General features: G+C 38.7%; 1 long non-coding RNA gene across 1 annotated transcript; it reads left to right on the top strand.

Annotated features, from left to right (window-relative positions):
• The first annotated feature begins 24,768 nt into the window (after window positions 1-24,768).
• LOC140001306 (uncharacterized) lies at window positions 24,769-58,992 on the top strand. The gene is made up of 3 exons (XR_011806390.1): window positions 24,769-24,895; window positions 29,161-29,269; window positions 58,614-58,992. It is a non-coding gene; the product is annotated as an uncharacterized lncRNA (long non-coding RNA).
• The last annotated feature ends 13,097 nt before the right edge of the window (window positions 58,993-72,089 follow it).

The following is a 72,089-nucleotide window of genomic DNA, read 5'->3' as shown; positions in this document are numbered from 1 at the left end:
GACCTGGTTATTTCACTGTGATTCAAGGCCTTCCCAGTGCAAAACTGGCTCCATGAGCAGAAAACTGAAAGTTGAATTTATTTATTTATTTATAAAAATAAAATAAAATGTTTGTTTTGTTTTGTTTTCAAAAATAGGCAATGTATAGGTGTGTTAGGCCAGACTGACCTGGATTAAGCTGTCTAGTATTAGGTACGTAAGCTAGAAGCATTGGGGCTCTCCTCATCTGCACAGCAAGGTAATCTGCTCAAGGTAAATTTAGACTTAACTACTACTAACTACTACCTAATAACTTGAACGTTTACATCTGTTACCTAAAATTATGCATTAAAAAGTGGGTGCAAGGGAGGACATGGGATATTGACTATAAGTAGGAAACTATTAAATGCATTAATTATCTGAGCGAGGTGGCTAGTTATGGAATGTGAGCCTACTCTAACATTCATGGCCAAAGTTGTTTTTTGGCTTTTTAGTATAAACTTATGATTTTATGTCTGAAGTCCTGATTCTAGTTCTGCTATGCTGTCTAGAAAGGGATCTGTCTTGTTAGTATACATTTGAAATACTTTAATCATGTATAACTTTCTTCTCTGCTCCCAGAAAAACATCATGTGCTCTTTTTTACTGCACTTGTAGGATAAAAATTTCTTTGAAAGCTGAGCTGTTTGAAAGCAGCTACTTGTTTACTGCTGTGGTACTTTGATATTCTAATCTCAATACTCTCTCCTTTATCCTCTTAATAATAAATACAGTAGAGTCTAATTTATAGGTGGTAGTCATCCCCATCCCCTCCATCTCCCCCCCAAAAAAAAGAAAAGAAAAAAAGAAAAGAAGAGAGAGATCATAGCACAAATGACAATTTAGAAATTCAAGGTTTTATTACTATCCATTCACTTTATATTAAGTCTACTAAAAGAGCAGTACACTGGGTTGACTATTCTCTATTAATCTGTGTAGGAGAAAAAGTTTAGGCAAGTACAGTTGAGCCTTGTCCTAACTTTCTACATCATGCCATATATCAGCTATGCTGTGCAATGCTGCAGATGGTGTATGTGCTATATTCATTGTCACATTTTTATTCTAGCTTTAATTTTCTTCTTGTCCTTTGTAATCACTGCCCAATTGGTAGAAAACCATACAGAACCCTCAATGTCACAGGCAGGTGGCTTTTTTTAAAGGGTTATATTTTCATTAGGTTGAGCTGAACAGAGGCACTGAGGAATAAGACTTTGAAATGAGGTGCAAAATCAAGAAGGCAATAATTCTGCAGTTGCCTGGTGATGTTGTCAGGAAAAAATACATGCAACTTATTTCTTGGGTAATTATACCTTTTCTCTAAATGGCTAGAAACTTTATTCTGTTCATCTATAAGTGTCCCACTTAAAAAGCCTACTGTCAAGAGAAAGTACAGTTGGAAAACAGATGATAATTAGAGTGCCTTGTTCTAATTTTGTTATATACAAAACATAGTAGATGAAAAATACAACTCAAAACTTACCAGTAGCAAACTATAGACTGTTTCAGTGTCTTTATTAAGTTATGCAAACGATTATCTTTGTGCTACTAAGTCCTTTGCATGTTCTATTCTTTGCTGTACAATGTACTGTCATTGCTGCACAATGTACTGATGTACTTAATGTCAGTAAGTAAATGATAATAATACTTTGAATTTTCTCTGTCTGAAGAAGCAAAGTACTTTCAAGTGCTGTTCATCAATATTAATAAAGAAATCTGTTAAACATAACTGCATTGATACCATGGACATTTCAGTGCTCCTTCATCACTAATTGAGTACTAGCAGCATTTTTAGAAAGTAGTTCAAGACTTGTCACTCCACTTTTACACATGCAGTCTATTGTTATATTTTGCTTGATCTGGACCTGTTGCTCTGACCATTCTTAAAACTCTTGCTGAAACCGTGTAAGCAAAAACTAAAAAAACAATAGACATGGAAGTTCAAAAGTCTGTCTTTTGTTCTGTCCGTCTTTTATGAATATGCATTTGAGGGTGTGACTACAAAAACTGAGTAACTATAAAGGTGATTCTTTGTCAGAAATAATTTGATAATTTTGAAGATATAAATAAAAGAAGGTCAATGATCTGGACGAGGGCATTGAGTGCACCCTCAGTAAGTTTGCAGATGACACCAAGCTATGCGCATGTGTCGATCTGCCCGAGGGTAGGAAGGCTCTGCAGGAGGATCTGGATAGGCTGCACCGATGGGCTGAGGTCAACTGCATGAACTTCAACAAGGCCAAGTGCCGGGTCCTCTACCTGGGGTGCAATAACCCCAAGCAGAGCTACAGGCTGGGAGATGAGTGGTTGGAGAGCTGCCAGGCAGAGAAGGACCTGGGAGTGATGGTGGACAGTCGGCTGAATATGAGCCAGCAGTGTGCTCAGGTGGCCAAGAAGGCCAACGGCATCCTGCCTTGTATCAGAAACAGTGTGACCAGCAGGGCTAGGGAGATGATCATCCCCCTGTACTCGGCTCTGGTGAGGCCGCACCTCGAGTACTGTGTTCAGTTTTGGGCCCCTCGCTACAAGAAGGACATGGAGGTGCTTGAGCGGGTCCAGAGAAGGGCGACGAAGCTGGTGAGGGGCCTGGAGAACAAGTCCTACGAGGAGCGGCTGAAGGAGCTGGGCTTGTTCAGCCTGGAGAAGAGGAGGCTCAGGGGCGACCTTATCGCTCTCTACAGATACCTTAAAGGAGGCTGTAGTGAGGTGGGGGTTGGCGTGTTCTCCCACATGCCTGGTGACAGGACGAGGGGGAATGGGCTTAAGTTGCGCCAGGGGAGTTTTAGGTTAGATGTTAGGAAGAACTTCTTTACTGAAAGGGTTGTTAGGCACTGGAACAGGCTGCCCAGGAAGGTGGTGGAGTCACCATCCCCGGAAGTCTTTAAAAGACATTTAGATGTAGAGCTTAGGGATATGGTTTAGTAGGGACTGTTAGTGTTAGGTCAGAGGTTGGACTCGATGATCTTGAGGTCTCTTCCAACCTAGAAATTCTGTGATTCTGTGATTCTGTGATCTATGGGCCTCAGTGGAGAGACAGCAAGACTGTATTACAACAGCCCTGGTCTGTTTAGACTTCTAACTCTGTCCTTGTCTTGCTAAATTCAAGTTGATTGTTGCAGAGCTATATGGGCTAGGTTTACACCAGTAAGTCAAGAAATACCATGGGACATTCCCAAGAACTGGGGATCCATTAGAAACTGTTCTAACAATTTAACTGTGTAAACGGCATGTTTTTTCCTTGTGTACTTGTAGCACTGTCTGAACTAATCTGAGAACTAGCATAGACCAATGTCCATTACCAATAGACAGTTTATATACAACCACTGGATTTTTGAGGCCAAGGGAATTTAAAAATGGCTTTGTGGGTTGTTCCATGCTCTATTGCCTTAGTACTAGAGAACTGCTACAGACATGATTGATTTACTTATATGGATATAACCTTTGTGTCTTTATACCTAATTCTTCAAAATTCTGGGTTTCAGAATACCTCTTGTTTTGGGCATAGAACTTGTTTTGTCTAAGGGTGTGTGGAAAGAGAGTGTCTGCTCTTTTAGGGATATCAGGTCAAGGACTTTTGTCAGCAGAAAAAAAAAAAAAGATAAAAAGAACAGGAGGAAACTATTAACAAGAACATACAAGGACACAAACCTGAACATCAAATGATAAGGGAGGCAGTGATGACTAGAGGGAAGGGAGAACAGGAAGAAATAAAGAGGGGAGCAGACAGACAGGAGTATAAAAGGGGTCAGAAGCCCTGCACCTGATCACTGCAGTTTGCCCCATCTTTTAAAATCTTATTGGATCTTCTCTAACCTTCTCTCTTTGTAATCTTGCTCTCTATTCTTAGTGTCAGTGCCACAAGGGCTCAGTGCCAGCTCCTGGTGGGACCTGTGTCTGTGAGAAAGGACTGGGTGCTGGCTGCTGGAGTCAGGCTGGAGTGTGAGCACCCCAGCCTGTGGTGGCAACTTTTGCAACCAGTGGGGTGTCAGCATCAGCTCCTGGAGCAGGTGGGGGGGTCTTGATCCTCCAGCCCCCAGGACAGGAGTGCTGTGTGCCCCTAGACCTGCTGCTGGGGAATGGGGTGAGTGAGGCGAGTGAGGGGCTTTGTGCTGGCAGCTGGAGCAGGGCTGCGGGTCACAGTTAATGTGCCTGGTTGTCAGCTGCTGGGGACAGTGTCTGTCTGCCCCAAACTGGGTGTGCACTGGAGCAGCCAGAGAGCAGGGTACCCGTGGGGTGGGTGAGAGAGGCCAGGATGCAGGCAGGGGTGCTGGATAGGCAGAGGGGTTGTGCTGGTGCTTGGGGCACCCATGAGTGTGCATGCACTGGTGAGCCTGGAGGGGTCTGTGTGCCTGCACCAGGGAGCTGCTGTCTGTGCCAGTGCAAGGGGAGGAGGGGACTAAGCTCTCTGTGCTGGTGTGGTGTGTGAGCCCTGTGTGTGGGTGCTGTTGCCTTGTCTTTGGCAATCTGTGTGACAGGTCTTGTTAGTGTTGTGTGTCTGTCTGTGTGTCTCTTGAATACATGGTTGAACCTTCAAAGGGGAAAGCAGTAGCTGCATCCCTCAGTCTGCACAGAGACCCTGGGTCCCCAGGCACCAGGCTAGGCTCCATCTGCACATCCCTTTACAGTTGGGATGTGCAGATGTACATGTTTGTTTGTTTGTTTGTTTGTTTTTTCTTTTTCTTCTTTTTTGATACTTCAGGTTTTGACTGGGAGGCAAACTGAGATCTGAGATCTGGACTTTCTCAACCAGGTGTCCCCTTCTGGGTCAACAAGAATGTGAGCCAAGGCTTGGGCCTACATCTGTTCCTATCTCATCATCTGCCTTATTATTAGCTCTTTTGTTTCACACAGGAACTCACAGATAACCTGTAGAAGCAGAAAAAAAAGAATGCTCTTATTTTCTAACACAGATGATTTGCAATCTGTCAGGGAATTACTGAAATTCATGAGCTTCGTCTCTGGGGTGGTCAACAGATGTGAGCTGAGTGGCTGGCCACCAGCATTCACTGAGACTATAAACTGCTTTATAGCAGTTTATATTATATAAAGATATAATATATCTTTTTTTTAAGAGGAAAAAAAACAACTGCTGTGCAACAGCAGCTGGGAGAGTGAGAACTGAGAAACATCCCTGCAGACCCCAAAGTCAGTGCAGCAGGAGGGCAGGAGGTGCTCCAGGCAGGAAAGCAGAAGTTCCCCTGAAGCCTGTGGAGAGGCCCCTGGTGGAGCAGGCTGTCCCCTGCAGCCCATGGGTCCCACACGGAGCAGATCTCCAGGCTGCAGCCTGTGAAGGAGCCCCCAGTGGAGCAGGTGGATGTGGCCTGGAGGAGGCTGCGGGCCATGAAGAGTCCCTGCAGGAGCAGGCCCCGGGCCGGAGCTGCAGCCCATGGAGAGGAGCCCACGCAGGAGCAAGGGGTCTGGGGGGAGCTGCTGCCCACCCGTGGGGGACCTGTGATGGTGCAGTTTGCTCCTGGGGGATGGACCCCATGGTATGGAGCCATGTGGGAGCAGTTCTTGAAGTTGCTGCCTGTGGGAAGCCCTTGCAGGCTCAGTTCAGGAAGGACGGCATCCCATGGGAGGGACCTCACATGGAGCAGGGGCAGAGAGTGACCGTGAAGGAGCAGCAGAGACAGTGTCAGGGACTGACCACAGCTCACATTGCCCGTATCCCTGTGCCACTAGTGGGGAGGAGGTAGAAAAGGGTGGATGGAGGGAAGGTGTTTTTAGGTTGTTTTTAGTCTCTCACTATTTTAGTCTGCTAGTGATAGGTAATAAATTACATTAATCTCCTTATACTGAGTCTGTTTTGCCTGTGACGATAACAGGTGAGTGATCTCCCTGTCCTTATCTCAGCTCTTGAGCCCTTTTTCATCATGTTTTGTCCCATTTTTTTCTTTGAGGAGGGGAAATGACAGAGTGGTTGTGGTGGAGTTCAGCTGCATAGCAGGGTAAAACTACTAACTGCAGTTCCATCTCTTTAAACTCCTCTATATCCAGTGTCTGAGTGAGGATGTGCTGCTGTTGGGGGGTGGGAAGAAGGGGATGATTCAAGGTATCTTATTTCTTCAAAACAACATCTGTAATTTTCCCATATGTGGCAGAGGTTTAGAGTATGCTGAACTGTGCTCTGTAAAGACAAGAAAGGAGGAAAAAGGAAATAATTATAATGATTGTGCAAGCAACTTGCATCGAGGAATTAACACGTTGATGTGACATATCATGCAGCTGAACACTAAAGTATACACTAATAGCACAGCAAAAAACAGCACCCTGTTACAATTCCAAGTGATCTGAATGATTAAGGCAGCAACATTTTTGTCATTTTTCCTGTGCTGGTGGTGAATGCTGCATCAGTTGCTTCATTAGTATGCATTGTTGTACGAACTGATTTGCTATTGTGGCTGTAGACTGTTACTGGCAGCCACAGGAGGTCTAGGAAATTACACACGTATGGATCTCAGAATGATTTTTAATTAAATGTGGCAAATAACATGAAATCAGTGATTTGTTTTGATTGATTTACACTATGGTGATATCATTTAATTGGTAATACAATGACGCTTTAACTCAAATTTCAAACCATTTTTATGTAGTAATCCAGATTTATACTCTACTGAACTATCTTTAAAGCAATTTATATATATTTAGTTTTACCTGACTTTTACTTTGTTAGGGGTTCATTTTCTTACAAATCAAAAAGCCCTCAATTTCTCTGTCTTTATTATTCCTACATGGAATATTATTGAGAACTGCATGTTCTGTGCTTGCCTGAATCTACTTTGCCTCTAAGATTATAATTCGTGTGATACTTCTTTGTTTCATCCCTGTGGCATTTATTTCTGAGAATTTGTTGACAAACATGATAATACGTAATCTAGAAAAGAAAAAAAATAATCTATGTGACATGTAAAATATGTAAAGAGAGCAACAATTCTTACAGGCATATTTTAGTACTTTTTACTGTCATGCTGCCTGTTGATGTTACTTTTAATCTAACATTTCTGACTTTCATCTTATGTTTTGGTGTCTGCACTAATGTAAGCCATGGTTAAGTTTGTGTTGTAAACATATTCTCAGGATGTTTTGTGCAGATATACATAGATGCATGCATACATATATATTCATAAATATGTATGAGTGTGTATGTATATCTTACAATAAAGTAAAATAATTTCAAAGGACTATCTTTTTTCTATTCAAATTCCTAATGAAACTTTTATTTTGTCATTAAGCTTCAGTAGGAGGATCTATAGGGTCTCAGAGTGACTTCTTTGCAGTTTAAAATGAACCACTTTTAAGATCTGAGATAAAAATACACATTTGACTTTTCTGCTTCCATCCCATTGATTTTCCAGATACAAATTGATTATGTAAATCAAACATTTCAGTTTATTAGTTCATATCATTATTTTTCTTTTAACTACTCCTTGCAACATTTTATGAAATGATAGAGAAAACTGTCACACTGTCTTCATCATCCTTAATTTTCTATGCAGTCAGCATTACTGAAACATCGTAATGCACCACTTCCTATGACTGCTCATTCATATGGAAATGTGTCCTGCTGTGAATATGCATCTCTACTGCATAATAGAAAACAGCAATGTCAAGAATTCCACTACAGTTTATTGTCAATTGGCATCCATCAATCTGTCAATTGAAACTGAAAACATGACTGAATGTGTTCCCTGGTATGTGTCTGTGAGACACATTAGCAATAGTTTATATGCAGTATTTGTAACATTCTCAATCATTGCAGTGTGTTGTGAATGCATATTAGGAATAATGTGTTGTGCTCAGCTAATTTTTAATGTACTGATTGAAGTTCCCCACTCCCAAACACCTTTTAAAGACTGCTGTCTTATCTGTCTCCATCACAACATAAGATACAAAATGCCACAACCCACGTTCACAAAATCTGTCTGATTTACAGTCTCAAAATCTATATACTGTCTGTTTTGTTCAGGGGTTTTATAAGAGTACCAAGACTTTAGCTGGCAGCAGTCACTTTAATTTATTACCATCTGAAGACAGCATGGCTGTCCATGCAAATTGGTTTGGTAGGTTCAGTCCTGTTCCCAGGAGACAGATATCCACACCATAAAACTTTCTCCCCCATTGTTACTGGGTGTGTTGGTTGAAGTTCTTGCATGTACAGTTAGCAGCCATTGGAGAAAAGACAGATTCTTTGAGCAATTCTGAAAGTGTATTGCTTCAGCTTCATCCTTTGTCCTTTTGTAATGTATCTGAGGCACACCGAAGCATGGAGAACATTCACTTCCCTGTACCTATTTAGCCCCCTTAGGGGATGGATAGGTATTTTATTTCTGCAGCTGCTAATCCACACATAATTACATCCATATTGGTAATAAAAGAGATGCTGGAAATGTGTTCAAGCACTTGTATCCTGATAGTCTCTGCTGCTCATCCCCTCACTCTGCTGTGGCCTGCCTTGGTTACCTCTGTCCAGATGAGTTTGGCTTTTGGGAAAGTGAAGAGATGGCCCAGCCCTGAGCAAAAAGCATGTGATCTTCCTTGTAGCATATAGCTTTGTAACCAGCAATCAGGCCCTGGCTTTCTTTCATTTAGTAGTATTTACACCGCTTTTCTTGCCACCCATATCCTGCCTCAGCACTCACTGCTGTTAAGTGAATGCAGGGAGGCAGGAAGTCCAGCTCTAAAATCTAATCATCTCACCCATTATAGGCTTGTGGTAGTGATGAATACTATTGGCTAAAAACAAACAAAAAGGCACTGACACTGAAGTGATACTCCTGATAAACACAGCTTTCCAATTTCTCTGTAATCTTTTACGGGGGGATGCAGTTGTTTTTGCATGGGTATGGTCTCCTGTGAGCTCCACAGAAGTCCTAAGATCTCTCCATCTTCTTAGTGCTGGTGAAGGTGATCATCAATCAGTACATGAGGATGAAGCTAATATGGCAGTTTTGCTTTGGGAATTTTTCCCTCTATCTCCCACTCATGCACTGAGGTGTTTGCTGTAGGTCTCTGCAGAGCTGGATGTAAGTTTGAATTCACTGCTGAGTGCTGATCTAGCTTGATATCTTGTTTTGAACTTGCATTTTCACTGTTCTGCTTGGCTCATTTTAATTTTTCAATTCCTCACCTCCTGTCATCCATTTGGTTTTGGGCCCTCTAAGTCCATTCTGCCTCTCACCATGGAACTCCATAATGTTTTTCTGCTGAGCTTGACCCAGTAGTAATAAGTATCTCACTTGTAGCAGCCTTTTGTCTGTATTAAGTTCTCATAATATCTCATTAGGTCTTATTGATAGGGAACCTTTTCTCTGTGAAATAAGGTGATGTACATGACGGTCAGTTGTGCCCTGGGAACCTGGAAGGAACAGAGACAGAATAATAAGACAGTTCTAGAGCATAAAGGTGATTACAATATCTGCTATTACTATTTCTAGCCTTCCAGGAAAAGCCAGTCTATTTACCCATTCTTAAAGCTTAGTTTCTAGGTATGGTGCAGTAAGGATAAAAGAGAGAGCTCATTCTCAGAAAAGGATTTCATTACTTGGTAACTTTATGTTGAAATTCAATTATTTGTGTGTGTTTTTAACTCATTTAGTTCAGTGAAATCAGTTTTATGGAGGTCATGGTCATTGTGACTGCTGCTGTCTTTAATTGGATTTATGATGCACCACTCATTAATAATGGTGGTATCAGATGCTAGTGAAAGTCACAGTGTATTTTTATCTAAATGAGATGGTACTCATGCTGTTGATTTATAAGAGCTGTAGACATACCTATTAAAGGATGGAATAGAAAAAAGAAAGACATAATCCAAAGATAGATGATGAATATACTTAAAATTCTGTTGCTAGCAAACTAAGCATTGCTTGCTACTGTTTGCTATTTTTTTTTTTTTTTGCATTGATGATAGGATATATCCAGAAAAGGAGTGGTGACTAAAGCAAACTGAACCACGGAGAACAGATGTAAAATTGTTTTCCAGACCATCACAATTTCTATCTCTCTTCCACTCTGTTGTCAGGTACTGCTTCACATGAAATATATTTGAAATCATTAAAATATATATATATTTTTAATTATTATTTCAAAGTTTGCTTTGTATTATCATGCTCTGTTTATAGCATCTTGTTTTATAGTTCCTAGCTTAGATCCAGAAACTAGATATTCCTGTTATGTTCCCCAAAGAGACAAACCTAACTGTCACATTTTGAGGATGCCTAACACAAATTTTGTTTCTTGCCAAAACCAATCATGTCAACCTTGTTTTGGAAAGAAAAGTCACCTAGCAGCCGAGTGATTGCCTCACTCATTCTAGAAATAGGAGATCTGGCTTCAGTTGCTATCTCTGTCTGAAGAGCTTCTATGTACGAAAGTTTCTTTTTTTTTTTTGGATTATGTGTTCATTTGCATGGGGATTTTTTCCCCACTTTGCATTAGATCTATGTGATTATTCAAAATTACATTCTCCACTGTGCTCCTCATCTATGGATTTGCCTGACCTGCCAGCCTCTGTCTTATTGGTTTACAGTAGAGGTAATTATGCAATACACGCAAGACTTGAAATTAAGAATACAGTGCTCTTTGAAGCATAGTGACTAAACAACAGTAAAAAGTCTACAATTCTCAATGAGATACATGCTATATCATCACTATATTAGTATATGAAACCAAGCCTACAGTCCTGATTGCTTTGTGGTACATAACATGTTACATTAGCTACCGAAGTGCAAGTTAGTTAGTTTGGTGAATTGTCTTCTGAAGGAGAAGTACAGATGAAAATAGTGTAGCAACGGCCAAAAGCTGTTTTGTAGCACTTGATTGTTGTGAAATAAGTGAGTAATGACCACAACCAAAATGTACCTTATATTTGTGAACTGTCTTTGAATATCATTTATTTCCAAGTTATAATGATCATTTTGAAAATTAAAATATGCTCTTTTATTTTGAACCAGTTTCATTTCCCCTACAGACCTATGAAATAACTAGTAGCATACACAAGAAAACACATTTGGGGTGGTAATCAAATGCTGGTTGTAGTATCCCTGTTTTTGAAAATAATTTTTTGACTAATTTCATTGGCCTCAAACTAAGAAGTGTCCTGTGAAGTCTAAATGAAGATGGAAATGAGTTGATTACTCTCTAGCTAGCTTATTAACTGCCAGAATGGATATAGTAATGTCCTGCTTCTGAAAATCAGTCTGAAATCTAGTCATTAAAGAAATAATTACATGTACCATAGATAATTTCACTGGAATATTGAGTAAAGTTAGATCTCATTGGAAAAATGGCCAGAAGCATGTAATATGCTAGCAGTTTCTTCATGTGACGTCAGAGAAGTGTTTTTCCCCTCTTCTCTTACTATTCTGTGATGAGCTATCATCTGTCATGTTGAGCTTGGTGAGTTTCTCCTGATTTTCTCAGCATGTAATGAAAATGAATGTATAGCTAACCTGTGAGGTACCTATCAGGCTCTAATACTTTTTTGGTTTGCATAAGTTTATTGATATTGGCCTTGAGTCTTTTTGACTTATTTCCCTCATCGGACAGATTGTCCATTTGAGCACATGGATTTCCTTTCCCCATTCACTCTGAAAATAACCTGATCGGTTGGGAAATCCTCAGGAGAAGTCAGTGCTGTAAATGGCATAGGGTGGAGAGTGAAAAGAGCTCTGTAATTCACATGAAAAATGGTGACAAGGCTGCATAAACATGGTCATGCAACCTTGGAAAGTACAACATGCTAAGGGAAGTTAGCAGCAATTTATTTTCCGTAGGATAGCTTTATGTACAAAAGGAGGCTTACTAAGTTTAGCTAGGTAGAGAAAAAAGATATGCATGGGTTTGCAGGGACTTTTTTCAGGTTACTCAAAATATTAATGGAAATGTTATTAGCTTGCCTATCAGTAGGCTTCATGTACCTCCTTCAGTTTTCTTGGGACAACATATCCCTCATTTCATTGTTTGTTTATTACCTTCTCTGAGTTTACTATCTGTAGTAAGTCTTCCTTTTTTACAACTCACTAGACTGTACTCAGTGGTTAAGCTGTTTGGACTGTGGCTTTTTGGCTTTTTTTGCAAAACCAAAGATCGGTTGGGGCAGGTCTATGCATATACTACTCTCAATAAAAGAGAGAAATCACAGGAGTAAGAGATGATACATATAGAGACATCAACCAGATGAAGTTTGAATGTGTAATGTTTACATTTTAGAGGTACTCCTGAGGAAGGAGTTTTAAATGGCACATTCAAACCTTATCTGAACAATATTTCCATATATACGTGGAATCCATGAACTCATTAGATCAACACTTTATCAAGTCACTCAGCTTCCTTGCCTACTGTGGAAGATACCCTTTTCAATGTTTTCATTTTTCTTCTCTTTCCATTTATCTTTTACTACTGCATTTTTAATTTTTTATAGAAAAATTGTGTTCTCTTTCACACTGTGTTTGTACCAAAAACTTATTTTTATCTCTACACAAAGTTCCCACATTTTCAGCTGAGTAACATTTCTTAGCAGTAAGTGCTAGTGACATTGAATACACATATCTTCAGGTGCCTTGCTTTTAATTAACAGCCCATTTCAAAATGTTCTATATTTCTTATGGTTGAATTGTGTTGTAGCTTGCTGAGTCAATCAGTAAGGGGTTCTGGACCATTAAACACTTCTTTTTTCTCACTTTATGGGTTGTTGGATTTTTTGGCTGGGAGAGCAGATGACAGATGGCTTTAACTCAGTTTAAACCATAACACTGCATATGTTACTATAGGCTATCTAGTATGTTATCTTTTCAGGTTATACCACTTTCCTGGCAGTCATTTGTGTTATCTTATGACTCTGTCTGATTTTCATATGACATTGTAGATTAGATTCTATTAAAAGAGGTCAATATATTGATTCATTCCATTAGCTTGATTTAAAGGCTCACACTAAAACTTACAAATTTACCTACAGATACTGTGATTTATTTTATTTTATTCTTTTTGTGTGTGTGTGTGTGCAGCTTTAACTTTTAAGCAAGCTTAGAAACTGTGTAAAACTAATCAAAAAGCTGTATGTGTGATGTGACTTCCTATTTTTAGTTTTTAAATAGTAAAATATAACACACACACAAGATAATTTTTTTGGGGGGGGTCATTTTACACATGCTTCATAAATGAAGTCAGTGTCTCTCTGCTTTCTTCACATCAGTAGATCCTCACATACACCACTGTCAGCACTCTTATGCTGACAATGTCGAGTGTTGTCAATACTTATAACCCCACATATCACAGTGTTCACCTCTTCAAGACAAAATTAGATTGACTTTTAGGACTTGCTCTTTCTTCTCTGCAAATCTTCCTTTATACTTGTTTGAAATCCATCAACAAAAGTAGATTAGATGGATTGTAAATCTTGTTTAAGGTGTAAATACAGCACTTATATATATATATCTGAACTGCACGTTCTGTTTATTAAACCCCAATTGTATTATTATTTTATTAAATCTCTCTCTTGAAGTTACTGAGATGGAAAAAAAAAGAAAAAGTTATGAAAATAGAGGATCTGAAGATATGGTTGACAGGATGTACACAAATATGTTATTCCTATTCCACCATATAAGTATCTTCAGTCACTGGAGACTTTGCAATTTTCAGAATAGTGCTCACAGTTGGTAATGCCAGATTTTAATGATGCCAAATTTATGTAGCTGAAAAGTGAGAAATGTTGGCTAATGAGCTATATAATAGCATGACAGGATTTGAGTTTGTTAAGATGCTAGAAAAGCAGCTATTTTCTTTCAGACTCAGCCTGATGTGTAGTCAGATGGGGTTTATTAGCAGTTGGAGTGTTACTGTGTATGTAGTAAAGGGAGTTAGAGAGGAGAAAAAAAGTGTCCTTAAAAAAAGCAATAATGAATAACTAAGTTCAGGGAGCTTATATGGAGATTTATATTTCAGTCATTTAAGTTAGCCATAGGGCAAAAAACAGGAATGCTGGGAAGTTTCTGTTAGTTCCTATGTTAAAAACAGGGTTAAAGCAACATCTGCTTAGAGCTATACAGTGCTGAGTAGGGAAGAAGTTTGTATTTTTGGCCTAAAGCATGTAAAAAACAATCAAGTGCAATCAACATGGAACAGAGTATTGCCTGTGGACTAATATTTGAAGATCCACTTGTACAGAAATTTGTGTATTACATTTTAAGTTCAGTAGGCAGATGAGAGGAACAAGCGAGCAACCCTGTCCCTCACTGTAGAGATTTGCAGCATGTTTGGATTTTTTTTTCCCATTCAGTATTCAGATTAGGTGTTTATAAAATTCCCTTGGAAATGGAAAAAACAAAACAAAACAAAACAAAAAAACATAGAGAGAGAAGACAGTTATTAAGATGTATCTGACCTAAATAAATACATTAATGGCCTTTTTTTTTTTTCTTTTTCTGTGCTCATGCTCATTAACTCTTGAAGAACTAAAATGCTGTAGGGGGAGTGTAGTACTAAAATAGAAGCATGTAGAGTAATCTTGTGGAAAGGGTGAATGGGATCATATCTGAGCTAAAAGTCTAGCATTGTGTTTGGCTGAGATTCTCATTTAATTAAAAATTTTCTTCCTGTATGGAGGGATCTGCAGAAGTATACTGCATTCAGCACTAACTGGATGGGACATCTGGCTCAGATTGGGTAGAATCAGTGGAAAAAATTAACTGAGTCAGAAAAAAGTGGCAGTTTTAACTTGAAAGTTTCGGCTTTGAGTTAGAGTTTGTCGTGCACTGAAGTATCCTTGTCCCAGAGGATTTTGCAGATTTTTTTTTTTTCATCTGTCTATAACTTGTGTATCTGCCAGCTATTGCAGAGATCAAAGTGTGCAACTGAGGGAGAGTATGTAGACTTGTCAATCTGCATTACTTGATCCTGTAATCTACAGCATACTTCATAATGAGGCAGCAGATGCACAAGTCAAGTACTGTTTGAGCATTGTTTAATTGATAAAAATTTGTACCAATTTTCCGCAGACCCAACAATACTAATGTCAGAGGAAAAATATTCCCTGAATTTTTTAGAATGATTAATTTGACATCTTAGTAAAGCTAATGTGTTTCAGATAAGCAGAAAGGGTAGTTTTTTTTTTTCTTTCTCTTAAGTGCTATGTCATGAGTGACTATCTAAGGAAGAAATTGCTTGAGCAAAATATGTATCTGAGCTATAGTATTATGTGGAATATATATATTTCTCTTAAAAATGGAGACTGTCAGAAACTTTTAGTGTTTTCACTATAATGCAAATACCTAAAAATGTTTTTATGAAGAGCTCATTTAGGTGATACAGTCTAGGTAATTTATCATTGTCAAAGATCTATATAAACTATGCCTTTCATAGTGAAAAAAAAATTAATTTTCATAGTCAACACAGTGTTTCCACAGTATGAAGGAGAAATGTGCAGCAATAAGCAAGTCCTCACAATTCAGTGAATTTTTCCAAAAGCAGGAAAAAAATCAGTGATAATACTGATGAAGTTCACAAAGACTATTTTGAGTCTTTTTTTCAGTAGTGTCATTTGATCTTACTAGCACATCTGTTATGTATTTAAAAGCCTTTTTAAAACAAAATTTCCAGATTTATTTGAGGGAAGGGCTAAGGAAAATGGGTATCATATGAGTCAAGATTTCTGCAAGCGGTTATTCAGGATAGAGGAGGTCTACCAGAAGATGTAGGAGTTATCTGAATCTATGACTTTATGATTAAGATTTAAGTGTTTTGTAAAAGGACACATTAAATCTGTGTTCTGTATTTAGCAAAAGAATTTGTAATGTACGTGCCCTCTGGAGCAAAACCAAGCTTATAAAACATTATTAAAATACAGGTCACACAAACAAGATTGTTTGAGATTATTTTGTAGGGAGGTGAAGGTTTGCATGGATAAGTATTTTTTTTTAATTTTTTTTATTTTTTGTTAGGTCAACTCATTCACCTAGACAAATAGATTCTTTAGTGTAGAAATTTTTCACCTAGTGGCCTATTTTGCCATTCCTAATAAAACTTTACCTCTCCATTTGAATCTTAACTATTTTATCACAATTTCAAAAAAAAACAAAACAAAAACCAAACCATTACTAGAATGTTTTTAATTTCTTGTCACTGCAACGCATTTTTGTGCTCCTTTTTTGATGTTAGTGTTGGATTGTTTCTTCCAGACAATAGATAAAGAACTAAATAGCAATAAGCCATGGAAATATCTATTTAGAACTGTATTAGAAACACAATTTATGGACATTGACTTCGCATTTTTCTTTCAACACACAAAATGCGGATAGTGTCAGGTTAAATCTGTTCTTTGGTGTAGCCACAGATTCAAAGAATCAGCTACTATGAAAAAAACATTTGTTGTTTCTGTACTCAATGATCTATATTTTTGATGAACTTTTCATTAAAATCAAAACAAAACAACAACAACAAAAACATACTGTAAGGTTTTTACTGTGTGTGCTGCTAGCTGTATGTGCTGATTTCTTCTATTCTGCTGATGATGTTTCATCAAAGAACAGGTGTTGGTCACTATCCTTCACTGATGAAGCATGTAACTTGTTCTGCTATTTCCTGCTACCTTGATAGCTGAGGGGAAGGTTTTGATTAAATTTACATTACTCATCAGGTTTGTAACTATCACTGTGCTCATTGCTGTCTTACCAGGAAAGAATTCTGATGTATTTAGATATCCAGGGGCAAGGAGTGAACAGATTATATACTGACTTTAATGGATGAGTAATAATCACTTTTAATCTAACATGTGATGGACAGCTCTGTTACTATAAATATACAGTCTCTCCCTTTGCCACCAGTTCAGCCTGTTGGATACATTATACTTGAATATGTGAGAATTACAAATCATTCCTTCTATTGTAAGTGCTGTTTCCCTGAACATATCTTTGAATGTCATAGTTGTATGGAAAAATTATTCAGCTATTTTTAGACTGAAGTAAAAGAAGAAGGGGAAAGGAGGGGAGATGAAGAAGGGCTCTGTCAGTTAGTTTTTTGGAAAAAAGAGGTAAGTGTTCTGTAAAACAAGTTACACTGAAAAAGTTGCTAAACCAAAAATTTAATCTTGCCCCCTGAGCAAATTTCACAAAAGAAAACAAAAGCACTTTAAATGACATGTTTCAGTTCTGTAATCAAATGGGGAGAAATTAGATCAGATCCTTGCAAGTGCATTGTAAGCAGTTGGTGAAGTAAAGGTTGGGGATGGTGCTGCCCTACTTGGTAAGTCACATTGTTCTGCAAAGAGTTTATAAAACCACAGCTCTTCAAAATTGTTTTGAAGGACAAATATTTTGACCTTGTAATTGAGAAGTTTTTACATTATGTATGAGGATTGTTATTTTGCTTTCTAAAATATTCTTCTGGGCTAGCATTTCATCTGTTTTTCTTCCTACAAGGTCTTTGTCTCAGCCCCTGGTGCAGTTTCTAACTGCTGAAGAGGGTGATAATCTATCCATGTTCTTGGACAGATAATCAGCAGCCTCAGAGTAACACATCCATCAAATGTGCTAATTATACATGTATTTTCCTAGTGATTTTTCATCCTTGTTTATAATTATGAAAGAGTATAGGCAGAAAAGAATAGTTCATTTTTGCCCTAAGTCCTGCTGTAATGTGAAATTTAAGAAAAATTGGACAGAAATGGTTCTGGGAAGCTTTTATTGCTAACTATTGGCAGCACCTCAGTGAGGAAAACAATAAAAGCTTTAAAACTTTTTCTTCAATTATCAAAGCTCTTTGTGGAATAGATTCAGCACACGATTTACACAGATTTCCCTAGGCAACATCTCTGAGAAGTTCTCTTTGGCTTTGGCTTTCTAACTTCAAAACTGAACACTTCGGCCTCCAGGGCCTGGCATCTCCCTCTTTCAGTTTCTGGGAGGTGGATTTTACTTGCTGCCTTATCTTTTCTGTTCTGTTTCCCTTGTAGGTCTCTATTGCCTTACATCTATTTTCTATTCCCTTAATGCCAGTGGTCACAGTCAACAGATACCTTTGCTTAATTACACTGATTCAGAAGCTATGTTGTACGAATTTACTAGATAACATGTCCTGTGGGACAAAGTTCCTGATCTGAGGAATTCAGAGATGAAGATGATAGGTTTGTTCTGAATATCTAAGCTAGAGAGTGGAACAGATCTAAATTGCAGTGCAAACAAAAGATAATGCAGAGGCATGGGAGCCTTCTGGAAGGCTGTCAGGGCACACTTCCATCTGCCAAGGCATTTCTTTACCAAGTATAAATAGGTTCTATTTCTCTAGCTTTTTTCTTCAAGTCGACCTCAACCCCACACCATCATCTTTTGTGTTTGGCAGTACACTAAAGAAGTAAAGTATTACACATTACTAATTCACAAATTTATTTATAGATCATCTGATCACAGGGCTGTTCTGTGCTAAAATAAAGTTATAAAAATTCAGGAAAAAAAAAGTCTATGAAAGGATTATAAGCCATTTTAGGTGAAAGAATTATGACTGCTTTTTGTTTGTAGATTAAAGTGTTGGGGTGATCTAAACTTTTACATGGAAATTGATTTTTTTTTTTTTTTTTCCTCTAAGGAGCTGAAAATATTAAAATCTATTCATTACTCATATGTACTGACATTTATTATTAATTTTATGTCCCACTGTATTGCTTTCTTCAGGGCAAAGCATTTCATTTGTTGAGTAGTGATATACAGTCAACACAAGGTGCATGGCTGCTGATTAAATAACAAACACACAAGGATCTCTTTTTTTATGGGTGTTGGCAGTAGGTGCTGCTTGAGTCGTTTCAGGGCAGATTGTTTGCTGCCCTGGTAGACTAGCACTGCTCAGTGCATACTTTCAGTCAACAATTCCGATTTCTTTTTTTTTTTTTTTTTTTAAATTAAATTATGAAGAATCTCCTCTTCCCTTCCTGAATGGAAGTTAACAGTTTGAAGGGGTATTCTTCAGACTTCATAATGTAGTTTTAATAAATAAAATGTCGCATATTTAACCTACAATACTTTTGTTTGCCCAGACCCTTGCTTTATACTTGTAAATGTTCATGTGCATTTGCAAGCCTTTGAAAATAGTATCGGATGCAGTGCAGATTCTTGGAAGGAAGGGAACAGATACAGGATATGTAAGATAGTTGTCATTCCATTGTATGATCTTATACATGAGATTGGTTTTCAGTTCAAGTTTTTACTAATTAACTGAGTAAATTAAGTGCAGACATTCACTGGAAAAGTAGACTCTCTTTTGGTGGCCCATAAGGGTTCAATTACCTATTTAAAATGAGGCCCAGTAGCTTCCTCTGCCCAGATGACATACATCATTTACTTAAAACGGACTTACTGCAATGAATGAATTGACTTCTGATAATCCATTTAGTAAAATGGGGACCTGTTCTTTTACAGAAGGCATATTTATACCCTAGAAGAGTAGTATTTCAGGGTTTACACCTATTTATTGAGTATTTTATTACTCCTGTTAGTCAAGAGGAATGATGAACTATGCATCTCTCATAATATATATTGATCATCTTAGAGATGATTTAAGCATCTATCAATACTCTCTTCTGGTCTCCACAGAAGAAATAATACTGTATCTTCTCCCTATTTGCAATTATTATCGTGGTATGAAATCCTCTCACAATTAGTTTTATTCTCTTTAGAAATAGTTCAAAAATACCTATTTATTTTAACAGTTAATCAATTAATAGAAAATTGCTGCATTGGATTTAGTTTGCTTTGGTGGTGTTAATGTCATTGCTATAATCCAAGTTCCCTTTTGTTGTCTACGATTTCACAAAAATTTGTTTTCTGGCTTTCAACAGTAGGACTTATTCAATCTCTTTGTTACCATCAGTCTGATGATGAGACCAGAATAAAATGTTTGCAAATTTTACTTTCTGTGATTCCAGTATGGCTTATGATAGGTTAACTGTGATCTGGATTTTGAATATAATGACGAGCTTTTATCACTCTGTTCCAAACACCTAGCATTTGATTAGTCCCTAGCTTTCTTTGCTGTTAATTCAAAAATCATGCCTGGATGACTGCATTTGTAAGCACATTGTGTAAACAGTGTAAATACCCACAATAGCAGAGGAGTCCTGACCTTCAGATCTGCCCCAGCAGCTCCACGGATACTTAGTTTCCTTCATTGTCTTGTGTAGGATATTGTTCACTTGGGTACGTTTTCACTCTTTTGGAGCCTTTTTTGACATAATTGATTAAAGCGCCTCTATATAAATTGAATTTCCCATGTGGACTTTTTAAAACCTCTGGAACCTGATAAGCTTTTGTAACAAAAGAAGAAATGTCTCATGCAGCTCGAAATCCTCCTTGCATAAAGGACCATTTCATCAGCTACTGTCTGGTCTGCTAAGCTGTGCTGGCACAGTGACATCTGAATCACATAGTCTAACTACTTTTTTTGTCTTGCCTCAGGGTATGAGATTCAAGAAAGTTTTTTTTTTTTTTTTTTTTTTTTTTTTTTTTTTTTTAAGCAATAAAAGCCAATGAGCCAATGCATTAGAATAACATAAAAGTTACTGCAATCTTGGAGAGAACTTTGCATAAAATATAAAGGGGATGCCATTTTTTGTTTGTGGGACTTCAGATACAGTTGTCTTTTAAAAGAGTAACTTCGAAGTAACTCTCAAACCATTGAGAATCTAACTTGTGTATCTAACTTGTGTATAACAGAAGGGGAGGAGATGAAGTGTTAAACACATTTCAAGTTAAATAATAATAATAATAAAAAATAATCTCAGAAAAAAAAAGTTATCTTAAACTTCAAACTCTGGGGCAAACAAGCTGTGACTGCCTGCTGAGTTTAGTGTTTTCAGTAACAGTGACAATATACAAGTAAGGATGAAAGCAAATGTGCATAGAAAAAGAACATTTTCCACTCCTGTCACTTTATAATATACTTGTTTTTGTGTCTGGTCTGCAGCCCTGAAGTGGAAGGTGTGCTTTTTTTTTTTTTCTTATATATATATATTTTTTTTACACTAGCAGAAAGGAACTGTAATTACATTCTTGAAAGAACTATGAATGTTATGTTTTTCTTTTCTTCCCAGGAGTCAAGACTTTCCTGAATATTATCATCTGCCATGGCAAAACACAATCAAAGAACAATCTTACCTGCTCCATTTTTTCTTTGAAGCCTGAGACAACTGAGAAACATAAATGGAAAAGTTTCAGGTGCAAGTTTATTTTATGTTTCCTTTATTTTGTGAATGTAAGACTCTCTTTAGATTCTCTAAATTCACACTTGCAGTTCAAGGACTGAGAGGCACAGATTAGTTCAGTAGATAGAACTGCATGATATACAAGTGTCAGTGACAGATTATCTGGGAACTAAGCACACTAACCAGTATAAGAAGAGAGACTGTAGCTTGATATTGAGTGATAAAACTTGAAACTTTCCTAAACTTTTCTTGCTGTTTTTCCACATCGTGTTGTACTGGGTCTGGCTGGGATGTTAACTTTCCCTGCAGCAGCCCATACAATGCTATGCTCTGCTAGAACAGCTACTTGTAGCTAGAACAGCAGTGGTATCACACCAGTGCTGTGTCTGCTGTTGAGCGGTGCTGGCACAGCATCGGGACTCTCTCTAACCCTCCTAGGGGGTGGGCAAAAAAGTGAGAAAGGAACATCACCAGAGCAGCTGACCTAAACCAACCAAAGGGATATTCCATACCATATGTTGTCACGCTGAGAGAGTGGTTGTGGTGGAGTTCAGCTGCCTAGCACAGTTCAGCTGCCTAGCACTAAATAGACTTAAATCAGTTCAATAGCTGATAGGGAGTCACAAGACTAAATTTATTTTTTTTTTTCATTTTTTTTTCTCTTACCTGGTATAAGACGTTGTGACAGCACAGTCTCTCTACAGTTCAGTTCCAGGGGTGTCAGAGATGGCACTATACATAACAAAAATAATGCTTTTCTTGAATTGGTAGGAAGTTTTTACTTCTTCTGTGTAGAAACAATTCTGCAGATGAGCATAACGAAGGTAGTGAAACTCGTTGGAGAGAGAGTAATGTTATTTCAGATGAGAAGGTGTAGTCTGTCTGTGATGATCAAGAGACCAGTGACATAGGCAGAGGGTGTAACAGAGGAATATTACTGATTCCACCTCCTTTCCAAACACATAGGCTTCTTTGCAATCAGGAAAATACAAAGATACTTTCATTAGGAAGTAGAGGTTCTTGCTTCTAGCTAGTATCTGAGAAAGTTTATGTTTGGATAAGAATGGGAATCTCAGGAAATTATCTTTCTACTGAAATTTTTGGGGTATAAAGTTTCTCAGAGCTATGCATCAGCCTGTTTTTCTGTAAAACAGGAAAGGATATTGTCTGATTGCATTTCTGTCATTGAGGAACCCAGGATACCAAAACTCTCTCTAAGCCATGTAAACACAAATTATCTCTGATGAGACAGTGTTGCCAAAAGCCCTGACCTGACTTGGACCTTTAATACCAGCCATCTGTTCTCAACATTTCTAACCCCCCCTCCTTTTTTTTTTTTTTTTTTTTTTCCATTCTGTAATTGTTCTTCATCCCATCCTAGAATCCTAGATGAAGCAAATAAGATAAAATATTGTTGCAGGATGTAAACTTTCTGTACAAGCAGATCTTATTTATCTATCTATTTATTTGGCTGCTCATAAATCCAGAGGATTTATAGTGGAACCCCAGTTTAAGTACTTTTATATCACTATTTGCAGAAGCTTCTTTCTTTAATTGGCCGATAAGGGATACTGAGCCACTAGCTTTCTAACTTCAGTGCAAATATTCTCCAATGGAAGTTCAGTGAAAAATAAGAAAGTGATCAATGGAAGCTTGGCCTAAAGTAGAGGGAATATGGAGGTTCGATGTGTTTCTTTATATGTTTCTAATTCTTCCACCTGAGAGGAGAATTGATGAGTTATCAAATTTGTAACATGGTGCATTTTCAAACTCAGATAATTTGTAGATAATCTACACTACCTTATATCCAACTGGATGTAGGATCCTAATATGTCCATTAAAAACTGAAAGATATATTTGTCTATATGTGTGGTCACAGATTTATTCAGATTTATTGTGTACATGAGATAGTAAAAAAACCTGAAGTAATTTTTTGTTGCGGATATTTTTATATCTACAGTTGTGCATAGCACTTGGTGTTATTGCTAAGTAAAAAATAAACAGCAATCCAGTGGTGTTGCTTGCTCCAAAACCAACCTATGTGTTTCTCTGTCCAGCTCATTAAGCAGTTTGCCAAAGGTTTGGTGAAAAATCTTAGGCTGACTGTCAGCAGAGAGTTTTGTCTGCTTCTCCTTTGACAGAGGGGGAATGGTGAAAGATGCAGACCTAATGTGCAGCCAAGTATTTGTCTCATCCATTTTGGGATAGTACTCCAAAAGCTGTGGCTAAGTTTTTTCAAAAGCTTCACCATGTCAGCTTGAGTATTCATCCAGCTGCACAGACATTGCTGCAAGGTTTTCTTGCAGAGCTGAAAAGTAGCCAAGCATATTTCTGTTGGGCAACTGGCTTAATATTGTAAACCATAGTTTTTTAATAAGTGATTTAACTACATTTGTGTATTGAAAAAAAATAATTAAAACTTCAGGACCTACCTTCTACTCATTTAGGCAACACATCCTTCCTTTGCCCAGAAAACCAGCATAGAGCACAACTCAAAATGAAAGCAAGTGTGCTAGACATTGAAGGCAGGGCATGCTTTTCAAAGCAGACAACATTTAGAGGCATGGTCTCTGTGAAATACTCTGAGCTCACAAGAGAGTCCAGAGAATGTTTTCCCACCATTTTGCAGGCATCCTTAAAACAGCAGCAGAGCATGTAGCTGTTTCTTCAGCTTAGAGGACTTGCCTTATTGATAATCATTTCTACTCAAACAGGCAAAAATGGCTAAGTTTGTTCTGGGAATCAAAGTGGATGATGCACTGTACACATTTAGCTTCTGTTACTATACCCTAAATGCATGCTTCACACCATGAGTCCATTTTTTTTTTTTTTTTCCTGGTATTGATTTTATCTGCTCAGTACAGATTCTCGTGCAGCAAGAATATTCGATGATATCCTCATTCATGAAGGTATTAGCAGTATTTTTTTCTTCACTGTTGTTCAGAGAGGGAGGAGATGAGAAAAATGATAATAATAATAAAAAAAAGTCATGAGAAAAAATGAGCATAAACCAAAAGAGAAACAACATCAAGTGTGTTTGTGGAGTGTCTGGACTCAGTGCAAGATGAAAAGAGTATTTTCTGCTGTGCCGTCCAGGTGGCATGACACTGTGAAGAAGTTCATTTTCCTGCTCTAGCCATCATTTTGCAACAGTGTATGGCTTCATTGCTTGGTTACTCATCTTGTGACATAAGACGTCTTTCATGCAAGAAACTGATTCACATTTTGGTACATTTTGTATATTGATTTATATAGCTTTCATATTTATTTTTTTTCTGAAACTAAGTTGCCTTGCCTTTTAATTCACATGATTATTCTTAAGATGGCAGTGAGAAAAAAACAGCTACCTGACAGAAATTTATCATTCAGTACAAAACCTGTGAACATTGCATTTGCCGAGGCGATCGGCTCCGGGGCAGACGCGTTCTGCGGCGGAGCGGGGGATCGGGCCAGGCAGGGCTAACTTTCCGGCATCGAGCCGACTTCAGGGAGCCGCCAGGAGCCGGCAGCCCTCGTGAGGGACGCTGACGAGGCGAAGGCGGAGCCAGCAGCGCCCCCTGCCCGGCCGTTCAGGGAGTGGCGCGTCAGAAGGGAGTGGCGCGGCAGTTAGCGCGGCAGTTCGCGCAGGCAGGGCGAGCAGGCAGGGCGGAGAGCAACACCCTCCCACACGAGCACCTGTTAACGACAGTCGTTAGCAAGGTAATAATGGTCTCCACCAGGCACGGAGCGCTCTGCAGGAGGTCGGTACACACCCAGACCGACTGCCTGTTAAGGAATGCAGCGGTTCAGGTCAACGGATGCAGGGAGTGTCAGAGCCTGCTGCTGCCATCAACGGGAGGCAGAGACGCTGCGTGTGTGAGGTGTGAGCAGGTGGATGACCTGGTCCGCATGGTGGCGGAGCTCAAGGAGGAGGTGGAGAGGCTGAGGGCCATCAGGGAGTGTGAGCGGGAGATTGACTTCTGGAGCAACTCCCTGCAGGGCATCAAGGAGAGGTACCGGGGTGAGACACCCCAAACGGGGGTGGACCCCTTGCCCTGTCGCCGTCGGGCTGAGGGAGGGGATCTGGGAGCTGAGGAGGAGTGGAGACAGGTCCCTGTGCGACGTGGCAGGCGATGCCCTCCCCCTCCGGCCCCACCTTCCCAGGTGCCCTTACAAAACAGGTTTGAGGCCCTGGAGATTGAGAGACCGGTAGCTGAGGAAGAGATAGAAAGTGTTCCCAGGAGGATGCCTAGGGCGAGGAGGTCGACTCCACGCATCAGAACTGCCTCCACCAAGAAAGAAAGAAGGGTGATTGTCGTGGGAGACTCTGTCCTTAGGGGGACAGAGGGCCCTATTTGTCGGCCTGACCCTACCCGTAGGGAAGTCTGCTGCCTCCCTGGGGCCAGGGTCAGGGACGTGGCCAGGAAGCTCCCCAACCTGGTGCGCCCCTCTGATTATTATCCGCTCCTGATAATCCAGGCGGGCACTGATGACATTGACAACAGAAGCCTGAAGGCTATCAAAAGAGACTTTAGGGGACTGGGACGGTTAGTGGACGGAGCAGGAGTGCAAGTAGTTTTTTCGTCCGTCCCTACGTTGACAGGGAGGGGTACGGAGAGGACAACGAAAGCCCACCTGTTAAACACGTGGCTCCGGGGCTGGTGCCTACGCAGAAATCTTGGGTTTTTCGACCATGGGGCAGTTTACTCAGCACCTGGTCTGGTGGCCGTAGACGGGTCCCTATCCTTTAGGGGAAAAAGGATCCTGGGCCAGGAGCTGGCGGGGCTCATTGATAGGGCTTTAAACTAGGTAAGAAGGGGGATGGGGCTGGAGCGAGGACTGTTGGGGCTGTACCAGGGGGAGCAGTGGCAAGGCCGGAGGATAAGGTAAAGACCCAGCTGAAGTGCATCTACACCAATGCACGCAGCATGGGTAACAAACAGGAGGAGCTGGAAGCCATCGTGCAGCGGGCAGGCTACGACTTGGTTGCCATCACGGAAACGTGGTGGGACCAGTCTCATGACTGGAGTGCTGCGATGCCTGGCTATAGGCTCTTCAGAAGGGACAGGCAGCATGGAAGGGGTGGCGGTGTGGCTCTCTATATTAGAGAGTCTTTCGATGTTGTAGAACTCGAGGCTAGGAATGACAAGATCGAGTCCCTTTGGGTTAGGATCGGCAGGGACAACAAGGCTAGTGTCCTGGTCGGGGTCTGCTATAGACCGCCGAACCAGGATGAGGAGACGGATGAGGAGTTCTACAGGCAGCTGACAGAAGTTGCGAAATCGTCAGCGCTTGTACTCGTGGGGGACTTCAACTTCCCAGACATATCCTGGAAGCACAACACAGCCCAGAGGAAGCAGTCTAGGAGGTTTCTGGAGAAAGTGGAAGATAGCTTCCTGACGCAGCTGATTAGTGAACCTACCAGGGGTGGTGCCCTGCTAGACCTTCTCTTCACAAACAGAGAAGGACTGGTGGAGGATGTGATTGTCGGGAACAGTCTTGGGCAGAGTGACCACGAAATGGTGGAGTTCTCTATTCTTGGCGGGGCCAGGAAGGGAACCAGTAAAACCACTGTATTGGACTTTCGGAGGGCTGACTTTAGGCTGCTCAGGACACTGGTTGGTGGAGTCCCATGGGAGGCGGTTCTGAAGGGCAGAGGGGTTCAGGAAGGCTGGGTGCTATTCAAGAGGCAAATCCTAATGGCACAGGAGCGGTCTATCCCCATGTGCCCAAAGATGAGCCACCGGGGAAGACGACCAGCCTGGCTCAACAGAGAATTGTGGCTTGAGCTTAGGAGGAAAAAGAGGGTTTATAATCTTTGGAAAATTGGGCAGGCCACTAGGGAGGACTATAAGGATGTAGCGAGGCTGTGCAGGGACAAAATTAGGAAGGCCAAAGCTCATCTGGAGCTCAAGCTGGCTACTGCCGTTAAAGATAACAAAAAACGCTTTTATAAATACATCAACACAAAAAGGAGGACTAAGGAGAATCTCCATCCTTTACTGGATGCGGGGGGAAACTTAGTTACAAGAGATGAGGAAAAGGCGGAGGTGCTCAATGCCTTCTTTGCCTCAGTCTTTAGTGGTAAAACCGGTTGCTCTCTGGATACCCAGTACCCAGAACTGGTGGAAGGGGACGGGGAGCAGGATGTGGCCCTCACCATCCACGAAGAACTGGTTGGTGACCTGCTACGGCACTTGGATGTGCACAAGTCGATGGGGCCGGATGGGATCCACCCAAGAGTACTGAGAGAACTGGCAGAGGAGCTGGCCAAGCCCCTATCCATCATTTATCAGCAGTCCTGGCTATCGGGGGAGGTCCCAGCTGACTGGCGGCTAGCAAACGTGACGCCCATCTACAAGAAGGGCCGGAGGGCAGACCCGGGGAACTACAGGCCGGTCAGTTTGACCTCAGTACCAGGGAAGCTCATGGAGCAGATCCTCTTGGGAGTCATCATGCGGCACTTGAAGGGCAAGCAGGCGATCAGGCCCAGTCAGCATGGGTTTATGGAAGGCAGATCCTGCTTGACGAACCTGATCTCCTTCTACGACAAAGTGACGCGCTGGGTGGACGAGGGAAAGGCTGTGGATGTGGTCTACCTTGACTTCAGCAAGGCTTTTGACACCGTTTCCCACAGCATTCTCCTCAAGAAACTGGCTGCTCTTGGCTTGGACTGGCGCACGCTTCGTTGGGTTAGAAACTGGCTGGATAGCCGGGCCCAGAGAGTTGTGGTAAATGGAGCCAAGTCCAGTTGGAGGCCAGTCACTAGTGGCGTCCCCCAGGGCTCGGTACTGGGGCCGGTCCTCTTTAACATCTTCATCAATGATCTGGATGAGGGCATTGAGTGCACCCTCAGTTAGTTTGCAGATGACACCAAGCTAGGTGCGTGTGTCGATCTGCTTGAGGGTAGGAAGGCTCTGCAGGAGGATCTGGATAGGCTGCACCGATGGGCTGAGGTCAACTGTATGAAGTTTAACAAGGCCAAGTGCCGGGTCCTGCACCTGGGGCGCAATAACCCCAAGAAGAGCTACAGGCTGGGAGAGGAATGGCTGGAGAGCTGCCAGGCAGAGAAGGACCTGGGAGTGATGGTGGACAGTCGGCTGAATATGAGCCAGCAGTGTGCTCAGGTGGCCAAGAAGGCCAACGGCATCCTGGCTTGTATCAGAAACACTGTGACCAGCAGGGCTAGGGAGGTGATCGTCCCCCTGTACTCGGCTCTGGTGAGGCCGCACCTCGAGTACTGTGTTCAGTTCTGGGCCCCTCGCTACAAGAAGGACATCGAGGTGCTTGAGCGGGTCCAGAGAAGGGCGACGAAGCTGGTGAGGGGCCTGGAGAGCAAGTCCTATGAGGAGCGGCTGAAGGAGCTGGGCTTGTTCAGCCTAGAGAAAAGGAGGCTCAGGGGTGACCTTATCACTCTGTATAAGTATATTAAAGGAGGCTCTAGCGAGATGGGGGTTGGCCTGTTCTCCCATGTGCCTGGTGACAGGACGAGGGGGAATGGGCTAAAGTTGCGCCAGGGGAGTTTTAGGTTAGATGTTAGGAAGAATTTCTTTACTGAAAGGGTTGTTAGACATTGGAACAGGCTGCCCAGGGAGGTGGTTGAGTCACCATCCCTGGAAGTCTTCAAAAGACGTTTAGATGTAGAACTTAGGGATATGGTTTAGTGGGGACTGTTAGTGTTAGGTCAGAGGTTGGACTCGATGATCTTGAGGTCTCTTCCAACCTAGAGATTCTGTGATTCTGTGATATTCCTTGTTTCAGTTGACATAAATCAAAATTCGGAGTAACTTTCATCATAACTATGTTTCCATATGCATTTCCATAGTGAAATTCATCTCTAGCTGTGAATCTGGACTGTACTCACAGGACAACCGTCTCCAGCCAACTGACAAAACTGAAATCACCTGAAGACCTTCTGATACCTGTTAATTTCCATAGAAAGTACCAGTTTTAAAAGACTATCTGCATTTTTTTTTTCCCCACAGAGTTCAAGAATGAGCCTGGATAAACCTGGCAGCTTGAAGTCTGAGGAAAAAGATTGGTTTCTGCATGAGCTTCACTGACATGGAGGCTTGTAAGGGTTTTCAGACTCTGGTAAGGAAACTCATCCAGAACAGTCCAACAGGCACACTGGAACAGGTTGATTTATGGGGTTTGAAACATCTGAAGATGATTCTGTTAAAGCCAATTAAAAAGTTGGAGAAAATGTGAGATAAAGATCTACCCAAAAAAGGGCAGATGTTAAGAAGAAATTCTTTACTTAAAGGCTGGTGAGGCACTGGCACAGGCTGCCCAGAAAAGTTGTGGATGCCCCATACCTGGAAGTGTTCAAGGCCAGGTTGGATGGGGATTTGAGCAACCTGGTCCAGTGGGAGGTGTCCTTGCCCATGGCAGGAGGGGTGGAACTAGATCGAACTCAATGGAACTAGGTGGAACTAGATCTTTAAGGTCCCTTCCAACCCAAAGCATTCTATGATTCTATGAAGATGGTGAAATGCAGACAAACCTACTGATTTCCATGTAAAATGGGAGAAACAGATACTTTAATCTGATGGCACAGCTTTTTAGTACATGTGAGAATTCAAGGAGAAGTTCATTGAGTTTTTCTGAAAGCAAAGATTTACTTAGGCTGGTTGTGCTCCCCCTTCACAACTATACCAATCCTAAGAAACAAAATGGTGTGAAGATGTGCATGTAGTTTGGTTTAGCAGGCCTGAGCAATGCACACAGATGTTGGGGAAACTGACAGTGGGAAGGACTAGCACAGAACACAGTTAGTGAGCAGGAGCTCACAGCAAGCCAAGATAGTGAGGAACTTATGGCTAGTTGAAGTCACATCTGATATAGTAAGAATGTGGGATGAGTTAATCAACCTGGTCAGCATGAAGAACAGGGAGTGAAAACACATGATCAAATTGGGCAGACCCTAGTGGGACCTCTTAACCCAATAGCATGAAGTCAGAATAAGTTGTATGAAAAATCATTAACACACTGTCTACAACTTGGGCTCTGCTGAGCTTGAGTTTCAGTAACAGCCCACTACTTGAACAGTTACATACAACCAAAGAAAAAGAGCTTATTATATTCCCTGTGTATAAACTAGATGTATATCCTGAAAAGTATTTTGCTTTTCAGAGAATACGTGCATTTTCCAAGATATTATACTGTTGATTTTTTTTTTTTTTGCCCTAACTATAAAATATATTTATGTAAATATTTTTATTCACTTATTTTTATTTTTTTTTTAGCTTAAAAAAAAAAAAAAGGAAAGCCTGGGTTCTGTCATTAAGTGCCTGGCAGAAAAGTTACATTTCTAAGATATATTCCATTTGTGAAAAAAAAAAAAAAAAGAAGAAGAAAAGGTATATCAGCATATGCATTTTTCTGATCTAAGGGCAATAATATATATGTATTTTTGATTGGGCCACCTGTCTTTTGAAATATAAATTAGTTTCCAGCTAGTAGGTGAAAAATTCTGTTATTGCAAGTATGTAATTCTCAGTGTGTACATGAATGTTCAAATTTAATATGTTGATGGCCAAATTGCAATTCACTGTCATGCGGTAAAATAAATGCCCTCCATTATGGGATTCCTTTGACTATTGCTCATGTATCCCAGGAGTATTCACTTGATATTAAAATACTGTTACAAAATATAATCAATGTTTCTAGGAAAAGAGGAATGAAAAAAAGTTTTGTTATTTTATTTTTTTAAATAGATACATTTATTGGCAGTAGTTGAGCTCTGTCATACGTATATATATTTGTTCCACTGATGGTTTATTAAATCTGTCTTCTATAATTTTAGCTGAATGGGCTGATATATTATTATTGAATGGTGATGATATTTCAAAATTATTCTCTTCAAAGAATAATTAATATATAAATCAGTTTGCTAAAACTATACATGTGCAGTACAAGCAAGTGCAACCTTTCTGTAATGGATAAGCACCATTTGTGCTTTCTGTAGTGGATAAGCACCATAACATCCACAGGTAACCAGTCTGTAGTCATTCCCCTTTTAGATTTTTTTTCCTTTTTCCATTGAATTTTCATGTATCTTTTGAATTGCCAATATATATCAAAGTTATACATTCCTCTTCCATTCTCCTCTCTGCATTATATACCACCCATTTAATCATGAACAACATCTTGCATGAAGAGATTACAATAATTTTACTGGAGGATGCTCCTCTTTTGTTTTTTTTTTTTTGTGTGTGTAAATTTTCTAAGAAATTAAGCTTATATTTCAGTTGTGTAGTAGGCATGCATGCCTATTGTGTGAATCTGCTGATTCACAGTTTGACATAGATAGCTTAAAATAATTCACTTTTAAAATTTCAATCCTAAAATATTTGTTTCTTTTGATATCTTCTACAGTCACACACAGTAACAAAGCTTCATTATTTTAGTTCTTACAGAAAATTTTATTTTAAAGGTGCTATTTTATTATCAAACTTAGCCATCCAGGAACTATTTTATCAACTGCTTTCAACTAATATTTTGAACTATTCCTCAAGACTGTTCCATGTTTTAAAAGTTGTCACTGGGTGACTCAGTGCTGCATAGCATGGCACATTGTTTCAGGTGAGCAAGTAAACCTTTTCCTTCCGTTCCGGTTCTTTATTACACTTCTGTGGAAACCTATGCTGGCTCTTGAGGTGTGACATTCTGACTGCAGTGGGACTTTGAGTGAAGCAGGATATGCTGGTTTTAGGATATAAATATTTTGATGACGTAAAGATCAGAATAATTGATGTAAATAACTTCAGTAATCACCTAATATTTTCCTTGGCTTGTTGGACTGGCAGACTAGCACACATTAAATAAGGCCATTAAATATTTTATTGAAAACCCCATGCATTACAATGCAGCAAGTGCAGATAACAAGAACAGAACTACAGATAGTAACCTCTGTGGAAGACATAGTTCCATTATCTTAAATAATGAAGTTCAGAGGCAGAAAGATAACGGCATTTTCCCTTGTTATTTTTAATCCTCTAAACTTCAAGATCAAAAATGGAAGATAGATGTCTATATGGAATGAATAAAAAAAGTAGAAAGATGAATTAATGCTTTTTTTTTTTTTTAATGCATGCAAGTTTCTTGACATTAATTTTATCTGTCATTGCAGCACCTTTTTCATCTACATTACTATATGCCTTCTGAAACTGCTGGAAGTCTTGACTGATGGGTCATGAATGTGATGGGATAGGGGAAAAATCACTGAATGAAAAAAAAAAGTAAAGTTTTTGTAAAGCTTTTTTTTTTTTTTGGTTTATGTCAGTAAGGATATGATAAACAGGCAAATAGTGCTTTACATCAGCTGACATGTGGAGATATTAGTTCTGCTTTATTTCTATATGTCTTTTTGCATGTGGTGTTAAACCTATCAGTAGGTTTTAATTGGTTGTCCCAACACAGAAACAACAAAACGAAGTAGCATCATACTAACAGAAATGATATGATTTATCATACCAGAGATCTCTAGAGGCATGGGGGATCTTGGTTAAAGGCTGTACTTCTGCAACATTCTGTGTAAGAATCTTTTATAATATCAAAGAAATTGTAAGGGTCACTACTGTGAGACCATGTTGTTATACACAGAAAGATGCAGAAATAACCGTCTCTTGCTGGAAGCTCTCAGCCGCATGAGCAACTAGATACAAACGGCCAGATACCAAATTCCAAGTGGAAACTGACACTAGCAAATTAAAGTTATTTGAAAGTAAGATGTACTTAAGCACATTTGTATAAATCTACAGAAGTCATATTTGCAAATTTAGCCTCAATTATCACTGAAAGAGTCCATCATTACTTAAAGGCAGACTTTTGAGAAATGCTTAAAAATGAGTCCTAAATGAGATTGTCTCCTTTGTGTTAAAGACACTTTGGAGCAGACATATAGTTATAGCTATGATTTCTATTCAATTATATTCAGCAGAAAAAAAATACTTAGCTCTCTCTCCCATGCAAAATCTAAACCAATACTTTGAAAAACAGACAGCAACTGACAGCAAATTTTTGTACAGGTGGCTTTATTTATTTATTTATTAAAAAAATAGAAATAATTTTAAATGAATTTAATGATTTGGAAAGTTTAAAAAAGTCATCAGAGAGAAAAAAAATCTCTTTGCAACTTTCCAGCAATGGAATATATATTTGTCAGAAATAGTTCACTTAAATGAACAGAAAATAAATATACTTGGTGAGTACCTATGTCCTCTAGATACAGATGACAAAGGTACAGCCATGATATGATCACTGAGTTTTAGATTCATTTGCAAGTCTTATCGACACAAGGAAAGATTCATCTACATAAGGTTCTTCCTATTGTATATGGGCAAGTAAGTGTCCATTTCAAAGATGATCTCTTCATTCTCCCCATTGCCTAAATGATCACTTATACCAGACTCTTTGGCTTAGACTGCAAATGTCATGTGAGATAAATTCTCCCACAAGCAGTTTTAGAAAATAGTTAACAGATAATGAATTATTCTGTAGTATAAAACGTGTAATATTAAAGACATGTAGCCAATGTTTTTTAAAGAGAAGTGAACAAAATACAAAAAGAAGTAATTATACAAGTTTTGATTTTTTGAATCTAGAGAAAGTTTACTAAGGGTGTGCTCACTCCAGCCACTTTTGTCTACTTTGAAGCTAGATGGAAGGGAGGATCATTACTCTTTGATCCTCTGCCTCCAAAGGAAGAGGATAAACTGTCAGAGTATGATTCATCTCATGTTTTCTAAATGGTTAAAAAAAACCAGCTATTTTCACAAAGCAGTTAGTTAATGATGCAATGGTGATGTCTGTGAGGTTGATACATAATTTCTTCACAAATAAGCATATTTTTTGCTTCCACCTTCTTTGTAACACATTTTCCAACCCACTATTGAAATCACTGGTATAGATGATAAATAATAAACTGAATTTGGCTCTGTAAGTTGTCAAATGAAATGTCATCACTGAGATTTTGTTCAAACCCAAGAAAGCTCTGAATTTTCTAGATGCAGAACTATGTGGCAGTTCTTGAGGATAACTAGTTATGAAAGAGAAAATACATGGTGCAGAACTATTTGAAAAACTGAATGTATTATGGTATTCTAAAGCTTCTCAAAGACTGCTCTCAGCTCCAGCAAATACATCAATATATATCCATTCTGGGGAAACTAGTGGTCATTCTGTGTTGATTAATGCCAAATGTTATTGTCACAGGGTATCAAAAGGACATGGATGAAAAGACTTTTTTTTGACATAAAAAATTATTTTGTGGTGATGTTTTCTGAATGCCTTAGCAGTGTAGGCACTGTTCTCCATTTGCTGTATGTCCTGCCTCAGTTTCCTTGAACCACACTGGAATAAAGTATCCTCGGCTAAGTGGCTTGCAGATTGACACATTATATCAAGGCAGTGCTGATTTTCATACAGGAAGTCTGTTGGTGTAGTGAGTGCAGAAGTATGGTATGACTTGCTGAGGCGTGTGAGAGACTGAATCTCTGGGCATAAATTTTCATTCTTCTGCTTCCTTTGGGTCCTAAGTACAAGTTCAGGCTGATGCTTGCAAGGCTTGGGGAGTGTTGTAAGGAGAGCTGTCAGCCTGCTGGTGGTTCACATATTCTGGCCCAGTACTTTTTTTTTTTATTTATTTTAACTAGGTCATTGAAATACCATACTAAATACAAACTAATATCATAATAAAACATGCCTAATACCTGTTTTAAGCAACAGGAATTGAATGGTTTTACAAAGTGTGTGTGGTGCAGATGTGGTCAGGTGATGTACATATAGAAAGCAAAGCTTATAACAGTATTTCTGTATGGTTGTGAATAGAGGACATTGTTCTAGAATGGAACAGAAGATCATGAAATAGGATAATCAGACAGAAAAGAAGGTGATAGCCGACCCCAAGAACACAAGACAGCAACTGAGAGTTTGGTGCTTGGGGTGGGGATGCACCTGTACCATCACACCTGCTATGAGATTCCCCATGCAGAGCAATAGTATATAGTATGAAATTATTTGCTCATTTTTGCCCTTTAATTAATATTATTGGAAGTATGCAAGTAGATAGCTGCATCTCTGCCCTGGGCTGGGTCCCTTTCCAAGAGGAGTTCTGTTTTGAATCAAAGTAGTAGCCACCAAGTGGCGCCCAAAATGGAAGCAGTTCTCAAATCCTAGGATTCCTAGTCAAGTATTGTTCTCAGTGACACCACAAGCATGTTCTCTGAATGTATCTATATCACGGACTTGTAATTTTGAATCTCTAAGTTCAGAAGATAAACTTTACACATTGGTAATTAGGTATGTTTGTAACAGGGATTTTGTACCATAGTATTGAAACTTCCTAGTCAACTCATTTGATTGCCTTTGCAAAAGCTGCTGGTTTTGAGTGATTGAAAGACAAACTCAAAAGCACTTACTAATCAATATGGAAGATAAAAGAATCAGCCAAGCCAATGCAGCATCCTGTTGCAACAAAGAATCAAATAGCTGAGATAAACAGTGGCAATGAAGCAAATAAAACCACAATGTTCCCAGTATTCCAATTAAGAAACAAGAGGAAATGAATCTTTCAGGTTTAAGTGAGCTTTTGAAATCGAAATGTTACCTTTTCCCCTTTCCCTACTGCTTCCCCTTCACTTCCCCTTCCTCTTCTCCAACCTTTTCTTTCTCTCTCTCTTTTTTTTTTTTTTCTTTCAGAAAAAACAAAATTTCAAAACCAAATAAGTTTTCATGGCAAATTAATTGCTAACCCGTAATGATTTTGTTTTCATATCAGTAAGGCCGACTTACATGTATTTGCTTTTATCTGTGATAAAATGGAAATAAGATTTGTCACCAAGTCATAGAAAGAAGACCAAATTATTGTGTCTTCATATGATACAAAAAGCTATGCCCTAGTATAACAACTTATGCTGAGATAATAATAATAATAATAATAATAATAATAATAATAATAAATAAACAGGGTATGGAAGAGAACTGAATTTTGTGGCATACCAGTAGAAAGGATTTTAATTAAAAGATGCAGGGAACAGAACACTGAGTGCACTTAGTGACATGATGTCAAAAGTGATATCTGAAAGAAGAAACTGAATAAAAGAACTGAGATGTTTACTGAGTATTAATAAAATGAGTCAGGCATCCTAAAGACAGGAAAAAATGCAATTTGTGGAGAAGAAAACTGTGATTAAATGAGAGTAAACAAGCTGGAATAAGAAGGAAAGGTCTTTATAAGAATTGCTTTAGTTTGCGAATATGTTCTGAACAAATGAGATGGTTATATAAGACTGTCAAAAGGCAGCGTTAAACCTATTATCAATAAACTGCTTGGCTACCATATAATCAAAGTATGTTAAAGGATTCTTTCTGATAGCACTGACATCAAAACATATCATCAGACTCAGCTATTTTTGTCTTTACCAGGACCACAAGTAACATAGGGTGAAATGTGCTCACTGAGATCAACTTGCTGCTCATCATCTCTGAGGTTTTTCTAAAAAGTTGCTTTTAAACTGTCTGTTTATTTCATGTAATAGTCATAAAGAAATACCGTATAATGAGAAACCATGATTTATCCCCCAAGTAGTTGGATAGATAACATGGAATTAAGTTAGTCTTTCATCTTAGCACTTTATCATCTTTTTTGTTAATACGTCAATGAATGTAAAAAATAATCATAATTCAAGTGTAGCTTCCAACAAAGTGCCTTAGCAAGCTGTCATTTACTTTCACGAGGCATATAAAGCCCTTCATCAAATTAGTTTCATTGCTTACAAGCTGTAGAAGAAAGTTTAAGCAAAAAAAACCCACCTCATTACAAAATCAGGGTTATATACATCTGTATTCTTTTGATTTCAGTATGAAAAGTGAATCCATAGTAATTAGTAATGAAGTAAAGAATAACAAGAATTTCATCCAAACTATCTTTGCAAATAGGTACAAAGCTGTAGATCTTGAAGCCAAAATACAACAATCTTTTAAGTGAATTGGTACAAAGAACATGATAATCTTGTATTTAGATGACTGACTGTCAAGCACAGTGATTGATGAGTAGTTTATTTTTAGTTTTCAAATCAAAGAATTAATCTGATTGCAAGCAAAAGTTTTGTTGTGTGCCCCCCCCCCCCCCCTTTTTTTTTTTCTTTTAAAGAAGATGTGCATGTTAACAGATTCCAGGTAAAATAAGATGGTCTATTTAACACCTATTTTATCATTTTGGGAATATTATTTTAAAACATGGCAAAATAAAATGATTTGTCTAGTGTAATTAGCTCTGAACCTCTGTATAGGTTCCATTTTCTGTGTTGTCTATAATCTCCTTTGACATAAATGGTATCTTAAGATACTATGAGACTTAAGATGTCAGGATACGTTGACGTATATATTTAGACAATTAAATGTTGGTGAACTGTATTCCGTATTTTCATCATACAGTTAAATATATAAGGATAACCTGCATCTTTTTCCTACTTTAAGATGAGGTGAATTGCTTTCTGGAAGCTCCCTATTTATTTCTGTGGCAGGCTGCTACATGAAATCTCACATCAAGTGACCCTGTAAAGTAGACATTTACCTAATAGGTTGAGCATTATATTAATTTTCACAATCCATGCTACATGTAGTTGCTATTGATACAATTTATTTTTGTACATGGGAGAAACTGAACATGACCCTTTGCAGAATGTTCCAAAAGGCGGGAGTAAAAGTATTGGTCTGAACAGTGGGCTGTAAAGTATTGGTCTGAACAGTGGGCCAAAGGGAAAATTATGAACCTTGATCTTGCATATACTGGATGGACACTTTGTTTATTGAATAACTGTGCAAGAGACTGGAACCATCAAATTAATATGTTTAAAAATATAATTTGGAAAACAAACAAACAAACAACAGACTTTTTACATTTTTCAATTAATCTCCCCCCCCCTCCCCCCCCAAGTGATCAAAATATTATTATGAAAATAGCTCATATTAATCAGAAATATGTCAATACAAAATCAGTATAATCTACCTATTGACTCATTTTTTCCCTTACAAAATCTTTTTTTTTTTTTCTTTTCAGATTGTAATCTTCTTTATTCTATTACTTGTTAAAAGTAATTCCACTGCATTACCATTCTTAGTTTTGTATGATTTTGATCCATTCTGTCCTGTTGCAAATCAAGTTTGATCAGAATTTATATGAAACTGATGTGAACTGAAGCTTGCTTGAAAAGTCATGTAAATTTACATAAGTAAAAATAATTCACAAAGATGGTGCTAAGATAAGACTATTGCACTGAACAAGTTCCCAGAAACCAAATTTTGCTTCACATACTGACAACAATTTGCAAGCAGTCACCCCTTTTATAACACTTCGATGCTTGCTCAGAGAAAAATGGCATCCCATAAATTGCTAATATCGCTTCCCGCAGTACCTATGGGTTCCTTGGAGGTCTTTTGGCCAAGTACCAAAGTAGCTCATCTCTGCTTTGCTTGTGACATTTTGTTTGATCACATCATAAAGTGATAAGGCCATGGAATGTACACTTAGCACTATACACTAATAAAGTGTTTATCCTTTAATGTCTCCCAGCTGTTCTTTCCTCCTTTACTTTTGTAGAATCAGTAAAGCAAGTGTTGTCTTCAAGGTCTATTCCTCTCTGTGTAACACATGCTAGGTCCATTAAATAACTAGGAAAAAATGGTAATAAAAATAGAGGTTAGAAGAACATCCTTGAGGAAAAAGCAGTCAGTAATTTCTGTGTTATGTAAAATAATAAACTTCTGTGGGACTGACAATGCTTAACTCCAGAGACCTTTGGAGCGGGAAGGATTAACAGAATATTTCCTAAATCTGGGAGAACATTCAAGGGTCAGCATGCTAATTCTGTTGTTCAGAAAGAAAGTTTGTGACACTTGGGATCTGATTCTTTATTGCTCACCACTTGGTGCTGTTATTTATGGTGGTTAAGGCAGGTGTACACGTTAAATGTTTTGAGTATTTTACTTACACTTTGCAAAGTTGTAAATCATCACCTTAATCAGCATCAAGCGCTGCAGGCAGTAGATAAATGAAACCTTGGCACTTCCATCCACGTAGGACTGCCTGTTGAACTGAGACTGAAAATCAATAAAGAAAAATCAATTGGAGTATTCCGGTTCACTATTAAAATTAAAATGTAATGTCCTCAGTTTTTCTTTGTTTATCCTGACATGAAGTGCCAGGTAAGAACTTCAAAAACGTTTAGATGCCTTTCAAGTTGTCGTGGTTCCACTCGAGTGGGCAGCCGAGCTCCACCACAGCCGCTCTCTCACTCCCCCTCCTCAAAGAGGAATGGGGAGAAAATATGTGAAAAGGGCTCAAGGACGATTGAGATAAGGACGAGAAAATCATGCAATAATTAGTGTAACGGGCAAACCAGACTCAGCATAAGAAGACAGATAGTAAGATTTATTGCTTATTACTAACAAGCTAGAGAAGTGAGAAACAAAGGAAAGAAACCAAAAGCACCTCCCCCCCATCCACCCTCTTCCACCTCCTCCCCCCGAGCGGCGCAGGGGAACGGGGGAATGGGGGTTATGGTCAGTCTACAGCGCTTCTTCTCTGCCGCTCCTTCTCGGTCACTCTCGTCCCCTGTGCTGTGGGGTCCCACCCACGGGATGCAGTCCTTGACGAACTGATCTGGCGTGGGCTTCCCACAGGCAGCAGCTCTTCCAGAACTGCTCCAGATATGGGTCCGTACCACGGGGTCCATCCCTCAGGAGAAAACTGCTCCAACCTGGCTCCCCTACGGGCAGCAGCTCCTGCCAGGTCACCTGCTCCTGCGTGGTCTCCTCTCCACGGGCTACAGGTCCGGCCTGGAATCTGCTCCGGCAGGGGTCTTCCACAGGCGGCAGCCTCCATCGGTGCAGGGCCACCTGCTCCACCGTGGTCTCCTCCATGGGCTGCAGCGTGGAACCCTGCTCCACCGTGGTACTCCATGGGCTGCAGGGGGACATCCTGCTTCACCATGGTCCTCACCACAGGCCGCAGGGGACTTCTGCTCCGGTGCCTGGAGCACCTCTCCCCCTCCTTCTGCACTGACCTTGGCACCTGCAAGGCTGTTTCTCACTCCCTTGACTCTCCCGGCTGCTGTGTGGCGCAGCGTTTTTTCCCTGTCTTAAATATGCTCTCACAGAGGCGCAAAACAACATCGCTTATTGGCTCAGATCTGGAAAACAATGGGACCCTTCCCAAACATGGGGCGGCTTCTAGATCTTTCTCACAGAAACCACCCCTATGGCCCCCTGCTACCAAAGCCTTGCCACGTAAACCCACTACACAAGTCCAAGCCTTATTTCAATAGTGTTATACACATTTAGGCCCAAACTATTTGTGGTTGTCAAATCACTTCACGGTGTAAGCAATTTATTCAATGTCTGCTACAAAAGCTTCTGCCAATATAGTGATTGTCATCGAGAACACAATTTTTGATTGATAGCAGAAGCTTCCATTATATGAACAGTAGTACTGCCAAAAATGAGCTTTTGCTGAATTAGCTAATTTTATGTGAAAGAGCCGGAAAATATGATGTTACTGGAGACACTGCTTGTTAGGATGATAACACTGGGACTAAATTGCTTCTAATCCAAACATAGCTTTAGTTGTGCACATCCTTTTTTAATAGGGCAGAACTGCTAAAGCTCACCATGTAAGATCCAATACAAGGCTGTAAACTTGCAATTTTACCTCTGGCATCCCTAAGTTTTATGGACATGTTCCTACAGAACCCCACATCCCATAACAATATGGCTCCATGTGCACAAACTTTGGGGCACTTGAGAAGGAAATCCACATAGCCAGCACTCTGAACAGTGGGTAGCCTGAAATCATCCTTTCGGGAGAGCTATCCTGAGAGCCACTAAATGCCAAGCTCTATATGGCACTTGCTGCGCATCTTTATAACAATGCAGGAATGGTAGCTCTCCTCTGAATAGCGACAGGTTTATAATGATGGTACAAAGCTCTTTAAAAAATCTCTTAAAAATAAAACCAACCATTTTGGTTGCAGGAACAGTAATATTTTGCTGCTCTAATTAATAGCTATAGTGAGCACACATACCAGGAATAAGAAAGTGATTCATTTCTCTGTAGCACCTGAGGGAGATGAAATCAACCCCTTTTACCTGTCAGGATAAAGTCTATATATGCTCTCCACCCATCATATTGAAGCTATGCCTTGGTACAAAGGATAATGGCCCTACAATACAGAGCATAGCAATCATTTAATGGTCAGGATTGTCATGTACAAAGGAAGGAAAAAGAATATGAGCTCTATTTTCATCTGAAATACCTTCACAAGACAGTTACTAGATAAAATATGTAATTACTGAAACAATTGCTAAGACTTTAAAGAAGGGAAATAGCTGTTAATGCTAGCCCACGTGAGAAATTAGGTCCTTTAATTTCACGCTCCACCAGATATATATATTTGATTGAAATTTGTGGCTGCGTAGATAGAATGTAGTTAGAGTTGTGTAAAACTATTAACTTCGTATTATTGACATGCTGATTAAATGAGCATCATTATCCAGAATGACCAAAATATACCCTATGTTGACTCCGTGTTTTAGGAAAGCTGTTATCAGTGAGGAAAAGATCGTTGAAAAGAACAGTTTTAATTACATTTAATTGATGTTAATGGTACGACCAGTGTTTTCAAGATGTCCATCAATAATTTGAAAGGAAATATAAAAGCCCTGCTGATAAATTTTGCAGAATTATGCAAGCTGCAGGAGTAGAAAATAATGCACGAAACACAGAAATTTGACAGGTAGTTTGAGCTCTTATCTATGGCCTCTCCAACAACATGTATTTCTGTGCAGCCAGATACAAATGTAGCCCTTTCAAAATGACAAATGAAGAGTTTAGCTAAAATCTGTGGACTGCACTTTGAAAAGGTTTCTAATGTAACCTTTTGAAAAGGTCTTCTAGTGATCATAATAAATAAAAAAACTGAGTTTGAGCTCCCATTATGAAGCTATGGAGAGAAAAGCCAATAATCCTAAGATGCTATGAATTAGAGATTTTTACTTCTGTCTGTGGCTTTAATTTTTTTACTTCTGTCTGTGGCCTTTGTCTGAGCAGATAAATAAAAGAGAGCTAGTGATGATATCAGTGCCCTGGGGTCAAGGTGGACTGACTAATTCATATCCGTGCTCTTTAAGGCCTTCTCTACAGCAGCTTTGTACCGAAGGGCCAGGTTGGAGCAGTCCAAAGCATATCCAGGGAAGGCATTAACAGTCAGGGTAGATGACTGGTGTTCAAGCTCATTTCTTGGCCCTCTTTTGTATAATGCAGTACATAGGTGCACCTACTGAGACGTTAATTAGAATAGTGAGATTATTTTAATGCACATATTTTCAAAAAGATACAGAGTAATTCTGGAGAGTACAAAAAAATTGTCAAGGAGTTGGAGAGCCAAAAATAATACAATCAGTGGAACACTTCAGAAAATTAGCTTATTTAGCTTTTTAAAATGGAGGGTGAGAAAATGGTGTGATTATAATGCATAAATACCTAGAGAAGGAAGTAGAATGAAATGAAAGACTTTGTAAACAAGTGAAAAAAGATAAAGATACAAGCAAAAAAACCTGTTATAGGAGATGAAGCCAAACAAACTCAGATTGTAAGTAAGATATAAATTATTAATCATAAATTGATGAACCAAGGAGTAGATTGATATTCTACCAAAGTATGTAGTGGATTTTTCACCTTTTTGTAGCTTCAGATTAAGATTTAAGAAGATTCAGTAGTCATATGTGAGCTTTTTGTTCCTTTTTGGAAAGGACCATCTGCAATTTAATCACCAGTCATATTCAGACAGTTTAGATGACCTAACAGATCCTTTTTGGTCTTTAATTTTATGGATCTATACTCCAAAACAGTAATATTAATCAGAAATTATCAGCTGTAGTGAATAAATTCTGTAAGATCTTATTTGTACTGCTCCAGGTAACACATTACTACAAATAAAACAGATTTATATATACAAAGGTCTAGAAAAAGAATTGTAAATTAAGCAACACATTATTTGTATTGTGTGTATTTCTCCTTAAAACATAAGCTGTGGACTTTCTCAAAAACACGCTTAATGGTTTTGGAAAATTGTACCTTGACATCAATAGAAAACAAATGTTTTCCTTCACCAAGGGTAAAGTAACAGCTATGATTGTCTGGGTTTCATTTAGTGTGTATTTTATTCCTGATCTAGAGATGGGAGACAGCTGAATTAATTACTTAGTTCTTGTCAGTCTGATGAGACTAGTAGAAGAAGATTGTTTTATGGGATATGAATGTTCCTTTGCATGGAATGGGATTGGTAGCCCCAATCTAGTTTGGTTTTGGCTAGTGTATTTTTGATATTATTATTATTATTATAAATAACATACATGCAGTCTTTTTTGGTCATTATTTCTCAAGACTATGTTTGGACCATTGAACTAGAATTCTAGTCAGTAGTCATTTTAAGATCTGTCAAACCATCACTAGCAGTCAGATGGCCTACTTGTTTTATTAAAATCAATAGCAACATTCTTAGCTTGGGCAGGCAGAGGGTTGGACTAGGTGCAAATATATATCGTTGACTTGGTTTTCTTCTTGTTCTACTTCAGGAACAGAGCTCTGCCAATAACCTGCACAGTGCACTTGTTAATTCAGTCATGGATTCCAAGCAGGTAACTCTGTGGTAGTAGGAAACTGTGTATGGAAGAAAGAGTATTTTGTTGAAGGGATTGCATTATAGGAAACTGTTATAAGCCAATACCCAAACTTGTCCTAGTAACCAAGGTTCAGTCATTACCATCAACAACAAGGTCAGTACAGATTGACTTCAGGCAGTTTTAAAATCAGTTAGCTGTATTTAGGGAATGTAGCAACTATGGTAAAACAGAATGTGGGACAAAACAATCACATCAATTTAATTAAAAAAGAAAAGAAGACCATGAGCTTCATATATTTTAAGGTCAGAAATCACAGAAATCCTGGATACCACAGGTCATAGGACTCTCATGAATTAATTAGGATTGACTTCTGTGGGACCAAGACCTTTATTGTTTGGCTTACCCTTATTACATGTAGCTACTGGAACCACCAGATCGGAAATAAATTTTAGATATTTTTCAGTTCATTCACTTTGAACTTTTCAATGTTATTTGCAGTTTACTGCATCAATGTCATATTGCTATAAAGGGAGCTCATATGCCTGTTCTCATCGAGGCTCTGCAAAAGCATAATTCCTATTAGCTCTAGGTAACTATGTAACTATGTGAAAATAAAAATAATAGCAAGCTGATATTTCCATAGAGAAAGGAATGGAGAGGAAACAGATTGAGACATGAAAATGGCATGAATGTTTTTGCTGTTTGTGACTCAGCTTAAAGAGTAATGGGCTAAACAGGTGAGAAAGAAAATAATGTTTTAAAAAGTCGTTAAAATGAATACCTAACTACTTTTAAAAAATATCTTTCTTTACTGTTTTTAAAGAAAACTAAGGTTTCCAAAAGTGAGGAGAGTCTTGTGTGCAAAAATATCAAAAGTAGATACCTAGGTGACAATACATAAATTTGGAAAGTATGTGGGAATTCTTCCTCCCAGGTATATTTCCTTTACCTTCACAGATCTGCAAGATAGGAAAATAAGTATCTGACCAAAATACCTGTGCATTTACTCACTACTGTTGGATTTATTTATCTTTCATGATTCTTTATAATTCTTCTGTGAATAAATGCAAACTCTGGGATTCACAACTGGTAGCTACAAATTCTAGTATTGTGTGAAACAATTCCTTCCTTACTTGTTTTGAGTCATTACTTGATCATTAAACTTGATGCTCCTAAAGCTTGTGTTGTGACAGTAGACAATGACACTTCATTCACCTTTTCTCTTACCTCTCATAAATTCACAGGCCTTCACTCTATCCCTCCTAGTATTTGATTTTCCAGGTTGAAAATATCTGGTTTACTTAGTAATTTCTTATGCAGAAGCCTTTTCTTACTTGATTGGATCTGGCTGGAATGGAGTTAATTGTCTTCAGAGCAGCCTATACAGTGCTATGTTCTGGATTTGTGTCTAAACCAGTGTTTATAACACACTAGTATTTTGGCTATTTTTGAGCAGAGTTTGCATAGCAATTAGTTTTCTTTGTTTTGTTTTGTTTTTTTTTTTTTTTTTTTTTCCCTCCTTCTTGGCCCCTGCAGCAAGTAGGCTGGGAATGGGGAAGAAGTTGGGGGGGGGTGCAACCTGGACAGTTGACCCCAACTGACAAAAGAAATAGCCCATACCATAAGATATCATGCTCAGCAATAAAAACAGGGAGAAAGGAGGAGGAAGCAGGGATAGCATTTGTCTTCTCAAGTAACTGTTACATGTGATGAGGCCCTGCTTTTCTGGAAGTGGCTAAACATCTATGTGGTGATGGGAAGCAGTGAATGAATTCCTTATTTTGCTTTTTGTGTGCATGTAGCTTTGCTTAAAGTGTCTCTATCTCAACCTGTGTGTTGAGATTTCACCCTTCTGATTCTCTCCCTCATCCCACTGTTGAGAGCATAAGGAGTGATGGGGTGGGTGCTTACCTGCTGTCTGGGGTCAACTCACCGCATATCTCTGAAGACATTTACTGCCTTTCTTCATACATTTTCTAGGGTTATTTTAGTCTGCTTTGAGGTGTGAGAACTAGAACTACACATGGTATGCAAGATCCAGATGCACCATAGAATTAAACATTGAAATAACTATGTCCCCTGTTTTGTTATCTGTTCCTTTTCCAATATATTTTTAGCATTTTACTTGCCTGTTTGACAGCTGCTGATCATTTTCTTAGATTGTCCATTATAGCTCAAAGATTTTTTCCTCCTCAGTGCTAATAACTATTTCAGAACCCATCAGTCTACATGCATTTTAAGATTGTTTTTCCCCCATGGGCAACATTTTGCATTTATCAACACAGAAATTCATCTGCTATTTACAGTATACTTCTATATTCTCTAAAGTGTCAGTGGAGCAAATGGTAACTTTAGGGTACTCTTGAGAATTACTACTCCATACCAACCAAGGTGATATATACTACAGAGAAAAAGTGCTCAAGGAGGTTGAACAAGATTTTTCCAGCTATGACAAGATTATTTTTTGTGCATAATTTGACTCAGGCAAAACCTTATATAAGTCAAAGTGATTTGTACAGACAAAAGCAGTTGATGTTCCACTTTGTGACTTCAACCCATGACTATTATCTAAAGATATTAGAAAAGAAGCTCTTTATTAGCCAATCCTCTTTCTACTTTAATCATCTAAAATGAGTGGACAGCCCTGTGATATTAATATGAAATGTTACATGTTTTCGGCTTGAGAGCTACAGTCACTTTGAGCTATATTTTTCTGACACTAATGACATAACTAAATAGAGATTAAAATGGAAATATAAAGGGAATCATGTATCTGATTTGTTAGCTTATGTAAATTAAAGAAGACGAATTTCTCTTTGAAATAATTGGAAAATTTATTATTAACATAGCAGACCTAGAAATATACTGTTATTAATGCATATGATATGATAAATATGTAAAAATATTTCCAATTTTAGTTCAAAATATATTTACTTTTTTTTTTTTTTTTTTTTTTTAACAATGGTTTATTAACCATTTGTGATTGCTTTGCTGTTCTTGCAAAAACAGTTATTTATTTTTATTCCTGAATGAAACAAATAATTTGGTCACAGTAAAAGACTGAGTTAATCAAGAACAAAACTGTAACTTGGTAAGTATGAAGAGAAGAACATGTATCTGCAAAATGGTAACCTAATAATCTTTCAGATTTTTTTAATTATGTTTTTAATTTATTTTTTATTTTTTGTCAAGAAAAGAAAAAGGTCAATCAACAAGCACTGGTAGAGGAGATAATATGTATAGAGTATGTCTTTATTTGAGAACCTAGAGTGACATAGTAAGAATTCTTTTTCCTTCAAATTTTCATACATTAAATTCTTTTTAGTCTATAGCCATTTACATTGTTTCGGGTCCTTGGAATCTAGTTGTCATGTTAAGCAGCACATAACTCTCCTCAACAGTTAAAGTGGAGGCTCAAACTGTGGGTCAAAAAACAAGGCTTATTCACAGATTTTCACATTTTATTCCCATAGATTCCTAGCCCACTGATTTCTTTGGCTACATTGCACAAGGCACTAAGTCTTAAAACTCAGTCAGACATGCCTTATCCTGTGACAAGGATCAGAGACATAAAAGACAAAAGCATATCAAAGACATAAAAGTAGAATTTATTCACATGCATACTGGGAGATATTTTGTTGCATCTTTGGGTAAGAACTTTAAATGTGTATTTAATGCAATAACTGTCCACCATATGTCTTGAATTGTGGCAGTTTTTCTGTCATGCTTTCTCCATTTTCCATGACTACAAAAACTCTGGCTGCAACCGAGATGCTGCTAAACAAACCTATTCCTTTACAGTATTCAGCATTAGGTGCATACTGAAGATGGAGAAGAAAAAGTAACAAGAATGCTGTACATGCTGGCAGTACTCAGCTGGTGGCAGCCTGTTGGGATAATTTTCAACTTGTTGCAAGAATTGCCCCCAGGCTTTGCTATGATCCACTTTTGGGGATTGGCCCAGGAACAGAGTCAGGATGCTGTGAAGTTTTCCTTTGATGTAAGATTGGCACAGCAGAAAGCAGTGTCCAACAGTTTTCCCTCTTCTAGGCAAGTACATGACCAGACTTCCAGAAGATATCTTTCTGGTCTTTCCCTGATGAAGCTGTGCTTACCTGACACTTGTGTTTTAAACTGCACTGTCGTGTTCAAGGAGACATTTTTTTTTTTTCTCTCTACAATTGTCTAAAATAAAGTAGTTATGAGATTTGGAAGCAATACTGCCTTTTTATTTCTTTTTTTTTTTTTATTTTAATTAATTAATTAATTAATTTATTTATTTTCCCAGGACTAGCACATGTAGTTATATAATGCTCAGAGCTGACAGCAGTCAAGGCAAAAACTATTGCAAAAGGGCACTTTATAGTAAGCTTCTGTAAGGCTCCTCAGCAACTTCAGGGCATTGAATTGCCTTTATAAAGCTTCTTGACTGGGAGTTTGGTGTGTTTTTCTTACTTTTTTTTTTCTAACTTTTTGTCCAGGAGAGTATTGTCTTTCCTTAGTTATATCTGTGTTGCAATACTTTAACATATAGGTTTTAGCTTCAAAGTGTTTGGCTACTGAACTGAAGGGCTATGGCTGAAAGCCCTCACTGAAGACACAAAGCATGTCTAACCATGCCATACTTGACATTTCACAGTTCTGTTCCATTTGGTTTATGCTTAAACAGTAGTAGGAAAATAAACACTTGATCTCATTTTAAATTCTCAGAGGGCTGCACGTTAGCTAATTTCCACTGTGAATCAGACAATGAAGCTACAATAACTCAACTGTGGGTTTTGAAAAAGACACATGTAGCCTTGCTCTTAAAACTTCATCACTTCACAGAGAATAGAGCAAATGTTTACAGCACAGCTCTGCCATTTCATGTTTGTAATTGAAAGACTGCTGTTATAGGTGTCCAGATTTGAGCTACATGTAGGTATCCTAAATCTCTAAACTGTTAATGTAGAGAAATAAATATTTCCAGGACACAGTTCTTCTTGTAAAGTGGATGTCTAAAACAGATCAACTGAATGGTGCTATAATGCTACCAAGAGATCTTAGGGTGAATAGCTCATTTGTTAATATCTAAATTGTTCGTGTTTAAATTTATGGGGTGAATCCTATTCTGCTTTGTTGCTTCAATGTAGATTGGCTTTCCTACTATAGCATTGTTACATCAGAGAGCACCAACAAACTGGAGTTTGATCTTGTTTAAAGAATTAGATAGAGAAGGCAAAAGGTACCCACCTTTTTCTGTTCATGGTTCAGACTCCTTAATATAAAGTCTCTGCAGTTCAGATACCCATATGTGAGCTGTATATGTAAGATTCCGTGTAGTCAAGGGAGATGTAATTAATACAGTTAGTTGGAGCTGAGGCAGCTCTTAGCTGAACGGATGTAAAAGTCTTCTCTAGGCTGAGGTCTGAGATCTCACTAGGCTCTGTTGACTCTTTTGACTAAAGCTGCACCATCTATAATGGAAGCCTAGACACCTTAGAAATAGATGCATGGGATACACACAGATTTAAGTGTCTGAACACCTAGAGCAAAATTGTGGTGGTGGTTCCAAAGATAACAGGGATATTTTATTGTTTATAGTGATTTAATCCTAGTAGGTGGATGAATGATTGTGTCTTTTATGTTTTTGTTCCTGCTCAAGCTTTGTATTGAGGATGTAGATACATATGTTTATCTGTTGTTAGTTTGGTAAATAATGACTTACTGTAGTTGAGTCATTGGGATGTAGTTGAGTCAGTATCCCTGGAGGTCTTCAAAAAATATGTAGAAGTCGCGCTTAATGACATGGTTACCTATGGACTTGGCAGTGCTAGACTACAGGTTGGGCCAGATGATCTTAGACATCTTTTCCAACCTCAATGATTCTATGATTCTATGAATCTTCAAATGACACCATCACATTTTAGGTAAAATCACCTACTGAGTTGAAAAAGTTGATTAGTGTAGATATAGGCTAATGGTTATGACAAGGGACACAGAGGGAATGGAATTAGTTCTTAGCTGGAGACCTTCCAGAGTTTTTTTACAATAAATATATATCAAAGAGAGAAAAAAAAATGCACAGAAGTTTAGGCTGGTAGCACATTTATTTTTATTTCCATTATACTCCTGGTTCAGAAGTTGCAGTGGCTCATGCTAACTCCTCATAGAAAAGCTACTTATGGCTTATAAGTACACAACCTTTGTGAATTTATTACCCAGTCAAAATTTATTGATCTTTACAGTGTCAGGGCTGTGTGACCTTAGAAATAGATAAAAGCTTATAGCTTAAGGAACCTTCAGAGTAACTTCTGAAATGAGTCTTTGGCTTCTAAAATTTCTAAGTTTGTGTTCATATTTTTCAAAATATTCTACTGTGTGTAGTTGGTTATTGCACTTGCAGGATTTTGTGTGTCTCTGAGTGCTGTTTCCTTCATTCAAGTAGCTCCTTACACAAAGCCTAAATGCTTAACCTTTTGTTTCCAAGGCCCATAATCCAGTTCCTGCTATTCAGCACATATTAAATGGTTGTTGACATACATGATTTAGCTGTGGATACAACCATGCTTTCATCTGTGCCACAGAAGTTGATTGGCTCAAGCTCATGCTTTCTAGACCACTTTTTTTTTCTTTCTTCCAGAGTTACTATGCTATATTGATGTCAATTACAGTTTTTATTTATTTATTTATTTATTTTTTCCCTCAGACCTTTTCTTTTACTGCTTGAGATACTTTACTGTTCTGGAGACACTTAAAGTTATCATTTTTCTTGAATTATATTTATACAGATAAAAAAGATCTTGGCAATGATTGTCTTTCTCCTGGCAGTGTAAAGTGATCTAATACTATCATTTATTATTTTTGATGCTTCATTTCTACATACAGTGCTAAAAGAGAAAGATAATTAAATCTAAATATTCCCTTAAACATACTTAAAACCACTTTTTTTTTTTTTTTTAATACTACTAAATCTCACATTTTTTTTTCAAGACTTCTCCTGATATTTCAGTTTTCCCAACTAAATCCTCTGATCAGTTTTTTCCCAAATTATCATTTTATGTTTATTCTTTGTCTAGCTTAATCTGAAAGTGAGTTCTTTGCAGTAGACAGTGGACAGATTATGTTGAATATTACTGGATTTATGGGAAGTAAAAATCTTGTTCAAGTTATTTAAGCATGTGTTTGCAAAGCACCATGTAAATGCATAGCAATAGCTGTGATTAAGAGTAATAAAATTACCATTTTCATGGTTAATAATAAATGTGATCAATAGCAGTATAAATATAATTTGTCACTAGTGTTGTAGTTGTTCAATGAAGGTAGTTTTGATAGTAATAAGCACTGTCAACAAGTAATATTAATCTTGATTACAGAGGAAGCATTCTAGTAATTTACCTTTCTCATAATTTACCTTCTGTAGGTACAATATGAAATGGATGAGTAATTATTAATGTACTTGAAACTACTCATTTAATGAGAGGAATAATTGCTGCTTGCTTCCATTATTCAATCATTTTGCATTGCATTGCAGCATGGAAATGTACATATTGGAATAGGAAAGAGGGGCTCACTGTTCTTTTTTTTAATTATTATTATTTTATTTTTTTTAAGAGGTCTAGATACATTTGTTTTGTAATGTTAAAAAAAAATGGTGCTGGGAAAGAATTAGAAGGTATTTCATGTTTTCATGTTTCATGTTGTTACTTTTTCCAGGGTATCAATTTGTAGCTACTATGGAAAACAGACACCTGAGATAGATGGGCTTTTGATCTATCTACCACATGGAGAACATGAGGTCATTTTGGGCAGAACCCCTAGGAATCAAACAACAGCTATGTTTGGAAAAAAGTTTTGAAGATACCCTAACTCAAAGGCAAGCCTGAGCTTGCCTTTTGGTGGAACAGAGCTATGGATTTAGATCTTCTCAAAGAGAACAGGGTTGAAGGTCCTTTAGGCAGCATACATATTCCTAGCACTGTTTTAAATGAAGTGACGGCCACTATGCACAGAGGGTGCAGGGGTACCTGATCTGGATTACCAGGCTGGAGGAAAATGCATTTTTTGAACCCTTCTAAAGTACAGGCCTGTGATAACTGTTCAGCAGCTCAGCTGTATCTAGACATCTATAAGAAATAAGACTTTGTTCACTTGGGAAACATTAATATTAACCATACCAGATACTGCCAGGAATAAATATGTAAATTCTGCTTTTGTCTCACAAGTTCCTTTTAACTGCTAGACTCAAGAATTTTGTCTCACCCACTGATACTATTAATTTTAACAAATAATCAATTAAATCAAAACAATCTAAATATTATTATATTTTATATGCATTAAATCAAAACTAATTTAGAAGAATAACTTATAAAATATTTGCTATGAATTAAAATAATGAATTGCTGATTAATAAAGGCAATGAAATTTAATATTTTTTGAAATGACCCTAGTTGCTTCAGGTATTGTTTCATAATGTTTGGTTTATTACCAAGTCCTAGTTCTTGGAGTTTAAATGATTCCAGTTTAAACTGAATTTGTGGAATTTTTGGTATTCCTTATAGTTGCAGAGAAAATTCTAAAGTATAACCATATTGATATCTTAAAGGTAATTATAAAGAAAGCTAATTTTTGACTTTTTAAGTCTTGTGATTTTAAGTTTTTGTCCTTGGAGACCTGAATTCTGGGCTTTGAAGTGGTTGTTTTTAAATGATTTAGTTTGATAAAACTATTTTTGAGTTCTGAATTCTGAAATGGAATGACTACAAAATAACATAAAAAAAAAAAGAAAAAATAAATAAATATTATAATATAAATGTGTTTGAATTAGTGTTGACACATATGTTATACAAATAAATACAAAAGGTTAAAATCTAGTTTGAAATTCTTAGTGAAAGAACAGAACATAACAATCCTTTGGGAAGTACTTAAAAATCTTAAAACTCCAAAGACAAGACAAGACCAAATATCTGGGAAGTCCCTGAACTGTGAATTAGAGGAACAAAGAAAGTTTTCCTTTCAACCTAAGCATGACTTCCTTTGCATTCTTAAAAAATGTCTTTTGTAAGAGTTTGGAACTTTTATGTTTGGGCAAGAAAAAAGGGATGCGTCCAGAGACTTGGGAATGATGGACGGTAACTGACAGCTGCAATTAAGTGTTAATTCGATATTCATCCTGTTTTATTTTGAATGTTTGTGCCAGCTCAGAAATCTCAATTTGCTATGATAATTAGGAAGTCTTTCTGCATAAATAAGGCTATATTAAGACCATTTACATGGATGATAATTTTTTCATAGACTTGATGTTTCTTGTTCATGATCACTCCCATTTTAATTAATTACTTATTTCTATATGAGTGATAGGAAAGTCATACATCTACACCCCCACAGTATGTACCTGGGGGGCTACAGCTGAAGTGTTTTTTAGTAGCAGAGATAAGTTAATGCTGGACATACTGAATTTGCATACTAAGTGGCCTTTTTCTGTACATGTGCAAAAAGAACTCCTTTTTATTGTAATATGAATCATAAACGCTCCCAAAGGGAAGAAATGTGTGATTCCCTTGTATCCTCTTTTTTATACATGGTAATCATTGTAGCTACAAATATATATACAAAAAAAAAAAAAAAAAAAAACAAAAAACAAAAAAAAACAAACACATTATATCTCTTGGGTTAGAAGAAATTATCTGTGTTTAACATATCTGTCACAGTGTTAATAGCCATCTGATAGAGAATGGCTGTGCTTTTTTGTATTCCAACAGGCTTTGAGTACCATTTTGAATACAGAAGAAGATTCAGTAAAGCTCAGTTGTGACTGAAATATTGGAAAGTGTGACAAAATCTGCCTGTGTCAGTCAACACTGAATCAGAAATTTGCAATTTGTTCACTGAAAATGTATCGTTCAAAGTGTGTTCCCAAACTGAAAGAGATCATGTCTCTGGTATTTTAAAAATGATTCAGTATTTTCATTTTTGTTTGCCATCTGTAATAAGCATCACTTAATAAGAATCAAATAATTTATTTATTTATTTTTTTCCTGAGAACACTTTTTGTGAACTTGATACTGCAAACCTGAGAACAGGCATAGGATGAAGCTTCTTTCTGAAGTCATGATTTGCCAGGTTGTCTGAGGGCAAGTTCTGCTGGCATCCAGAGAGTCCCTTGAATGATGCCATGAAAGCGGTAGCTGCAGGCAGGATTAGGACATGAAAGTTAGGATCCGCAGAAGAATTTACGATAGCAAAGCCTAATTTTTAGCTATGCTGCACCCTTGCCTGAAAAGTTCTCAGGAATTAGATGTATAAGTATGTGAAACTTGCTTCACCCAAGTTCACTCATCATAACTAGCCACTAGAAAGCAGAGAGGAAATGGTTGTGATTAAAGTCATTTGCCTCATTTCCAAGAAACTAAGCACATTTTCTGAAACTGCCAGAGGAGCTGGTCTCCTGATGGGACTTACCACTTTGAACCGCTTTTAAAGCTTGTACAAAAGCACGTTCAAAAAATGTCTATGAGAGAGGTGTCCCTCCTCCTTTTATTCATGAGTTCACTGATTACTGTACTCACTTGACATGGGAAAGAATTTTGTTTAATACTTCTAAAGTTATAAATAGTTCTCAGACACCCTAAACCCAGCATCACCTGAGGAAATACAATGGCATGAGTTTCAGCATAGGTTGGTAACTGATCCAGAGCTTAAAGAATCTACCAACTTTTTGAGAACGCTGACACCTCTGGTGCAAGACGAGAAAGAGTGCTTTACTTGAAAAGTATCAGGCACATTAGCCATGCAAGAACTTCTATAGGTGTAAGTTCTGGGCAGTTCCTGGCTCTATGTTTTGTTATTGTTGTTGTTATCAGGTAGTGTAAATCTCTGCTTAATAGATACACATTTTTACTGTCTTTTAGTTGGACTATTTTTTGACATACTGAGTTCAATAAACCTACAGGAGGTATTAGGAGAGGGAGGAAAAAGCAATTAGTCTCTTAATAGTTCTTACGTTCAGAAAGCACTTGGGGAGCAAGCATTTAAGATGAACTCGTACAAATATCCATTGAACTGGTACAAATATCCATTTCAAATTTACTCACCCCAGATGTCTGAAAGTGTCTGGTTCACGCTGTGCACACCTAGAAGCTGTAACACACCAGGCATTACAGTGCAGTGTTATTACATCATAATAGATAGTTGAAACCAACTTTTCAGTTTCAATAACCGATTTTCACTGGCAGATCTGAGATTCTTCAAATAAAAGTGAAAAACAAGGAATCTTTCTTATAACTGATGTTATTCCCTGCACATCTCTTAAGAGGGTCAAAACTGATGGGTTTGTGTGTAATTTATATGAGCTGGAATATATGGGTTCTTGACTCTTTGTGAATGTGAAATGTGCAGGCTAGTGATAAATTCTCCCAGGCTCAGACTTTTTAATTGTTCTGGCATTATAAAACTACAAACAATAGAAAGAGGGAAAGCTATCTCTTCTGAAATAGCAACAAAATTTTATGCAGTCTAGGACCCAGCACTCCTGCTCTAAGCCCTGGGCTGTTGTGTTATGGTCAATGAACTCAGTTAGGTATCTATCTCCTGCAAGTAGTTCAATAGTACTTACAATAATTAACTGTATCAGTGAAGAAATGCCAGGTAATGTTCCTATACATTTCAATCCCTATTGCTTATACTGTTGAATGTGCCAGTTATCACCATTTAGACAAGTCATTTGAAATAGGTGGTTTACAGAGGCCACATTATTTTGGAGTGTCTAGAAATTTAATAGTTTTATTTGAGCTGTTCTGTGTAAGTTAGATGCCAGAGAATAGTCCTGGACATCTGCACATGTAAAAAGTAGTTACTCTAAATGGATGAAATTTAATTTGGGTGTTTAAATCATTGAAATTGGGGAACAGAGATACCGCTCTGGATCTCTTCCCAGTTGGCCAGCTCTAAGGATACTCCCTGTTCAGCAAGTGATCCACCATTTGTCATGTTTGTTGACTCTTGGTTTCCTTACAGCTTAATTACACTTTCTATATTGTAGAATTTCATTTCTATGTAAGAGAATTGAATTAGGGATAATTCCCATGGTGAGAAACCAGTAGAAGTTGCAGGTTAAAAAAGTCTTTTCTTCTTACCTTATATTTTAATCTCTTTTATAAATGTCACAAGAAGGATTCACTTAAATTACCAGAAAGACAGGTGATGTGATATACCATTTCTGCTGTTAGGAGCAGCAGTTACAGATATTGATTGATCTTAGTATGACCCTCATAATGGAGAACCAGCATGATAGCTGTAACAGAAGGAAAGGGGAACAATGACATTGTGCTTCTTTTGATGAAATGTGACAAAAAGGCTATAGTGAAAGAAACCAAAGCTGATGTCTTTGCCTGTTACTGCTAGTAGCAGTAGTCATGTAATATTTCACTAAACACAATAATTAATTCAGAGTCCCAATGATTTTCTTTAACAGAAACAACAAGTATTCTGAACATTGCCTGGCTTTACCCAGGGTGAAACTGATTGACGGAGTCAGAAATTGCTTCTGCATTAATGTTGATTTTATTTGCAGAAGTTTCATCAACAACACTTCAAAACTGTACAACCAGATTAGTTTTTCTGTCTCAAATGTTCTACCTGTATTTTCCACTGCAGCTGATATTATTTCAATGCCAGTATAAGCAGCAAAAATTTGTCTCATTGCATTTAAAAGGAGATGGGTCTTGGACCATTTAAACCCAGAAAAATGTTGCAATTCCTCCTTTGTCAGACAGATTTTTGATATTTTATTGATGACTGATGTCAGATTCAGTGTCATAGTTTAGATTACACAGCATTACATTTCCTCTACATGCCTTTCTTTGTATGTGTTTTGTACATTTCTATGTACACAGAGAAAAAAACAATATATCAGTTTTGCTGCTGAATAGAAACAGTGAACTGTAATCTAAAATACATGCATGAAGTATTAAAAAAGAAAAATCTCTGAGACTAATGAGTAATTCCCTGACTTTTAAGTTCCTTGTTTACAGACGTATCTATTTGTGGAGTCATCAACACAATCAAAGGCTGACTAAATGATGGCATTACTCTTTGAATTATAAACTGCCAATTACGATCAGTTCATTTGAGCTTAGTAGTGGAACAATTCCAAACTGCTTATTTCTAATATATATAAGTATTTGCAGCTCTTCCTTTGTCCTCATTAATGTTCTCTCTTATTTTTCTACCCAGGGAGTTATACTAGTCAGTACAGCACAGTATGTGATGATCACTTTCAGGAGGATACTAGATCACCCATTGACCAGAACTTATCTTTGAGAGCTTTTCATATTTAAGATTGATCATGAGATTTTCAGCCGTAATTGCCATCCACTGATATCTGTGGTGCTACAAAACCCACTAGTTTTCTCTGTAAATATGAATAAGAAACCTGGTGGACAATTTTGACATATTCCATAGGATGCAAAAGTTTAAATCAAAATTTCTTCTCTTTCTGAAATATTTGCTTTATTTTATTTTTTTATTTTTTTCATTCAGTGAGGTCTCTCAGTTCTTTCTGTAGGACTAATAAGTTCTCATTTTCTCTTGTGTTTACTCTTTTACTCAGGATCTTATAGGAACTTTCAGTGTCATCCACCCTTTTGGCCAAAGGCCAAAATCAGAGCAACAAAGTACTTCATAATAATCTACTTTTTTTGCTTGTTTGTTTGTTTTTTTCCCCTTTTTTTTCCAAACTAGGGTAGTATTACTGCTAGTAGAGAAAGTCAGCAACAAAACAAAACCAGTGAACATATAAATTGGAAACTAACATGTCTCATAACCGTTAAACAAAATCAAGAACAACAACAACAAGAAAAATCAAACATCCAACAAAACAAAAACAAAACAAAACAAAACAACCAACCAACCAAAAAATAAAAAAATAAAATAAAAAAAAATCCCCCCAAACAAACAAAACAAAACAAAAACAACCCACAAGCATTCTAGAAGCTTGGGCTACTGCATGTACAACAGAAACCTTACAAAGCATGCTTTAGTTATTGCTATAACCTGAGAATCACCATGATTGCTCTTTGTTGAGAATAAGGTTATCGAGCTTCCTGAAACATCTTTACTAGCTTGTCAAATTGTATTAGAGTTGGAACTGTCCATGTGACTGGGCTGACCTTCAACAAAATAAAATGTAACACATTTTAAAGAAGATTTAATCATTCTATTGAAGTTAAGCAGTGATACATACAGTACCTGACAAAATGAACTATCCAGTGGAAATTGTGAATGAATACATTGCCTTGACACTGATTACTACACTATGTATGCAGTTTGGTATCAATTGACAGTACTTTTTGAGTATCTTGCTACAGAGAGAAAAGAAACACAGATCATATGTAAAGCTGCCAATTTATTGTTAGTGCATTTGAAATCTTAACAGTTTCAACAATAAATTATTGTAAGTTCAGATGTAATACTTTAAAAAAAAAGTAAAAAGAGAGTAATACTGAAGGAAAAACTATCATAATAAAATTAACAATTTTATACATACTGCATCATAGATTCACACTGAATTATAGAAAACATGTCTCTGAAGATCATCTAGTCCAATTACCCTGCTCAAAGGAGGTGTGAACTACAGCAGGTTGCTCAGGGCCACATTCAGTTAGGTTTTGAATGTCTTCAGGATTGGTGACTCCACAGCTTCTCTGGGGTATCTGTTACAGTGTTTCTCCTCCCTCATTTTTCTCATACTTAAGCACAATTTTCTATATTTCAGTTTGTGCCTGCTGCCTCCTGTCCTGTCAATGGACACCACTGAGAAGGGCCTGACTATCCCACTGTCAGGTAATTATACACATCAAAAACACCACCTTGACTCTTATCCCCAGATAGAACAGTTTCTCTCAACCTTTCCTCATATGAGGTTTTTCAGTCCCTTTGCTGGACTGTCCTGTTTTTCGGTCCATCTGTGGTTTTGTGAGAGTAATAAACCCACAAAAATGGTGTTATGGTCACCTTACCAATGTTCTGGATCCTAAGATAAATGATTTTACTCTGATGTGATGCCAGCATCCCAAAACCTTTGTTGAGAGAAGTATGATTGTGATGACAGTTTATTCTTCCCTACCCTAGCATCCATTTGGGATATTTTTATTTATTTCCTAACAATCACTACACTTTTCTTTTTCTTCCTTGGTGTGCTAGGTCACATTATATCTGAAATTTCTACATATTTTTATTGTTGTTTGCTTGTTTGCTTTGCTTAAGTTAGATAGCTGTTTTTCTTCTTTTTTTTTTTTTTTTTTTTTTTTTACTCCTAAAACTGTTTTTGCTTAGCTCCATGTCTGCACTTCTTCAAATGACCATTTCTGAATTGTTTCTAGTCTTCTGGTGCCAGTTTGTGCTCATTTTCTCATCACCACATGCCTGTAATCCCTCTACTGTCTATCTTGTCTCCCCAGTTCAAGACCCTTGCTGCCTGCCATATCTGGCCCATATTCCTTTGCACTGCATCATTATGCTAGTGTCACAAATATGTCATTTTGTACAGAATACCTACTTGTTCTTACTGTCTGTATAAAATGATGGCTGTACCATAGATACATTAACAAAAGCAAAACAAATTAAGTTTAGCGACCTGTTCATTAGGAAAAAATCTGCCATGGATAAACAAACTAAAACAAATCAGCAGATAGATCAAAACAAGTTAGACAAGCCTTAGTCCTAAGAAACTCCAAACGCAGTATAAAGCCTGTGAAACTGTTGCTAGATATGGCAATGCTTTATTAACTCTACTTCCTTCTGGATCATGGGATAAAGTTCCTAATGGAACTTTCAAAAAGCAGAAAAGTAAAGAAGAAATATGACATACATAAAGTTTATGATTTTTGCTGCTTTCAAAATAAAATTTGTAGTGTGTTCTAAAGTGCTGGCTGTTGAGAGTGTGAAGAAGTTGCTGTTGCTGTGACATTTAGAAAGCAAGTATCCATAATTGAAAGATTAAACTCGATGAATATTTTTAAGGCAAAACTTGAAGGACTAAAATCAACAAGACTTGATTAATCAAGTTGGCAATGTCAACAGAAAAGCCTTCTAGACATTTTATTTGATGTATATATGAATCACTAGCAGCAAAAGATACATATATTTGCAGAAAATGTACAAAAGTCATTGTTTTGAAAGTTGTAAAGCCTGAAGCAGCTTTCTCGACAGGGAAATTTTGTCAAATAACAGTGTTCTGCAGTGAATTAATTACATGGCTAAATATGTCAATATATTTATAGGAGTGACCCTTCTAGCATACCTGATGAAAAACTTAATGGAAACATCTCCAGAAGCAATCCAAGGTTTATGTGCCTAGGGGTACTGTTTTCTGTCCAACTGTTCCAATAGTGGTAAGGCAGGATAAGAGCATCTTAGCCCTGCAGATAAAGAAAATTAAACACAATGCCTGTTGGGCTCACTCTCCTGCAGTTCACAAAAGTCTTGACACTACTATCATACTTGGAAAGATGTATTAAGGATGGAAGCATGAAAGGCATGGCCTTTTGTAAGGCCATCAGATAATTTTTAACTTATTGGCATCACTTCTTGTTTAGGCTATCTTGTTTAGCCTTCAGTTAGGCTATAGGCTTTCCTAATGATTAACATCGGTCCTTTGCTGGTGATGCCTTCAAAAATTATTTTTGTGTGGTGTACCTAATCTACCTTCTTGATGTCTCTAAGCACCTAAAAGATCAGCACTTCTCTTTCTGAGGCTGAAAGCGAAGTAACTTGATGAAAGCATTCATCAGAAAACGTAGAGGCAATTATTTCCTAGGCATATAGACCAAGTTTATGCCATTGCAGATCTTATTGGCAGAAACAAAAACCAAAATCTGAGAACTCTTATGGACCTTCCGTACCCAGTGGTAGAATTGTTTTCCTATCAGTATGGGAAAGAGTGCTTACCCATTGATTTATCTGAGCTGTTATTGGCTCTGTTGTAGTGGGTGTGTTGTTTCAAAGTGAATAGTAAATGCCTCTTGAGACTGCTTTCTGAGTGACTTTTCATATCCCAGAAGCTCAGAAATGTTTACTCTCTCTGAATATGAATCCAGGTCCTTGTAAAAGACCTGTCAACTCTCTTTCTGTTTCTGTCTTCTGAAACAGGCTTCTTTTCCATCACAGTGTAAAAGAAACTATCTTGTTAATATATATATATATATGATCAGAAGTGACTAAAGATTAAATATTATACAGATTTTGTCTAATCTTTGTGTAGAATATCTTTCACTGTATGGAAAGATTCATCCATTGGATAAATCTTGTTCCTATGGTATTGTGGTAAGATGACCTTGGCTGGCTTCCAGACAACTCACCCAGTCGGTCTCTACTTTTCCTCCTCAACGGGACAGAGGGAGTAAGTAAGATGGACGAGCTTGTAGGTTGGAATAAAGACAGTTTAGAAAGAAAAGCAAAGGCCATGCAAGGGAGCTAAACAAAAGGAAAAAAAAAAATCTCTACTTCCCATCAGCAGGCAGCCTTTTTATTCTCTACTTCCCATCAGCAGGTGTCCAGCCACTTCCTGGGAACCAGGTCCTTAGTGCATAGTGGTTTATTTGGAAGACAAATTCCTTAGCCATGGATTTGCATCCCCTCCCTTGCTCCTTCCTCTTTTCCTTCAGCTTTTATTGCTGACCATTATGTTATATGGCATGGAACATCCCTTTGGTCATTTTGGCTTCCCCTATACTGGCTATGTCCCCTCCCAACCTCTTGCCTACCCTCAGCTTACTGACCTTTGCCAGTCAGGTTTGTCTTCAACTAGAGATAATTTAACATTTAGAAAACAATCTCTCAGTCTGTACAAGTACACAGAAAGAACATCTGACAAGGAATGAAACTCCAGACTCTGACACAGCTGTACTGAATGCCCCTTCTGTTCTGACAGACCAGTTTAGCTATCTTGCTTTTTCTTCTGTGCAGGCTGAGGAGCCCAAATCTAATTAAATAAGAGAAAAATGAGACATGCAATTGATCTGTGAAAGGAGAGAGGGGAATAAATTAGCATTGAAAAGTTTAAGCTAGAAAGTAATTTGAGTATATTTATCAGATCAGAATTTGAAGAAATCAATTTGTTTTGGAAGGCATTTTTACAGTTAGCCAAGAGATAATAGACCCCCGCCTCCACACCATGCTTCTTACTTTTCAAAAGCAGAAATCAAACACTCTTGATATTCCTTCAGAATTTATTCTACAGAGGAAAAACAAAAATGCTTTCCTAACATCCCATTTTCTTGTCCTTGCCATGTATCTAGTATTTTCCCACAAGACACATATGCTTGTCAAGACCTTTCTTATTCAGCTACATTCATGTCATTTCTCTTCATGAAGTGATATCTGGCCTCTTAAATCTGGCTTTGGCAGAGTGTTTTCGGTATTCAGATAAGGTGGTTTTTGGTATTCAGATAAGGTGGTATTCAGATATTGTGGTTTAATTGGGCAGGCAGGCAGCTCTTAGCACCACACAACTGTTTGCTCCTCCTTCCTCCTCCTCCCCTCCCCCCCCCAATTGGGATGGGGGTGAAAATTAGGAGAATAACAAAACAAAACAAAACATTGAGATAGTTTAATAGGAAGAGAAATAATAATAATCAGAAGTAGAAGAAGAAATGTACAACACAAGTGATGCACAATGCAATTGCTCACCACCTGCTGACGCAGCGGTCTCCCACACACAGCCAGCCACCCCACAGTAATTGTTGATCACGATGCCACATGGTATGGAATATCTCTTCATTCAGTTTGGGTCAGCTGTTCTGGTTGTGTCTCCTCTCAGTTTCTGCTGTATCCACACCCTCATTGCTGGCAGGGCAGTATGAGGAGCTGAAGAGTCCTTGTCTCTGTATAAGCACTGCTCTACAACAACTAAAACATCAGGGTGTCATCAACATAATTCTCATCCTAAATCCAAGACACAGCACCATACCAGCTGCCAGGAGGAAAACTAACTCTATCCTAGCTGAAATCAGGACATATACGTAACCCATTGAAGGGCCACGTCTAAGTTTAAGATTCTTACTGAGAAGGGAAGAATGCGATTAGAAAGAAAACCTTCATACTAATCATGTTGTCATGTTCAAAGAATAATTAATGTGTAAATGCATTCAATATTATTCTGAGCATAGTCAGCATTATCTTTATAGATTATACAAGCAGGTGTACAATGCAGTTCATAGTTTCATTTTAAAGGGACTATAATTCCAGATCTGGTTAGTGTGTCCTGCTCTGATTCAAAGCACATCAAAATGCAAATTAGGACATAAATCTTGAGCAGAAAGAAATGTATAAGAAACTTGGCTGTAAATGAACAAATTTTCACAATCAGTCAAAAATGCAATATTACTCAGTTTTTGTACATCACAGATGTTTATAGTCTCTCTAATCTCAACAAGTTCAATGTCTCCAGAGCTTCTATTTGCCTCACTCATGACTTATGATCAGAGATGCCATCAGATGGAGTTAAGAAGTGTAAATGAGTTGTGGGTGGGGATGCTGTTAGGGCTGTGGTAAATCGCATTCCTCCGAATGTTTGATAATATCCCCTTGTAGTGTCATAATCTGGGTCAAATAATGTCAACTCTTCAAAGCTCTGGGGCATGATGGATAGTGTCTGCCTTCTTCTGTATCTTTCATAATAGGATATTTTGTAGATCCATCATTTTGTAGGTCCATCATTCTCCTGTGAAGAAAGGTTACGAGAACTGAGGATGTTCAGCCTGGAGAAGAGAAGGCTTTGGGAAGACCTCATTGCAGCCTTTCAATATTTACAAAAAGGATGGAGAAGGACTCTTTATTTGGGTATATAATAATGGGACAAAGGGGAATGGTCTTAAATTAAAAGAGGATAGATTTAGATTAGACATTAAGATGAAAATCTTCAATGTAAGGGTAGAGAGACACTGCAACAGGTTGCCCAGAGAATTTGTGGATGCCCCACCTCTGGAGGTGTTCGAGGCCAGGCTGGACAGATCTTTGGCCAGTGTGATCTAGTGGGTTGCATGGCATGGGGGGTGGAGTTAGACTATCTTTAATGTCCCTTCTAACCCAAGACATTCTATGATTCTTTGATCAGGCTTTCTTCAGCTGTTGATGTTCTGGACACCATGAGTAATCCAACGTGAACTACAGATGTTCTATTAGACCCATGACAATATTTGAATAAGCTCTTCAGCTACTCAGTCAACTGTGGAATTACTGAGCCTGTGTCCTACTATGCTTCCCTCCCTTAAGGAAAACTCTAATACTGGCTCTTGACTTCTTCACAATGTTTCTATAGTGCAATCTCTCAGATGTGTCTTCCTAGAAATAAGAAATGCTGATCTTAGTCCTACAGATCAAGCACACTACAGATTTTCTAATAAATTAAAGAAGGATGGACTTCTCTTGTGAGCTTATGTACACTGACACTCTGGGTGTTTGGGTATGTGGAAAGCAGAATTTTGCCTTGTAGTTTTAGTATCTGTTCCACAGAAAGTTTAAAAAATAGAATACCCACAATCCTCTAAATAAAGCAGGTGTTGTATTTTCATGATATCATTTTACTTATATATGAGCAAATGTAGCTGTAAGAATTTGGGATCACCCAACAGTGACTACAAAGAAATAGTTTTCAAGAGTTTTTTGTTTTTTTACTTTTTTTTTTTTTTAAGAGTTTTAAGGATGGAAAGGTAATTTTGTACTACATTGAAAATGAATAAAGTAATATGTAAACCATTTTTTTTTTTTCCCCAAAATTTTCTCCTTTGCTTCTTAAATTTCGAAGTGGGTTTTCTTGCATTTTTCTGTATTACACAGAATCACAGAATCACAGAATTTCTAGGTTGGAAGAGACCTCAAGATCATCGAGTCCAACCTCTAACCTAACACTAACAGTCCCCACTAAACCATATCCCTAAGCTCTACATCTAAACGTCTTTTGAAGACTTCCAGGGATGGTGACTCCACCACCTCCCTGGGCAGCCCGTTCCAGTGCCTCACAACCCTTTCAGTAAAGAAATTCTTCCTAACATCTAACCTAAAACTCCCCTGGCGTAACTTTAGCCCATTCCCCCTCGTCCTGTCACCAGGCACATGGGAGAACAGGCCAACCCCCACATCTCTACAGCCTCCTTTAATGTACTTATACAGAGCAATAAGGTCACCCCTGAGCCTCCTCTTCTCTAGGCTGAACAAGCCCAGCTCCTTCAGCCGCTCCTCATAGGACTTGCTCTCCAGGCCCCTCACCAGCTTCGTCGCCCTTCTTTGGACCCGCTCAAGCACCTCGATGTCCTTCTTGTAGCGAGGGGCCCAAAACTGAACACAGTACTCGAGGTGCGGCCTCACCAGAGCCGAGTACAGGGGGACGATCACCTCCCTAGCCCTGCTGGTCACAGTGTTTCTGATACAAGCCAGGATGCCGTTGGCCTTCTTGGCCACCTGAGCACACTGCTGGCTCATATTCAGCCGACTGTCCACCATCACTCCCAGGTCCTTCTCTGCCTGGCAGCTCTCCAACCATTCCTCTCCCAGCCTGTAGCTCTGCTTGGGGTTATTGCGCCCCAGGTGCAGGACCCGGCACTTGGCCTTGTTGAACTTCATACAGTTGACCTCAGCCCATCGGTGCAGCCTATCCAGATCCTCCTGCAGAGCCTTCCTACCCTCGAGCAGATCGACACACGCACCTAGCTTGGTGTCATCTGCAAACTTACTGAGGGTGCACTCAATGCCATCATCCAGATCATTGATGAAGATGTTAAAGAGGACCGGCCCCAGCACCGAGCCCTGGGGGACGCCACTAGTGACTGGCCTCCAACTGGACTTGGCTCCATTCACCACAACTCTTTGGGCCCGGCTATCCAGCCAGTTTCTAACCCAACGAAGCGTGCGCCAGTCCAAGCCAAGAGCAGCCAGTTTCTTGAGGAGAATGCTGTGGGAGACGGTGTCAAAAGCCTTGCTGAAGTCAAGGTAGACCACATCCACGGCCTTTCCCTCATCCACCCAGCGCGTCACTTTGTCGTAGAAGGAGATCAGGTTCGTCAAGCAGGACCTGCCTTCCATAAACCCATGCTGGCTGGGCCTGATCGCTTGCTTGCCCTTCAAGTGCCGCATGATGACTCCCAAGAGGATCTGCTCCATGAGCTTCCCTGGTACTGAGGTCAAACTGACCGGCCTGTAGTTCCCCGGGTCTGCCCTCCGGCCCTTCTTGTAGATGGGCGTCACATTTGCTAGTCGCCAGTCAGCTGGGACCTCCCCCGATAGCCAGGACTGCTGATAAATGATGGATAGGGGCTTGGCCAGCTCCTCTGCCAGTTCTCTCAGTACCCTTGGGTGGATCCCATCCGGCCCCATCGATTTGTGCACATCCAAGTGCCGTAGCAGGTCACCAACCAGTTCTTCGTGGATGGTGAGGGCCACATCCTGCTCCCCGTCCCCTTCCACCAGTTCTGGGTACTGGGTATCCAGAGAGCAACCGGTTTTGCCACTAAAGACTGAGGCAAAGAAGGCATTAAGCACCTCCGCCTTTTCCTCATCTCTTGTAACTAAGTTTCCCCCCGCATCCAGTAAAGGATGGAGATTCTCCCTAGTCCTCCTTTTTGTGTTGATGTATTTATAAAAGCGTTTTTTGTTATCTTTAACAGCAGTAGCCAGATTGAGCTCCAGATGAGCTTTGGCCTTCCTAATCTTGTCCCTGCACAGCCTCGCTACATCCTTATAGTCCTCCTTAGTGGCCTGCCCAATTTTCCAAAGATTATAAACCCTCTTTTTCCTCCTAAGCTCAAGCCACAATTCTCTGTTGAGCCAGGCTGGTCTTCTTCCCCGCTGGCTCATCTTTGGGCGCATGGGAATAGACCGCTCCTGCGCCATTAGGATTTGCCTCTTAAAGAGCGCCCAGCCTTTCTGGACCCCTCTGCCCTTCAGAACCGCCTCCCATGGGACTCCACCAACTAGTGTCCTGAGCAGCCCAAAGTCAGCCCTCCGAAAGTCCAATACAGTGGTTTAAATAGGTAATTTAATGGTATTAAATTAATATTATAATTTTAAATGGTAATTTTAAATGGTATTAAATAGGTAATGATGACTTGTATTAACCTGCTCATCAAACAGAATACAATAACAACAAAACCAAAAGCTTCTAAAATACTACTTTGAGCACTTGTCACTTAATGAGTAACTTGAATGAAATTAAATGTTTTCATTATTAATATTTTACAGTGCCAGGATCACTTTCTTTATCTTATTTAAGACTTATTTGGACCAACTAAATGTGGTGTGTTTTGTTGTAAATATGAGCCCTTTTTGCTTGCTCTGGCTCTTGTTGAGTCAATTCCTTTCTTGGGTTATGATTTAGCAGTGGGAAGGAAAATCTGGTGGAAATGTTATGCATCCAAGGATTCTTCACCAAAACAGAAATGATTTTTTTGTGAACTCATGTTGTTGTTGCCAGCATTTCTCTGTCAGTATTTGTCTCAATCAGATTGTAGTTTGGTCATGAAATCTGTTTGAGACACTGGAGTCCCTGAAAAAGAGCATGTCTCCATAATAAAATCATACTTTCCTGTCATTGGCAGGGAGGTCATGAGATCCACAAAGCTCTCGGTACATTTTGAAACCCATAGTTCTGTTACAGAACTTGTCTTACAGAATAGTATGGAGAAATTATTTTCTTGTTCTGTAGCTCTCAGACCAGAATGTCTTAACAACATTTTTTTGTTCAGTTGTCTAGAAAAGAAGTAAAGAAGAAACATTTTCATTCAGTGATGAGACTTATTTTTACCAAAAATGTCAATAATGCATCTCTTCCACATTTCATCAAATTGTTCAAAATATGCATAAGAAATTTCAAAATTTTTCAGTATGGGAAAAAAAGAAAAAAGCTCCACCAACAACAAAAAAAGTCAAAATATCTCTCAGACATAACTGAATTTCCTCAGAAGAGAAAAGTAGGATAAAAAAATATGAAAGGAAGGAATGTAGGACACAGAAACATAATCAAGGCAACGGTTTAATGATGTGTATTATGATGAGGCACTACACAGTCCTTTTAAGAGTGAACAACTAATGAGGGATACAACAATATCATCCCTTAATTAAATAGACTGTGTTAGAAATTTGGAGGTCAGACATTCAGAGTAAATTACATCTAATTATGCATATGTAATTTGTATACCTATTTCTTTCACCCAATACAATTGTACCTCCTACTTGGTTGAGGGTTCATTATACTCTCTCTCTCTCTCTCTCTTTTTCTTTCTTCTTCTTTTCTTTTCTTTTTCTTTTTTTTTTCTTTTTTTTTTTTTTTTTTGAAAATATCACTTTCTTTACATTTATTTATTTATTTATTTATTTATTTATTTATTTATTTATTTATTTTAAGTAATGGTTAGTAACTCCAAAGGAAATCAGGCTGTCTTTTTAGTATTTAGTTTAAAATCATATTGCAATTCTGATAAGGAACCTTCTCACAGATCTGAGAGGAAAAGAATCAGAAGATTCTTACATAAAGGCAGTCATAGCATTTCCAGTGTAAAAACATTTATTTGCCTTTCTCTTGTAAGGCATGACATTACTTCTTGACATTACTTCTGAGCTGAATATTGAACAGAGGTATAAGTCATTGCAGGATTACAGTTCAGAAAGCTGGTTGAAAAATGTGCTTATATATAAAAAAATTATAAATGCATACAACATTTCCATAACTAAATAATGACCTGCTTTGAGATGTTATCAATCTTTACCCAGTGTTTCATTTTGTTTTCAGAAATGTAATATCCTTTAATAGAGCAGCTGATGTAGGTGGAAAAAACAGGCACGCTTTCAAGCATGTACATTTTCAGGACTTGAGGAAGAGCTTGTGTATCTGTTTTCTCTACTTCTGTTTGTTGGTCTAATAGAAGAGATTTGTACAAACCGGGCTTTATTTAAACATAGTTAAGATGGATTGCTTCTTACTGGATTGTTTATTATCATGGTAATAATTTTCTTCAAATAGCCTAGGTTTGGGTAGGTGTAGTGCTGAATCTCAAAATCATAGCTACATTTCTTTTGCAAACTGTGGATTCAGTTTAACAAGCCTGGTAACAAGTGTACCACCATTGATTGAAACTATCAGATGAGAATATCAGATGAGGATCATAATCCACCTTGAACTTCTTTGCTGTAAAGAAAATATTTCATATCCTGTTCTCAAGTGGTTGAACATGTCCATCATTTGGATGGTAATGTTTGGCAAGACATTTGGTGTTTCCCTGCCTGTTACAAAAGGAAGTGATTATATACATATCCATATATTTATTTCAAAACATAATTTTGATAAATCTTACCATTTAATCTATTTAATTTTATTCAGTCTTTGTAAGGAGTCATATTGTACTAAGAGAGAGTATATGTTCTTGGCAGATGATACGGATGTGAAAATAAAAGGGTTTTAAGAAATAAAACATGAAGAGGGAACATTAGGAAACCAGCAAGCTGTTGAAAGAACAGTCAGCCAAACACTATCATAAAGATTTGAAATGCTGCAGTGTTTTCTTTTATGGCAGTCCTCATTCAGAAAGGTCATGATGGTATAGAGGATGAAGGCTTATCTTTATGATCTCTAGCAATTTAATATAGTGTAAACAAATAAATCCTGAGAAGGAGAAAATGTTTATTAGTCTTCAGAGACTTTGCAAGAGTTTAGTTAAGTTACTGAAGTGCTGTGTGTATTATAGGAGATGATGAGAAGATCAGTACCCATAACCATAACCTGTAGATTTTAATGCCTTAGAAATGTTAATGTAAAGTCCACATGATAATAAAAGTGCAAATCTAAAATCAAGGTATCATTACATAATATATTTTCTAAATTAAAGGGCGGAATGAAAAGTGGGTAGTGGGTAGAAAACAGTTGACAGCCTTATGTAGAAAAGGAAGGAAAAAAGAGAAACTTGATGAAAAGATGGTGTCAGATTGTGATGGTTGCGATAACATTCTATTTATTTAATTTTCCAAAGTGTTTATCTGAAACATCACCATGGGTTATATCAGTGGCAGCTTCCCACTTCTGGCTATCAGTTCAAAAAGAAGTTGTTCATATTTCACAGCAGTCAATGTGGCTGGAGGTAGAAACGCAAAACGGAGGACTAAGGAGAATCTCCATCCTTTACTGGATGCGGGGGGAAACCTTGTTACAAAAGATGAGGAAAAGGCAGAGGTGCCTTCTTTGCCTCAGTCTTTAGCGGCAATACCAGTTGTTCTCTGGATACCCAGTACCTTGAGCTGGTGGAAGGGGATGGGGAGCAGAATGTGGCCCTCACTATCAATGAGGAAATGGCTGATGACCTGCTACAGCACTTGGATGTGTGTAAGTCGATGGGGCCGGGTGGGATCCACCCGAGGGTACAGAGTGAATTGGCAGAGGAGCTGGCCAAGCTGCTTACCATCATTTATCAACAGTCCTGGCTATCGGGGGAGGTCCCAGTTGACTGGCGGCTAGCAAACGTGACGCCCATCCACAAGAAGGGCCAGAGGGCAGATCCGGGGAACTATAGGCCTGTCAGTTTGTGGGTAGTTAGGGTCTGGTGGCCGGAAGATGTCGCGATGTACGGAAAGGTGGAGCCCCTCCCTTGATGGACAGTAGCGTGTGGCCTGTGATGTAAGCAAGCGGAAGTGACGCTATGGGCCTCGGGTATATAACCCCATGTGACTTGACAATAAACGCCATTTGCCACCCACCACATTGGTGTCTGTGAGCCGATGGACCGAGAGGCCTGGGGTTGGTCGCCGTGCCGTTCCTGAACCAGGTCGCCACTGCCCCCTGAAGGCAACAAGTGGTGCCGAAACCCGGGAAAACTCCTGGATTCGGGTGAACGGCGGCCGGAGCGGCGGGACCAGCTCGGCGGGGAGGACGCTCCCGGACGAACAAGGAAGATGGAAACCCTTGTGAAGGTCGTATCAAAGTTGTGGAAGCTATGGGGTGGCTCGGCTGAGGAAGCCAGGGGTGCCGGTGGGGAACCAGAGCCTGAGGAAATCTGGGAGAGACCACGGCCATGTGCGCCCCAGTACGGTGCTGAACTAGAAGACGAAGAGTCGGGTGAAGAAGCCTCCGGTGGGAACGGGGATGAAATGTTAGGTTTTACTAACACGTGGAAATGTGAGAAAGAGAACGGTTGCGGGGACGACCGGGGAGGAGGTAGAAGCGTGAGAGAAGGGCAGAGAGACGATCGGGACGGCCATCCGAGAAAACGCTCCTGTGGCGCAAACGCCTCGCTGAGAAGGCGACGGGGCGAGCCACGAGGCAGAGAGCAGCCCGCTCGCAGGGGTGGGGGGCAGGGCCGGAACTCGATGGGAGGGTACCGGGACGCGGAGGTGAACAGTCAGTCGAGCTCCGACTCCGGATCAGATACCGATTCAAATTCGGAGGAGGAAATGGGGACAGATAGCAAAAATATCCCCATCCGAAATAAAGCTGCACCGCGAGGCAGAGAAATTCCTCTCACAGATCGGAGGAAAATTAAGATTGCATGCACCATCTTGGCTCTATCGGCCATGCTAGCGTTCCTGGTCTGGGTGACAGACGGGGGGCAGAGGGTTCACTCACCAACAAACCCTAAGGATGTACAAGCGATTGTTAAAGCCATTGTGGATAAAGGGCTTCATTCTGCAATGGTCTACACCCTCATAGATGGTGTTGTCAGGGGAGACAACATGCTCCCGTTTGATATAAAACAAACTTGTAGACTGATCTTTGATGGGGGTGGGATGATCATTTTTAAACGAGAATGGGGGGACAACTGTATGAGACAGCTGGCCCAAGTAACTGGGACGGATCACACACTGTATGGCTCTAGCCTGCAGCGGCTAATGGGTACGGACCCAACAGTGATCACCCCCCAGGCGCAAGTCCAGGGCCTGAGGGCCCACGAAGGTATGGCAACTCGTGCGGCCAGAGAAGCTCCAAACAGCCGACGCCCCAACTTCAGAACAAAACTAATGAAAACTGAGTTTCTGTTCACAGGAATGGATCATCGGGCACCCCAGTAATCTGTATACCCCGGTGACATGAGAAGACAATAAGTCAGCAAGCGTCCTGTCTAAGCCTGAGAGTTCCACACTGGCAGAATCCAGACAACAGCGAAGCGGCCTCCGTGGGTGGGGGGCTGCAATGCGTTTGTGTGATCTTATCTTTGGACCTTGTATATTAAATATGCTTGTGTTGTTTGTTAAAAGTTGGTTAGAGAAAGTTAACATT

This window comes from Anas platyrhynchos, chromosome 1 (genome assembly GCF_047663525.1).
Source record: "Anas platyrhynchos isolate ZD024472 breed Pekin duck chromosome 1, IASCAAS_PekinDuck_T2T, whole genome shotgun sequence".
NCBI lineage: Eukaryota > Metazoa > Chordata > Aves > Anseriformes > Anatidae > Anas > Anas platyrhynchos.
This window is presented reverse-complemented; position numbering and strand designations above follow the sequence as displayed.